The sequence below is a fragment of the Cavia porcellus genome, unplaced genomic scaffold (genome assembly GCF_034190915.1).
Source record: "Cavia porcellus strain 051 isolate PalLab524CR breed Dunkin Hartley unplaced genomic scaffold, mCavPor4.1 scaffold_20, whole genome shotgun sequence".
Classification (NCBI taxonomy): domain Eukaryota; kingdom Metazoa; phylum Chordata; class Mammalia; order Rodentia; family Caviidae; genus Cavia; species Cavia porcellus.
In genome coordinates this window covers 27,291,807-27,363,895 of record NW_026947503.1, presented here as the reverse complement: position 1 = coordinate 27,363,895, position 72,089 = coordinate 27,291,807, and positions in this window count along the sequence as shown.

Genomic DNA, 72,089 nt, shown 5'->3' with positions numbered 1-72,089 from the left:
GGGAAAAATTCAGCTATCCCAAGGATGGAGCAGTAACCAAAAATGTCTCATTTGCCAGCTTCTGCCTTCATTTTGCTTATGTAAATAAAATATACTATTAACTTTTCATTTAGTTTTCCTATCCAGAAGTTTTGGCTGAAAGGTCAATTTGATTCCAGGCGCAGTCTTCCCAAGTTTGATTCCAGGCTCGGCCCTCCCAGTTTTCAGTATCCTAACCCAATGCTTTTAATAGGGATGTGTTTCCAGTGCAGACTCTCCAAATGCCATTTCCTACAAGTGTGCAGGGTAAGGCAATGCTGACAATATTTCTACTTACCTTGAAAATTACCGGAAGGTGATTGTATAGCATGTGGATATTGAGTTTCATAAAGACTGGGAAAGGACAGAGACTCAGCTATGAACGTTCAGGCAGCTGGAGGAGCGCCACCTGCAGGATCCAGGAGATGAGCAGGCCGGATGTGCAGATTCCTGGGAGAAGGAAGCCAGAGTAGTTTAAATGGTCAAAGCATCAAATGTAAAGCGAGCTGCAAGGGTCAGATCTGGATGGAAGCCCAAACGCTGAGTCTCTGCATCCGTCCAGGGATAAACTTGGCTCCTAATCAGGGCTGACAATTAGGCCGTACAGTTAATATTTTTACAGCTGTTTTATTAATAACACATACAGTGCATCCAGCCAGGATTTGTTGGAGACACCTCAGGAAAACGAATGATGTAAATAACAGATGGATGTAGAATATTCCTACAAACAGGCATAAAGATATTCCCTTCTTGTTTAAAAAGAATTTAAATAGACAGATTGTAGATAAACAGGCAGACAGAAAGGGGGAGAGAGAGGATTTATGATATTTGAGGTAGTGATTGCATGTGTTCACATGGCAGAAACATGAACATATATATGCTTTGTATATAAAGGAGATCTCAAGGCTTCAGCTTCCAGTTAAAAGTTCCATGGGGTAAAGGGCTGCACACCACAGTATGGGGGCCACTTGAATCAGGTGTGCTGACATGGTTTCTAAATTCCTCCTGGACGCACCCTCCTGGTCCAGAGAGGATCCCAGGGCTTGTCCAGGCTGCCTGAGTCCAGCCTTGACCCACCTGGGGAAGGAGAGAAGGGTGGGGGCTGGGAACATGCTTTCCTTTTCCTATATCTGCCAATCTCTTGTTTGAAGACCTAGTGTACCCTTTCCAATTTTGCATCTGAACTAGGAGCAACGATATTTCAATTTGAAAAGAGAAATTAAAAATTCAGGATCTTCATGTCTTTTGTTTTCACTCCTACTATTTTTTGTTCTGCTTTTTCATGAGCCTGCTGCACTGTGCTCCTACCATACTTTGCAACCAGATGGCTCAGGAACACAGAACAAAGGCCACTAAAAAGTGGGCGGGGAGATGAGGGAAAGAAGCACAGGACTGAAAGTCAAGGCAGAATCAGAGATCGGAGCAAAGCTCAATTGCTTTAATCAAGGATAACTTTTGGTTGTATTATAAGCTCAAGACAGATGTCATTTTTCCTTCCCAGTGACCCTCTGCATGGCATGCATGTGTTGTGGTATATATGTGCTTGTACCACACACTCCTATACCTCCTGAGTCTTGGATTTGACTGATGGTCATCAAAGCCAGAGTCCTATTTTTTTTTTAATGCAGCTTCTTGTTTTCTGACATCTCTCAGAAAGGGCCAATGAGTCCTTCTGCCGAGGCAGAGAACTGTGATTGCCAGAAGAAGTCTCAGGGAGGTGTGAGACCTGTCACCTCACACCTGGGTGACCTTGGGTAGGTGTCTCCTGTCTTTCATTCTTGGTTTCTTTTTCAGAAATCTCTACTTCAGAGGGAGGCTCTGAGTGTTTATGTGGAGTAACACCTTGAGAAATGGAGCACACTGTCTGAAAAGATTGTCATCCACCAGAAATTTTTTAACCTCTCTGCAAACTGTGAAAGTGGCCAAGAGTTGTCCTCAGAGATTTTTCTAGAACTTCTCCATTGAGCTACATCCTGCACTTTGACCTCTCTACTAAGCGTGCCTCTCCAGCCTGTGCTTAGGAGTCTTTCTATGAAAGATTCACATTCTCACAAGTCACTACAAATCTTTGCTTCAACCCCAGTTGAATTTACTGTATGTATATCGTTGTAATTTTGTAAGATTAAAGGATGACCTAATGGTTATTTTGGTTATTAATTACTTTCAATCTGAGCCATAGAAAGATTTCAGTTTTTAATCAGTAGTTTCTACAGACACAACACCATTTCATCCAACAGTGAAATGACATGTGGATCAATGGGACTTACTAACTTTAAAATGGATATTTTGTATTTTTTTCCTTACTCTGTGATCTGGGGTGCTCAGTATCGAGGCATTTGTGTGGTGTTGAAAAGGAGAGAAAAATAAAACACATGCAAGTTTTGTAAGTGCATCTTCGAAAGCCTTAATGATCCCTTTCCACCTTCTAGTTAAGCTAAAGTTTTTTTTCCATTGCAGCCCACATATGTGGACTCCACTTGCAGTCCTCAGACAGAGTAGAGGCACATATGTCATTGGCAAGGGTTGATGTTTCCCTTTCCTATGACGCCATGTCTGCAGCCTGTGGCTTCTCTGGCATAGGATTCTGGGAGTCCAAGAGGGAAGTTTGGTTTACAGATGAGTAAAAGAAAATGTGAAGGGATAAATTGATTCTTTTCTTCCGGGGCTGGGCAGGCTTGGGAAGTGCACAGTGCACCTGCCTCTCAGCAAAGGGAAGGCGAGCAGTTGGTTATCAGCCATCTCATGATATCCAGGCAAAGGACCTGTGCCCATCTGCACCTTGGGCCCACTTGCTAACCGATGCTCAGAATTTCCTATGTTTGGCAGCAAATCATAAGAAAAATTAAAGACTTGGGAGTCAGCCTATAAGTTTCAAATCTTGGCTCTTCTGCCAACTATATGCTCTGAGCAGCTCCAAGATTGCTTAATTTCCTCAGTCCTTGTAAAACAGCATCATGATTTCCTAACACATAGCAATGAGGGTGTTCAATGAGATGGTGCCCGGAAGCAATTAACGCTGTGTCGGGGAGGTGGTGAGCACTAGAGAAGTTACTTGTTAATATCACCGTCACAGGCCTGTGAGCACACGCCTCCTATCGCCTAGGGCCTAGAATGTTGAGGCTGGACAGAACTTAAATAGGAGGTTTTCAATCCTTTTGACCAAAGTTCTTATTTTATTGCATAACCTAATAAAAAAAAAACATTATTTGCCAGTAAGTGAGGAGTTACTTTAACATATTCAAAAATTATTTAAAACTGATTGTTTAATTGTAATTGCTCCTAATATTCACCTCTTTATATTGTTGCATTTTTAAAACTTTAATGAACACACCATAGAAAAGCAAAACAATTTTTATGGAGATATACACACCTGGAAACTGAAATTTCATTAAATCAGAAGTACTTTTACCCACCGTGATAGGCTCTGATATTTTCCTGTTGATTTGATTCTATTTTGTTTGCTTTTTAAATGTTGATTATGATTGATTAAATTGCTTTCAAAGCCTCCTACTGGATCACTGCTAATGATAGGAAAACATTGGTATAGGTGAAACACTTCTTTTTATAAATCCAGTGGGCAGGACATTGTGGTACACATCTGTAACTTCAGCTACTTGGGAAGCTGAGGCAGGTGGTTCTCAAATTTGAGGTCAGCTTGGGCAATTTAGTCGATTCCCTCTGGAAATTAACTTTTGAAAAAGGACTAGGAATGTAACTCAGTGGTATAGTGTTTGCCTAGCATGCACAAGGGCCTGGCTTCAATCCTTAGCAGGACCAAAACTTAAGAAAAGAAAAAAAAATGAAGAAGAAAGACTTAATGTGACTTGGATGTGATTCCTCCTAGGAACAGGCTCCTAATGCTGAGACACATGTAGTGAGCACAGGGCAGCACCCTGCATGGCCTCACTGAGCATCCCAACAGACATGCTCAGGTCGCTCTGACACACTTAGAAATGTCCGGAATCTTGAAAGAGAGATCTGTTTTCTGTACTCTGGCAACACAGTTGGAAAGTTACTTGAATGTTTTTCAAAAATTGTTTATAGATTTGAAGCCGTTTGGGATTTGTGATTGCTTCTGTTGTTTGCCTCTTTATATCATCTCGTTTTTCAAAATTTAATAAACACTTTGTAGAGGAGCAAAATAATTGGTCAAACACTTGTGGGTTTCCAGATTTGTTGTACATGTGCATGCAATACAGAGTAACTCAAAACATGCTCAGGCCCATTGCGCGCAATCATCTTGAATGCTGCGGTCAAGACCAAAGCTGAGTCCCCGTGGAGCGAGCACCCACGGCCCCAGCCCACATCACTCACCGGCCTCTGACCGCAGGGCTTGGGCGACGGCCTCTGGCCCTAGTGACGCATGTGGCGCTGTCACAGCCCACGGCTGGAAGCTGCTGTGACCGGCTCCCACAAAGGCCTAAGACACAAGCTGGGGCCCCTTTGTGCTGGGGGATTTGCTGCCTAATTTGTGCTGCTGAAAGAAGCAGCAACTGCTGGAGGAGGGCACGCAGCTCATGGCGTCTGTGCCCGGCTCCTTTCACTTGGCCGAGCCCCATCCCACATGCGCTGCTGAGCAGGGCTTGCTTTCGGCCAGCGTGTGAAGCAGGTGAAGACTGTCTCGGCCGTTTCCTTCGCATCTTACTCCTCCCCTCTGAGAACCATGCGAGCCTGATTCTCAGGAAAGGGTTGAAGGACCTGGAGGTTTTCCTTCATTCCCAGATCCTTAGCAGGTCTTTCCCTACAGAGATCATCAATCTGCTGTTTTCTATTTTAAATATTCAGTTCTTGATTGTTTGGAATGATAAAATTCCTGGGACATTTCAAAACAACCCTCCACTTCCATCTGGCCTCAGTTCAGTCTGACAGTACCTAATGAGATTTTCTGAGTTAGATCTAAAATGTCCCCCATAGTCCCATGTGTTCAGAGTTTGGGGAAGGTGGTTGCACTTTGGGGCACAGGCAGACGTGCTGTTAGGAGGTGGGGCCAAACTGGAAGGGGCGGACCCCTGGGGTGAGACCTGGACGAGTGGATTCTTGTCCCTGGTTCCTAAAACTCTGTGCTCTCTCCAGACACCTCTTTGCTGAACTGCTACACCTCTAATGATGATGACTTTTTTGTTCTTTATTTCTGTAATTTCTTTATCAAGTTCTTCATGTGGTTTCTGTTTCTCTGCTGGACCCTGCCTGTTCAGTACTTATGCCAGCAGTAGTCCCAGAAGAGAGGCCCCCCAAGGGCCTCCAAGGGCCTCTTCTTCTGGTTCTATGTCTGTGTTAAATGCAATGAGGGCACTCTCTTAATGGAAGTGAGCTGTTAGTGTATCATGGCATGTGGCAGCATTTTGGGCAGTGTGGTTAGTTGTGATGAAGCCTCTGTTAAGCCTGTCCTGAAGGACTATTGGGCTTTCATGAAAGTAGAATAATGATGACAATTTCCAGGGTGGTAGGGTAAGAGGTCTGCTTTGAATGAACTGGTAAAAGCCTATGACTTGGGCAGGATGGGGATTTAGCTCAGTGGCATAAGTGCCTGCCTGGCAAGTGTGAGATTGTGAGTTCAATCCCTGGTATTGAAAAAAAAAATCAGCCTAAAACAAATCCTTATGACTTTGAATTGTAAGTTTACATCAAAGTCAGAAAACCAGACCATTTCTTTGTTTTTTCTTTCTTCTTTTCTCTTTTACTGTGATTTTACCAGGGATGAAACCCAGGGCCTTACACATGACAGGCAAGCATTCTACCCCTGAAGTGTAGCCCCAGCCCAAGAAATTTCTTTAATGGTTACTCCCAAAGAGTCTTTTCTTATAAGAATAGTGCTGAACTCATTAAAAATCATATTCAGAATTTAATTATGTAGATTCCAAAATCGCACAGATTCACTAAGTTCTTGTGTGTCAGTCAGGTCACTGAGAACAAGCCAACCCCTAATCTTGAGATGGATGGAGCAGTTGAATCAACCAAATCAAAGCTAAGAAGCTTGGATTCCCAATCTCTGCAAGCCTCCTTCTGCAATGAAAGTAGCTTGCCTCTCTAGTTTGAGAAGAGCAGCTTCCCTTAGCTTGAAGACCCTGTAATAATTTTATCTGGGCCAGGTGTCTGGCAAAGCAATGACTATTCTCCTCCAGTTACACTTAATATTCCTCAGTCTATCACTAGACACAAACCTAGCATATGTGTAAGGATGATTTACAATGGTGTTGAATTACATGTGATGGAATATAAGATTACATTGAACTGGACTGGCCACAACTGTTTGTGTTCTTAACCATTTATTTTGACTACTAGTTTCTTCCTTATTTTATATATCATTAATTATCCAAATAAATGCAGCTTAAAAATCAGTTTTACTCCATCCACCCTCAATTTCTTCAACTCCAGCTACCACCTCCATTCTGGCTCGTAGACTCACCATAGACAATTCACTCTTCTTGTTCTACCCTTAGACTTCATCACCTCTTTTGTCCAATTCTTTTTGCTTCTCATCCTCTCCTTCCTGTTACCAAGAGAAAAAGAAGCAGTAAGAACTGTGCTTGTGATGGATCTATACCTAAAAATTTTAATTTATAAATTTTAAAGTAAAACTAAACAAAAATAAGCACCAATATTGTCAAGATCCAAGTGTATATATGCATGATAAACTCTACCTTTAGATTGTTCTAACAGAATCCATTCTTTTTTCTTTCCTTTCATTGATTCATTCTTTTTTCTCCTCTCTCTCTCTCTCTTTCTTTCTTTATTTCTTTCTTTTTCTTTCTTTCTTTCTTCCTTCCTTCCTTCCTTCCTTCCTTCCTTCCTTTCTCTCTTCCTGTCAGCCTGCCTTCCTGACTGTCTTTATTTTGCTTTCCACACAGGGTCTCACTGTGCAGGTTAGGCTGGTCTTGCACTCACTATGAGACCCAGGTTGGGCTCGAATTTGCAGTGATCCTCTTGCCTTAGCCTCCCCAGTTCTGAGATTACAGGTATGTGCTATCATGCTTGGCTCTTCACTTTCTTTCTTAATATAATCTAGCAAAGATCTTAGATAGAAAGCATTTCACAAATACAGCAGCTAAGGTCTAGAAATATTGAATCTTTTTCCGGAACCATTGCTATTTATTATTTATTTATTTGTGTATTTATTTGTACATATTTGTAGTACAGAAGTTTACACTACTTGTGGGGATTTGGTGCATGTACATAATACATCTTAATTCCTTTGTCCATCTCTTTTTCCTTCCTCACATCTCTTGATCCTCTTTCTTTCTTTTTTGTATATATTTTCAGTATGTAATGTTTACATTGTTTGTGTGTCATTGGTACTTGTACAGGGCACATCTTAATTCCTTTTTTCATTCCCTCTCACCCCTCCCTCACCTTTCCGTCCGTCTCTTGATCTTCTTCTCCTTTGAGAAATTTATAGCTCCCTACTTCCCATTATCTATCTTTTATTTTGTCCTTTACTTATACTTTGGGTTTCTCTTATAAGAGAAAGCAGGCACTATTTACGCCTGTGTATCTGATTTACTTCACTTAGCATTATGGTCTCAAGGTCATTTTCCTCCAAATGACTCAAGTTTATGTTCCTTTATGGTAGAGTCATTTTCCATTATATATAAACGCCACATTTTCCTTATCCACTTATCTGTCTATGGACATATAGGCTGCTTCCATGATTTAGGAATTATGAATTGTACTGCTATAAATAGATGCATTTCTAATATCTTACAGTACTTCTCTTCTACAGTGTATTATCACTACATATATAAAATGGTTTTTTCCAGTAACATTTGATTTTGTTTATGTATTTCTTTCTTAGGAAGACATTTACAGTTTCTGCAAAAATTTTAGAAGAAAATGCACTCAAAGTGGAAAATACACAACTTTGAAGGACATTTTGGAATAAAACTGATTTTAAAGCTGAGTACTATTTGGGTAATTAATGATATATAAAATAAGGAAGAAACTAGTAGTTAAAATAAATGGTTAAGAACACCAGCTATGGGTCAGACTACCTGGATTCAGATCCTAGCTCTGAGAGACTGTGCAAATTATACAGACTTTCTCTGAGCTTTCATACCTTAGCCTGTTTACTATCACTGTGGAGAAAATACCCACTGCAGTGTGCCTCACAAAGAAAAGAGTTTTGCTGAACTCATAGTTTTAAAAACTGAACCAAGATTGAATGGCCTCATCTGTTCAGCCTATGGCGATGACCCCCTTGGCTGTGTCACAAAATGGTGGATGGTGGGTGGGAGCTCATATAAGAGGGAGAAGTCACATGGTGAGGACAGGACATCAGAGAGTTTTAAAGGCCAAGATCCCTCTTTTGATAACCACCTACTCTTACAGGAACTAAGTGGAGTCCACCAAGATCTAAACCAAACCCTTCTAAGGATGCATCTCCAGTGACCTCATTTCCTTTTAGTTGGCCTCAGTTCTTAAGGTTTCATCACTTGTCAACATCACTACAGTGAGTGTCAAACCTGTGACACACAGAACTTTGAGGGACACACTAGAGTTGCAGATGAATCACTGCACTAGGTTTATTAATTTGTAAAATAGTACTAACCACACGGTAGTGTTATGAGAAGTGAATAAACTAATGAGTAATCTTGGCACAAACAAATCTCCAGTTGTGTGACCTTCATCAATAATAGCCTTCTGAAGACATTATTTTTACCCTGACTTTATAGATGGAAAACGAAAACTGAAAAGTTTCGATTAACACCTGTGAGAAGCAGGACTGGCACATCAAGGAGCTGAGGTCTGAAACTACATCCATCAGTGTTCTAATTCCATGCCCTACTGTTGATACACATGGGTACCATTTTACTAACCCAAATGACAGATAAGCATACTGTATCATAGTCACAAACTAAACTAAATCTAAGGTATAAGATTTTCATGCATGTGATTTTTTTTAAATTTAGAAAGCATTTTAAAATCACTAATTGCATGAATGAAGTAATTGTGCTTGACTTCAGAATGATCCCCCAAAGTGGGTCACAAAACTTCTTGGAAGAATTCTGCCACGTTTCCCCTGCAGCCTCAGTAACAGTCCCAGTCTCTGCCATTTCATCTCATGTTTTGAGGAAAGAGGGAAGAAAAATCCAATCGTTCCTTCTAGTTTATAACTTTGTTATACAAGAAAGAAGCCTTTAATGTTATAAATTTTTAATTTTTTTTCATTTAGTTAACTCTCTTGCTGAGAGAAGTGTCTGCCAAAGAACCATGCCTAGTATGAGCAATAAACACCAACAGGATCTGCTGCATTAATAATTTATGCACAAATAATCAAACGAAATGATCTGGCAGGTCCCACAGGTGAATCATACAGAGTTATAAAAATGCTAGTGTGTTTAAATCAGGCAACTTTTCAATGAAAATTCAACCCTAGTGTGTTTGGAGATGTGTTAAGAGAGGTTACTGATCTAATATTCCTTTTACATCTGTCTTCATGAGGATATGCCTCTACTGGAGACCTCAGTAGGCTCCTTCTCAATTTTTAAAAATTTTTTTGGTACGCGGGAGCAAACTTATAACCTCATGCTTGGGAACAGGTGAACCACTTGTGCTGTTGAGCTAGGCTCCTTGTTACACATGGAGTCAAATGTAAGACCCTCTGTAAGGCAGCTATATCCCATCTATCCTGAGCCTAGTTCAGCATGTCCTTTTGGTTGCTGGGATATCTGTTCTAACTGGACAGCTTCTGTGTCCTATGTTTTATTAATAATTTAAAATGCTACTGTATTTGTTTTCTATTGGTACAGTAAAAAGTTATCCCAAGCTAGTGACTTTAAATAATACAGATTTATTATCTTATCACTCTATAAGGTTAGTAATCCGATGTAGGTCTCTGTGGCTAAATGTTTTGGCAGCGCTATGCCAGCATTTGGAGGCTGTGAGGAAAAATCCATCTATTACCCTTTTCATATTCTAGAAGTTGCCCACATTCCTTGGCTTATTGTCCATTTTTTCCTTCTCCAAAGCTGGCAATGGTCTGTTGTGTCCGTCTGATATCATGTTCCGTATTTTTTTCTACCTTTCTGTTTTACTTACAACCACCTTTTTGAGTACACTGGGTTTACCAGAACATTGTAGAATAAGATCTTTATTTTAAAATTGTGTAGTTAACAGTCTTCATCCATCTGCATTTTTAATTCTGTCTTACCATAATCTTCATGGATTCTAGAGATTAGGATATAGACATTTTGGGGGACCATCATTCTGTCTACCACAACTATTCGTGTGTTATCATCGAATACTTTCCACTGCTTTGCTCTTTGATGAAATCAGGCAGAGCTCTCTTGTCAATCCTCAGAAAATATGCTTTCCTTCATCTGTGGGCCTTTCTTAAATATTTTCTTCCCTTTAGTCAAGTCCTTTCCTCTCCTTCAGTGCCTGCTCATGCCTCCAGGGACAGGATGACTTTCACGTCTGACATGTAGCTTTTCCCACTTTACAGTGTTTATCTTATTATTTATCTTCTCATTTGTTCTTTTTCTCCTCCTCCTCCTTCCATTACAATTCTATTACATTGACTTGTACAAAATTGAAAAAAGATTTTGCTTTTAAAAAGAGCAACCTGGGGCTGGGAATTTAGCTCAGTGGCATAAGCGTCTGCCTTGCAAGCAAGCAGTCGTGAGTTCGATCCCTGGTACCAATAAAAATGAAAAAGACAAAAATAAAATAAAATAAAATAAAAAGAGCAACCTAACACTAACTATCAACTATGTATCACTCAGTTGTTCCTGAACTGTACTTGCATTTGCTTCCATGTCACATTTGTATTATAATCTCTTAAACCAGGAAGTGTCTCCCACTATAAAAAAAATCCTCCCCTCCCAAGTTTTATTTGCTTAAAGGACAATTGTTCATGTAGTGTCGATGCAGTTAGCAGGCTGTACTTGCAGTGATTATTTCATCGCAAGTGACAGAATCATGATCTTGCAAATTTAAGGGAAAAATTAATTTATTAGGGATATAAAAAAATCAAAGTTCACCTAAAGAAACAAACATTAAACATTAGAAAATAGAGAGTTAAAAGAACTTCAGAAATATGTATAATACCGACCATGATTAGCGCCAAGGAGGTTTGGTCTTGTGATAAAATCTTAGAGAACAGAATATCCTCATCTCAGGTCCCTACTTTATGGGTAAAGAATGAAGCTAGCAAGGACACATGAGTCAACAGCCCTCTGGGACACATGACTTATGGCACTAGCAGTTTCCCAAAAGACAAGGCTGCTAAAACCAAAAGGAAAATGGAGAGGCACTGGGTAGGCAAAGAAAACAAGGCACATAGATAAAAATTATAAAGTGAAATTTCTATGCTGTCATTGTTATTTAAAAGCAAATAGAGATAATAGGAAAAAACGCAAAACAATACACAAGAAAAGATAATTTTTAACATGCTATAATCTACATGAAAGTCTTTACCTTTATTCTCTGAACAAGTAACTATAAACCCTGGAATTTAAAAAAAGTCTTCCTGTACTAGCAAAACCAGCAGCTAGTATTTAATGAGTATATATTGTACTATGGGTACTGTAATAAAATAGTACATGGATTTTCTCATTGAATTCTTCGGCAGCCCCTTGAATTAAATTTCTATTCTTCTTATTTAATAATGAAAGAAAAGAGGCACAGAGAAGATGTGTCCATTGTCCCATACTTTCTGTCTACCACCTGAAGAGGAGAAGCAACAATGAAGGAGATTGTACAGACCCAAAAGGAGAGGAGCATCCATGTCACTTGGAAGTCAATGACAGTTGAGAGCAGCAGGGTTAGGGAAGACAGCTTGAAATTGGTCAGTCCGTTAATTAGGAGCTATATCAGGCTGTGTTAGTGGGTACTAGGGGGCAATGGGGGAGAATCCCTATGCAGTTTGGACAAAGGATTGAAATGCAGTGTGAAAAGGCCTACACCACGATTCTCTGTAATGTGCAGAAAGAACTCAGAGGGTCCATGAGCCAGATCATGAACTGGAAGAGAAATAAGCCTTCAGTAATACATGGAGAATGCTCATGGTCAGGAGGAAATTCTAAAGAAATGTACCTAGACGAGAGAGAAGTCAGAATAGTTAGGGAGCTGCAAACAGTGAGGCAAAATGCAAGTATGTCAGTCAGAACGGAAATTTGGAAATGAGAGGGCAGAAGACAAGGATGGAAACAGGTCACTTGTAGTGTTTAATGAGCTTTGAATGTCATCTTAAGATACCTGTTTGGTATTTGCTTGTTTGTTTTGAACTGCAATAGAAATAACAAGAGCATGTTCAAACATGGGTATGTTCATAGAGTGTCCACTATGTCAGCTTGGGCTTACTGGGTGGGGAAGAGGGAGCAGAGTGAAGCTTAGATGGAGCTGAGTGACTCCCAATTTAGGTAACTGGGAAAATACACTGTTTTAACCCAGGACTGGATTCTGGAAAGAGGAGCAGATCCGAGAGGAAATAAAATGAATTTGAGTGGGAAATCATCTCATCACAATACCCAGCACACACCAAAAACATAGGTGAGAGTTGGGGAGGCCTTGATATGTGAGGAGCCAATACACACATGGTTGAGAAAGAGATTGATGAGCAGGGAAATTAACTCAAAAACAGTACATAGAACGAAAAGAGAGGGAGGAAGAGAAACTTTGCAAGGATTAGCATTTAAAGGGAGAAGGAAGATAAACCAGCAGTAGGTCTCAGAAGAAATCAAAAGATAAGAGAAATCCAAAAGACTAACAGTAATAAATCAAAGAGAAAGTGTCAAGAAAGCAATTTGTTGTGCATCCTCCAAAGAAAGAAAGAATTCAATATTTTCAGTAGGGTTTGACTATTTGGAGGTTGCCAGTGATCCTGCTGGTTAGATTTGGTGTGGGGTCGAGCCAGTCTACATGGAGTTGAGTATGAAAAGCATTTGGGGAACTAGGGTGAGTAGAGTGTTAACGAGAACGAAGGAGACAGGGGGTGATGGTGAACAGTGCATAAGAACGGTGCTCTTAATGCACAGAAGAGGAAGAAACCAGTATAAAAGAGCTTACGGAGCAGGGTGCATTGCAGGGGGAGTTGCCATCCCAGTGGGAAGAGACAGATAAAGACCCAGATGGAAATTTGGTCTGAAGAGGTGGTACAATTTTTCTCTGAACAGAGATTACTCTATTTAGCTCCCCCAACGTGTTCTTTCCCCCCCGTCTCTTTTTCTTCACTTTTCTACCCTTTTAAAATTCAGTCCTAATATGGGATTGTCGCTGAGATCTGTATGCAAAACACCTGGCACTGTGCGGATTATATAACAGAAGCTAGAAAAGTGTTTTCTGTTGCTCTCCCTGTTTCTTTTTCTTTCTTGGGCTCTCCAGGTCTCTCTTTGCTGTTGTACTTTGCTCATGAAGGGGATGAACTGACCATGAACTGAATCTCAAGAATGACATAGCAAACAACTCTAGTGCATTGAGTGTGTGCCAGTCTGCAAGAGACAGTTGGCTCTGGCTCCTAAATGCCTTCTTGTGACAAAGGACCTTGTACTGAATAAACTCTGTGCACTATATAAAGAAGGTCTGGCCATAAGATATTCTCTTTCTGTCTCCCACAGTCCTACTGTTTCAGGTTAGAAGCAAGCAGACTGTGGGTGGGACACGAAGTCTAGCCAGAAAGGGCTAACGTGAGTAGCAGGACAGACTCTAACGAAATAAACAAGGCTAAAATAAAGAAACAGATGTGATTCTGTTTGTGTCTGTTCTATTTGCCGAGCTGCCGTTCCAGGTGAAGGCCCCAGGGATACAACAAAGGAAGTTGAGAAGAAGCCAGGGAACAGAAACATGTGCAGAGGATAGCAAGTCACCAAAAGTAGGATTTCCCAAAGAATACTGGTCCGGAGCGATACTCTGAAAAAAGTGTTCCTTGGAAAGAGATCTTTGGCAAACATTGTGTATAATACAAATAGCACATACTCATGGATCAAAGACAATCGTCAATAATAAAAAGATACACTTTTTAAAACAATTTTTACAGCTTGAATTCCATTTTTTATAGCCACATCTTGTAGGACTGGTATAGAACAAGGTACTCATACCCTGTTAATGATGATCAGACCAAACATTCAAATTCATTTCAGAATCGGCTTTCTATCAGAGTTCAAGCTGATATTCTTACAAGCAGTCTGAAACAAAAACTGCAAATGGGTTCCCCTTTTATCAAGTTGAATGATTTAAACTCCTACAGCATTGAAGGAAGATATTAAATCTAGTTGGGAGTAAACATAGTTGGATATTCTATTTGATTTGGTACCAATATTCATGAACTGCCATGCTTTCCTGTTGTACTATATTCTAAATATATTCCATGGTATGTTTTCATAATTAATATGCAAATAGATGTATAGTTTATAATTAATTTCAACCAGGCACAGAGAAAAACTTGAAAACCTCAGCATGCAGGCATCTTTTTGGTAGAAGTTCAATGAAATCCCCAAATGTCTTTGTTTTTGCAATCCATAATTTGCAGATTATTAATACAATAAATCCTTGTTGTCTGTGAGAGTTGGCATCATACCCATGAACTCCTGTGCAGAAGGCCCACAAACTAAAAATCGAAATGGAAAGGGAAAAAAAAGCATGTGGTTTCTGTGTATGCTCATTACCTGCTTCTGAAACCATAATATCTCGGCCTTTTATAGATCTTATAACAGGCTCTGCAGGAAGCAGCTGCAGTCATTAGCCATAGGATGGATTAAATACACAATCTGCGTGGAAGGAGGCCTGGGCCAGCCTGGTCTTTTGGATTCCCAGTCTCAGGCATGGAAAACACCATCAATGGTACCTTTAGTATGTATACTAAAAAACAACAATAACAAGAAAGTAACAGATTTAATCATTTAAAAAGGTGGGGGAAATTGAAGCCCAGATTTTCTTTCTGCCTTCGTTGGTGTGGGGTTTGGATTGGCTGAGTGGCAACTCTAGGGTACCCGTCCTATGAGAGACAGAGCTAAGACTCAAACCTATTCTGGCTTCTGTGTCTGTGATTTTTCCTCTCCCCTCCCATGGCTTTTTCAGGGACTCTGAAGGAGTGGCAGTAGCATTTGGTAGCAACTGTTCTTGCTTATTGTGTTACTAAGCTTCTTCTAATCTGAACATGGAACTAACACTGTGGTGACATATAATCCAGAAGTCTTGCATCATACCCTTGAGAGTTAAGTACTACAATTCTGATGCTCTTTCCCAAATCCCCAAGTTTAAATTCCATGCAGCAATGTGTCTTCATTTTGAAATTACCTGGCCCATCACATATTTATCCCAACCAGTTAGGGTTAAAGCTCTGATGAAACCACTTTGTGATAGAAGTCATTGTCGCTTAAGGAGTTAGGGTTCACCTTTCTGAAAGCTCTTCGCTGCCAACCCAGAACCCATATCCCAGCATTGCTGGAGGGAATGATGGCGCCCTGCATTTCAGAGAAGATTTAAAACCAAGATCCTAACTGCTCATCATCATTAAAAATCTCCAGGCAGTTTTCATAAGAACAAGGGGGTGGCTGCCTGAGGTTTTGGCTGACAGTCAACCCAACTAATTACATTCTGTCTACTGTGTCCTCCCGCAGTTTCAATTGGATGTGTTATTTTATATTATTTTTTTCACTTCCTGTCCTAATCTGAATGTAGGGTTGCTGTGTGTTCTTAAGCAGATGCTGCTGTTCTTCCTGGTAATAGAGCCTTTTTAGATTTGTTTTTCCTCACAGAAAGTTTTTGAGACTTTAAATAATTCTTCTAAATAACCCTAAGATCCTGACACAAATAAATTTTAAATGCAATGTCTGTAGGTTGCGAGTTATTTATGTTGTGACTTTCTCTCCCCGAGTATGACATGATCAAGAATGCTTAACCTCAAGGTGATAATGTCCTACTTATAAACAGCCAGTGTCACAGCAATGTCCCTTAGCATTCTTGGCTCTTCTCCTTACTGTGGGTCAATTGTCCTGCTGAAATTCTTATTAACGAGTTTCATGAACAATTCACATTTTGTGGCATAGTTACAATGACAAACCTTATATAATTTATCAGCTTTTCCTATCATCTATCTATCCATCTATCATCTGTCTAACCATCTTTATTTCTATCTATCTATCATCTATTTTGCTGTAAGTTAAATAAAGAGGATGGGAAGGAAATTGTTAAAATTCCGGTATCTTCTAGAACTCCTCTGCCAGCCTTACCAGAGGTATTCTATGGTACTCTATACCATAGAATAAGACAGAATCCTTTGGTGGGAAGTCAGGAGTCAAGAGACATAAATTTCACCTCTTTTAACCTTCCCTGCATGGTTCCAGCTCTGTGGCCTTCATTATGCACTCCTGCCTCAATACAGAGAGAAGAGAGTGGGGAAGATCTTCCAATTCTTAAACCCTACAATTTTATATGTATTTTTATACCTTCCTCTATGTTTCAGGGGAAAATAGGGACTTGTACATAAACAAGGTAAAACAAACTTAAGTGATAAATATTCTTTTCGTTCAAAAAATTATCAAAAATTTAGAGCCCCTCGGACCTGCAGAGGAGATTCAGGACAAAACAAATTTTAAATTTAAAATTAAACTTAACGTGATTTAAAACAAACACTGGGTAACATTTTGAAAGGCTTGTACTGTACCCTGGCCCAGATCTAGGCTTTTTGTGCTAATTCATTTGTTCCCCACCCTGAGTTTCACTGGTGTTCTTCTTACTCTCATTTTAGAGATGAAAAAATAGAGTCATAACAAAAGGTCATCTGCCCAAATAAGGAAGTGACGAAGCCAAGATTCAGAACTAAGATTTCATTGTGAATCAGGAGTCTGCATTCTTCACCACTGTGCCTTGTGGCCTTCCTTAGGGACATGAACTTTGTATGCTCTCTCTCCTCAGACATTCATTGTTGTAGCAGCCAGAACTGTGGAACTTTCCTACCTCCATCCATTCTCACACGAAGATTTAAAACAGAGAAAAATAAGATTGACTTTTGTCAGTTAAACTTAAATCTACTGCCTGTGAAGAATCAAAGCAGAGATATTCAGAGTCATTAAAAAAATAGATGACCTAAATTGCTTTTCTTTTGTTCCTGCGAGGACCTGATAATTTTAATCACTTCCCTATTTCTCAGAATGACTTTGGTTAAAACTCAGCTCTCTTTTGCCTTAGGATTCACCTACATCTTCTCTGCTTTCTGGGTGACATGCCAGAAGAGAATATGCTGCCTGAAGAATAAATTTAAGAAAATAAGTGTTAGAAATAATTGGTTGACCTTGGAGATATTGAAGATATACTCTAGATAAGTGTCTCCAGCTCCCAAACTACAAAAGAGAATCCCAGTGGTAAGAATTCTACCAGATTGCTGTGGGAGACCTGCGTCTTATGGGAGAACTGATGCTTCGGGGCATCAGTTGGCATTAAAGAAGTCTATCTTTGGATTATGTAGTCACATCCCTCTATGGTTACTCTACCCCATTAATTACCTTCTGATAGCTACCAGGCTTGTGATGGCCAGGCCCACTGGGGCCTCCGCTACTGCCCTGCCTAAAGCTTCATTTCTTGCTACACACCAGTTGTTAGAGCCTTGACTGGGCCTTAGCTCAGAGGTTGCGCCATGTGACTCTGTCTTTGACACCAGTTCTGTGTGACTGTTCATCTCTTGATCCCCAAAGCTGGGGGTCTGATCCCATGCAAGTCCAGAATACAAATGCTCCTTCCTGGAACCTCTCAATAGTGTCCCTTCAGGACATGACTCTATCTCTTGGTTCCTCCATGAATGTTGCTATGAGCCTCTTAATCATAACAAAGAGTTTTCCCTGGCTCCAGGAGAAAGTCATGGCAGGTGTGACTTTCATCTCAGCTCAATCCTTCAGTAAGGGATGAGCCTAGCAATAAGCATTTATTCCCACAGGCACCTGCTCATGTTTATACTCACATGTGTGCCTTCATTTGCAAGACAAAAGGCAGTATAAAATATGAAATTACAGCAAAACTAGAAGTGCGGAATTTGTATTTATTAGAATGTGATAAATGTCAAGATAATAAGACTCTCGAGGGAACAAACAGTCTCCTCTAGCATTCCTGCCAGGGCTGCTATGAACACACACTGCCAGGCCGTGTGTGAGGCACAGAGCAAATCCCCCAAAGCCTCCTCCTTGGCTGAGAATCTGTAGCGATTTAAAATTCAGACATGATGACACCATTGACAAAGGGGTATCTAGAAAGATGTCCTCAGTGCATCCGAGATATTTCCAGGGCATTTAAAGGAGGAAATGAATAGATGGCAGGTGAAGTCAAACTTTATATATCCCAGCTATTGTGTGAGTTATATACAAAACTGTGATCAAAGAAAAGATTTAAAAAATCCTAAAAAACAATAACCCACCCCATCTTGAGTTGTGCTAATGTATTTTAAGTAAAGGATGTGTTTTGAAGTAATTGACATTTCAAGAGTTAGCAGAAATAATTAGTCTTGATGTCACCTCTATTTAAATCAATCTTAACACAGATCAGAAATTAAAATGTTAACCAACTAGCTTGATTGTTTTGCATTAAGCAGTAAGTACTCCAGTGAAGTCTGAGGATCCAGCACCATGCTGGTGGGTGGGTGGGATACAAGACTGTACCTGCCTGCAAATTCTATGAGTCTATTAATAGAGGTAAGATTTGCATGCAAGAAGCAGCTAGAAAATGCAACTTCTATATCCAGTATCTTGTTCCATCGGTGATTCTAACGTAGGAGGAAGTGTGTCTCCCAAGGGACACTGGCAGTGCAATGCCTGGAGACATGTTTAGTTCTTTCAGCTAAGTGTGTGCTACTGGCACCTAGTGGGTAGAGGCCAGGGATGCTGCTAAGTATCCTAAAATGCACAGCAAAGAATTAGTTGGTCTCAAATGGCGCTTAGAGCAGAGGGCAACTGCATGTACTTGGTAGAATTCTGGCATTGTTTTGTACTAGAGAAACTCAGCCCAAGCACTGGGAATGGCAGGTATGTGGTAAAATCCACAGGGGAGGAGATCTGACCAGTGTTTTCGGACCTGGAGGGCAGAAGTGGTCAATGTGCCTGTGAGATCCAGTAGATCCCCTTGTCTCACTGCCAGAATTCTCAGCTGCTGTCTGAGTCACTGCACTCAGTTGGCATGTATGTTTCCTCTTCCTGACATTCAGGGTCCTGCCTGTATCAAGGCCAGATTCACATTTAATTAAGCACTTATTTTGTACCAGGCTTTATGAGTACTTTGCAGGTCTTAAATCATTTAATTCTCATCAGAATTTTGTAAAATTCTTATTTTTATCCCCATGTTAAAGATGAGAAAACATAGATATGAAATACAAAAATCTTTTCTTTGTAGGCAAAGCTGGATTTCAACCCAGGCAGTTTAACTTTGAACAGTTATGTTCTACTGACTCTTCCAAGCAGTAGTGACTGAGTTTCCTTCAGATTCCCTTCAGAATGAAATGGATCATCCCAGAAGCCTTACTCAGGGATGCCTAATGGGGCTGGAAAATTCAGGACAGTCGACTTGCTAGCAGTCTTCTTGGAGCTGGTGGCTCCAGGGCATCTCCCTGCAATTTCAAAGGAACCTTGTGGGTGAGCAGTTCTTTCCTCTATGTCTAAGCAAATCCTTGACAGGAAGAACTAGGATAGGATGTTTAAAATCATAGAACTAGAAAAAGAGTTGATACAGTAAATTTCAGATTGTTAAAGGCAAGTACCGTACAATGGAATTCTTTTTAAGTGGTTACACTAAAGTAGATTATGTGGAATGTGCCCACATTGTATCTTTCATTAAAAGCCAAAAATAAAAATCATTGCAGACCAGTGCATACAACATAACCCTATTTTTGTACAATTATACTATTTAAGTAAATAACTAAGTCCAGAAGAATTTATCCTACTCTTCTCAACAGCAATGGTATATTCAGTCTTAGGAGACAAAGTTTTTTTTTTTTTTAAATTAAAAGATAAAAAGGAAAATGCTCCTCTTCTAGGCTCTGATGAAGCTGATGGAGATACAATTATCCAGGGTAAAGTTTCCTTTCTTGGTGAGCATGCTTGGTTCCAGTCCAAGCAGACCAGGAGAAGAGAATCTCCACAGAGCTCAGCTTTCTCCACCCCGTCTGCTTTGTTGCTGCTGCCTCTGCTTCATCCAACATCTATCTACTCCTTTCCCGTCAAACTATGGCAAAATGGAGAGGATGCATCCATCCCCTCTTCCACCTGCTTCAAAGGAATTGAGATTGCTCTCTTTCATCTCACGGCGTATTTAAATTAAGGAAGAATCCTCTTAGGAATGTCTCCAGGTTTGAACTCTTTTCATTGTAGCATAAAAAATTTCAAACAGCATGTAGATAAAAAGATGTAAAAGAACATTCAATCTTCTACAGGTGACAACTTTGCTATCTTATTCTTTTTTACTCAAATAGATTCCATTTAAAAACTCACACATGTGTATTTCCTTAAGTGCCTGACCAAGCAGTATGCAAAATCCTGAAGGGAGTACAGAGGTACGATGCTCTAGTTCAGCTTCTGGCACTTTACAAAAATTAGTTAGCGAATAAAGCAAGTGCATTAATAAATTACTGCATATATGTGGTGGCCTAACTAGTGGTCAGCTTGGAACGCCGAACTGAACTGAGTCAGCACGGTTCTGGGAAGGGAAGACCCACTGGAGGATTGCTGCCAAAATGACATAGAAGGAGAGCGGGAGGTGAACACTGCATGCTGCTGATGGGGCTCTGCTGCAGTTTGCCTGTGGGGGCTGCCAGAGTCTCCTAACAACATCTCACCTCCTGCCTGCCTCCTACCTGTGGAAGGGCAGAGGCTGCTGAGCTCTGGTCTTTGAGTTCACCTGGGCATCATCTCCTGGCTCTCAGCACAGATCTTCTAGACTTCAGCACCAGCCTCTGGGCTTTCAAGCACAGACTCCTTGGCCTTCTGCTGCAAATTCAAAGGGACATTGCTGTGGAAGTCAGACTCTTGGGTGAATCCTTTGGATCTCCAGTGCATGGATAGAGTTCGTGTACTCTTCTGCATTTGACCTTTGGGTGAATACTATAAAATAATTCTATAAGTTACATGTCTTGGATTAAGTCTATTACCTAACCTACTTATTGCAGCAACATCATTCAAGGTCAGGGGAAGGAAGGTTTATACTAGCTTTAGAGACAGTGCTGATTTCATGAAGAAAGAGCCATTTGAGGTGGGCTTAGAAGAGGGTCTAATTTTAACAGGAAAAGATGAGCAGGCCAAATAAAACAGGGCAGCTGGAGTAAAACTCTCACCCAAGACAATACAATATCAGGAAAAGTCCCAAGAGCTAGATACATGCGGCTCGGGTACTAAAGGAGAATGGGAGGAGGTCACTGTGAGGGTCAAGATATGGGGCTGCTTGTCACAGGGCCTGAGACACGGCTGTCACTGTGCAGACATACAGGACATCTGCTTCAAAAAACAGGGAAGGGTAATGTTACTTGGAAATCCTTCCTCTGTCACAGGCATTTCTTTTAAAACATAGCTAAAAGAGAGAGAGAGAGAGAGAGAGAGAGAGAGAGAGAGAGAGAGAGAGAGAGAGAGAAGAAAGAAAATTAAGACAGAAGGGAGAAGACAGGGAAGACATAGAGGAAGGGAAATTCCTAGATAATGGAAGGTAGAGGGAATTTAAAACTATTACTTGAGGGACTGACTGGTAAAGGTTTTGAATTAAGTAATCTTAAAGTTTGAATGCAAGTTAGGGACTCAATGTGAAATGTAGTCATGGATTGGTAATACTTCTGGGCACCATGAAGCAGAAAATTCAAACTTGTTAAAAAAAAATACCAGCTAATCAGACCACAGATAGACCCTCCGCTACAGAAAAGTTCATGACTCAAAATTTTAAAACATGAGCAGACAGTCTACATAAAAGTAAGTCAGAAGAGAGAGAGAAAATGATTAGAACTCTCAAGAACATCGGCTAACAAAAAATTTGACACAGTATAAAGTTAATAAGATTAAGTGAATAAAGACAAAAATAGAAGAGAAAAGAAACCTAAGGAAAAACAAAAGATATGTGGAAGATATATAAAAAGAAATCTAGAAGATATATATTAGAAGAAACAAATGGAAGTTCTAGAAATACAATTTTTAAACACTAATTATTTGGTTTTTAATTTTGGTGATTAAAATTTTTATTTCTAGAAGAAGTCCCATTTGGTTCTTTAGCTAGAGTTTCTTTTTCTTCTATAATATCTTCTTTAAATGAAAAGGCAGAGTAGGTATTTCTAGGAGAGAAAGTTAATGAACTAGAGCATAAAGGTCAGTTTTATAGAATAGTTAATAAAGGACTAAAAAGTAGATAATATTTCTTTTCCAAAAGTCTTAGTGTTAGGAGGAAAGCATACATCAACTATGAGTTCCACAAAAGAAGACAGTAGTGGAGGAAGATCACTATTTGGAGATAACGATTGAGAATTCTTATATGTCAATGCTAACACAAACTCTCAGATTCAAAGTGCACACAGATGACAACTCCCAGGTACTTCTGCCCAACTCTGGTATGGACCAGAATGAAGCACAAGATCTTATTCTGCAGACGTGACCGTTGTATAAAAAAAAAAACCCATATAGGAAATGATAACTTCTGCTAATAAACTGGATTTTACTCTTTGAGATTTCTTCTTTGTGAACCTTGACTCAGCCCTCTGTCCCCCATCTTCTTGTGATTGGTATTGGTCAGTTTTCTGTCGCATGACCTGGCTTTTGGAGATGTGTGGATTGAAACCCTCTCTTCTTTCTAATAGAAGGTACCATGTCTATAACTTCAACTACGAATATTTGAGCTTTATAAATGGAACAAAAAATTTTCAATCTTCAATACACCCATACTGTTCTCGTTACCAAAGAAATGAATTCAAATTTAAATGAAGGAGAGCATACATTGACTTCTCTGGTACAGTTTCTTGATATCTCATTTTCAAATTCTTTTATTCTGTTTGCTATTTCCTATATAGGTTATAAATATATTTATATAAAACATTGTGGATTAACCCTAGTTTGAAAGTCAGAAGACTGAAGTTCAGGTCTACATCACCAATGGCAAATTGTCCCAAAAGCACAGTGTTACTCTCTTATAGATGTGCTCTCACCTGCCCTGATAGAAGTGCTGTGAGCCAGCTTTTATTATTAACTCTATTTGCACTTGCAGCTATTAAGGTTGCCACCTCACAGTTCAGTGATTAGAAGGAGGAAAAGATCTTTTGACTATAAGCCCAGGATCGCAACAACCATAACCTCAGCCTCACTGGCCCTCTGACTGTCCAATAACATCTCTGTAATACCCTGTGATGGGGTTGATGTGTGTGTGTCTGGAACTTATGTGATGTTCCATGAACAGTACATGGGAAACAGTAAGGGACTGACACCTGTCTCTAGGGAAAAGCAAAAGCAAAGAAGGAGAATGTCTTGCCATACTTGGAAATGATAGATGATCTGTATAATCCAAATCTGATTTTCCAAATTAAAAAATAAAAGTAGAAATTTATAGATTTCATAACCTCATTTGTACCAGTTATCAAAATTTAGCTTTCTTAGGAAGTTAATCATCTTAGTTAAGAAACTCTGTCAGTTTGATCATTTGAAATTCTTCATTTGAACATTGAGATGTTAGCTCCCCAAAGCACCTTCCTCTTATGATAGTGGGCCCCCCTGAGAGAAAGTACTTTGCAAACACAGCCAGGCACTTGCTCTCTGAATCCTCCCCACAGAAAGGCCGTGTAACCACCTCCAACTCCCAAAAAGCACACCAACTGCTTTCTCATTTTATTTTTCCTTTTTCTCCCTCTTATCCTGAGACTTCCTACACCCTGCCTTCTTGACTGTCGTGGCGTGAGACCCAGTTCTTCATTAAGCCCCATTCTTTTGGTTGTCCTCCCCAGTCTATGAGAGATATAAGCTTCCTCTGTCAAATATTTTTAAAGGCCCTCTGTTGTAGTCAGGGGTTGTACACAGAGAACAACTAGGTTCAGGACATGGAGTTTATAATATTTTTATAATGGTCACTGGGAGTTAACACAGGAGAATGCAGGAAATCTATCCACAACACCAAAGACATAGATTATTTAGTCAAGAGCCTAAACCCCATGGCAATGTCCCGCATGAGTCCAGATAAAAACCCAGAGCTCAGGACAATGCCTCCCACGAGTCCAGCTGGAGGTCCAGAGCCCACAAGAAGGACTCACGCCAGTCTCTTTTACGGATCCGTGCTGGGAAGACCCAAGGGTCAGCGGTGGAAGCCAGAAAGTCTATGCCAGCAGGATGAAGGCGCTGTGCTAGTGGGATGAGGGTTCTATGCTGGAGCCGAGAAGTCACACTCACAACAAAGACCCGGGCTATCATGAAAGGCACCAAAGCCATCCTCAGTGACACGGAGGCCCCGAGCTCCTCCAACGACAAGCACAGTCGGGTACGTGCCAGGAAGCAGCGTGACGAGTTCATCCTGGAGACCAAGCAGCACATGTCTTCCCCTCCAGAGCCAGGAAGCAATGCTCGATGTGAGACCAAAGCCTCTCCAGGAGAATCAACAGCTCAGACAGCAACTCGTAGGAGAACCCACAATGCCTCCTTAGTGCCTCAACCCTCAACACCTCCCTTCTGGTCCACCTATTTATCCTGGCAACTTTCCTCTCGCATTAAGTTGAGGACCAGTTCTTAATCCATAACACCTTCCAATGGTTACTATCAGTTAACTCTTAACTTTTCTGCCTCTTTTGTCATTTAAGAGTCATGAACCACATCTTTGTATTTGTCACCTTTTAAAACCTACTCTTTACATCTAACACATACATAGACATATGTGGAAAATGTACAATTGTGTCGATACATGGTGATGATCAGTGCCTGCTCCACAAGGATATATGTGCATCCTTTTTCATTTGGGTTCAAGAAACAGAAATCTACTCCAACTAATTGAAGACCAGAGGGATTGTTTTGTAATGACACAGGGCTATCACAAAGAATCTCACTGAGGAAGTACAGCCAGTCCTCAGAACACTGAACTGGGACCTGGAAAGCCATCAGGAGCTAAAGCAGCTACTTTCTCTGTGCCTTTTTTCTCTCTGGGGCCACATGATCTACCATCTGCTCCATTCTCTTGCTTCTCTCGCCAGACGGTCTCTCTCTGCATCAAGTTTTCATGGGCCAGGGAGCACCATGACCTCTAATCTCTTGACTCATAGTTCACATTCTTAAGAGAGGGACTCTGAATGACCCAAGCCATGGGTCAGGTGTCCAGTCTTGGTCCCCTCTACTATGGCCAAAAAATAGCAAACTCCTATGACAAAAAAAGGTGGGACAGGCACCAACATTCAGCCCTGGCAGAGTGTTGGCATGGGAACAACTCTAAAGAAAAGGTTATATATATTTTTTTTCTTACAAAACTATACTGATTAAATGTTGGTGCGCGCTCTCTGTCTGTCTGTCTGTCTGTCTGTCGCTCTCTCTCTCTCTCTCTCTCTCTGTGTGTGTCTGTGTCTGTGTGAGATGAGAAAATGAACAAGTTAACACTTTGAAGATTTACTTGCAAATTCATGTGGAAGAAAAATGAGAAGCAAATTTTTCCCCAGTGGAAAAATAAAACCAAGAGAAAGTTGTGGAGACTTGTAAGGACAGAGAGATGAAAATAGGACATAAAATTCAATAGAAAAGCACGCCTTTTAAGAATGTTTTTTAAGGAAGAATTCACTGACATCTACATGCAGGGTGGGCAAAATCTGGAAACAACAGAGGCCACGGAGCCTGTTTAGAGTTTAGCTTTTATAATCTTCTGTTCACAATATAGAACCAGACCACAAGGTTTAAACAGTATGGGTTGAATGTCCCTCACTTATAGAACAGCATTTTGTTATCGATATTTAAAGATAAAAGGCAGGAGCAGTTAGTCTACTGTGTAATATTTACTGATTTGAGCAGCCCTACTATACAGACATCTCACACATAAATTTAACTATTATTATTGTGTTGCCCTTTTCTAAGAAAGGGTAAAGTAGATTTGTAGGAGCTCTTAACACATGTAAATCCCCCACCTCTTGAAGCCAAAGCGCGCTATATTAAAGAGCTACATAAATTTTACAAGTATTCTGTCCTTTTGAGATCATAGCAATACTCTTTCTTGCAACACAATTAAAGTGACACTTTTTAAAACCCGTTCCTGATTGCAGATTTCTCACAAAAGACACTGCTTTTGCCAAGTGCATAATTGCAACAAGGATATAATGATGTTCAGAGGCTCCAGGCTTGGGTATTACAAGGGCTCTGTTGGCAAATAGCTGGCTGTTTCATTGGCCACTGCAGCCTTCTTTGAACTTTATTTACTCATTTACTGTGCTTTTCCCACTTTTCTTGAGACTGGCTTTAAAAAATGATGTAAAGCATCACTTCCTTCAAACAGCTAACAGTCCACAAAACAGCTGAGAGCTTACAAAAGAATTACAAGTGTTCAAATTGATAGCAGTGGAATCTCAAATGGTAAATTTTCCCACAGATAAGATGCAGCCTAGGTAGAGAAAGTGTGATTTTTGTCTTTCTCATCATCACTGTTTTCTCAAACGTGGACCTAAGGAGGAGAAGTTTTGTATTCCATGTTGAAAGTGACCCAGGGCAAATGATTTTTCATTTTTTGGTTGATCAGGCTGAAGTTTCTAAAATGTATTTTGTATAATAGGTTAATAATTATTTTGATCAAATCCCTTGAAAATCATGCAACAGTACCATAGATTTTGCTAGAAAAAGAACAAGTTAGAGATTTAAAAGTCTTATCTAGTCAGGATTAGATAAGTTAAGACAAAGGCTGATTTGGGTTTGGCAAAAATGGATTTAGAATCAACTATTCTTAGATTCCATGTCTTAAAGTTATGCAATACAATATCTATGTCTCCCAAGAGAATAAATATTATGAAATCCTGAGCTCTGAAATATGTTTCCTCAACCATGTAACAGAATTTGGATTGAGTGCCCAATATTTTATCATATGGCTGCAAGTTAATTTATTATTATTATGATTTACTTAGCTAATGCCTGATTGTGAGACATTTTTATATTTGCTAATCTTTTCACTATTATAAATAATTCTGTGGTGAACATTCTTGTAGATAAGTAATGTCCTTTAAATTGGTTTCCATGGCCCCAGTCTCCCTCTGCTGCAATCATTCAATACACCTCTGACTCAGGCAGATTTTTCTTTTAGAAGCAGCACTTTGTTGTGAACAGGATAGTTAGATCCTGCAGCCACACTCAACCTGCACAATCTAATTTTAATCTCCTGTTTCTTCACGATTACCCAAGGCTCTGCTACTTGAAGTTTGACCATAATTACTCGTTGATTTCTAGGCAATCATCCAAAACACTTTCCTTCAGGGGTGGAAGGATTGGTTAGAGGAGCCTAGAATCCTTCCTGGGGGAATTTTGGAACTAAAACCAACAAAGAGAGATTGTTTTTCCCTAGATGCCTTAGGCAGTTGCACGGAAACTTTAGAAGTGTAATCAGAAGCCATGTACTTTTGCCATGGGAACTCTAAAAATCAATGTTTGTCTGTAGAGGGAGAAAACCTCGCAGAGGCAGGAAGATGAGGAAGAGGATGTAAAAGAGGAAAGGAATTATGAAATGTTCTAACAGACAACGGAAAAGGGAAAGATGAATCAAACTGTCCCTTCCCAGAGCAGTTGCGAGTGTTTGGAAAAGGAGATCCAATCCCTGAACAACTGCTGAATAAGAAAGCTAGTGCTGCCCACCTCCTCACTGCTCTTCCACTGTGCCTAGCTTAGAGTTGGCTTGAAGTATAGACCACCAAGGTGGGAACATAGTACACCCATTGATAAATGCATCAAGACAGTCTTGGGGACATTTCAATGGCAATAGACTGTCCCTACGGATATTTTGATGACACCAGAAATGTAGTGAGATGGAGTTGACTGCATCCCTTAAACTTCTCTGGGAGATTCTTACATGTATGTGCAGGGAAGAGATTCTCTGACAAGCCACTTGGGAAGCAGACACTCTTCCCCTTGAGACTAACCACATGAGGCTTCAATAACAATCAATGGATACTGGGTAATCTGAAACTCTGGACTTTTGTTGGGTAACTGAGATATATGAATTTGGAGCCAAAGCTCAACTTATTTGGGAATGAAGATTTTTGATTCATTCACACATTATCTTATCCTCCATCCTTCCATTCATGTAATGTCATACTCTTTTGTTCTTATATGAAAAGTTTAGGGAACATGACTTCGAAGAAGCACTGAATTAACAGCCTGTCAAACCCTTGATGATAGTCTCTGGAGGGCTTTTGCATGTTTGGTCTTGTTTTTGCATTCTGTGTATTTTTCTTCAGCTCCTTCCCTGTCGTGGTAAAGAACTATAGGATAATTTTTAGAGGATCTCCACCTGAGCCACCCCTGCACCAACCTTGGGCCCTCTTAAGAAAGGTTAACAAGAACTGGCGGTTAAACTAGTCTGAATCCTAAATATGATACTTTGCAATACTGTTAACACAGGATGTCCATGCTATTGGCTGACAGCAGCAAACAGATCTGTCTCTAAGGAGGAAGATGTCAAATGAGCATAAAATATTTATACTCATTTGCTACTTTATTTCCTCTGGAAGATCCAGTACAGAAAGTTGAGATCAAGAACTCTACATAGTCAGAATTAGGTGTTATTCTTCTTCTTTATTTCAGCTTCGGAATGGCCACTTGAGATTGCACAAGCATCCAATCTATGTATTAGCAAAGGCAGAAAATGGAAAAGAAATCCAGTCACCAGGCTCAGTATCTGCAGGCAGCAGCAGGTGGAGGCCAGGAGAATGGCAGGCATCGCTCCTAAGTCTGGGCTGTGGCTGCAAGGCCAGCTTCTCAGCATTTCAGGAAGGGAGTGAAAAGAAGAAAATGTGTTTGGCAGTTTAAATTAGATAATTACCTTCAAAAAAGGTACGCTGAATATAATTCCCAGGTTTTTTCCCATCTGTTTAAACTTAAGTAGAAGAGCGTCACTCCCAAACTGACCGCACTCCGTGATGAATATGCTCTTGAAATGAATGCTTTCAGATGGTTCTTTTTATGAAACGTGCACAAAGATGTGTACTGTGGCAGTAGAACTGGTCTTGTTAAGACATCTGGCCACAACATGGGCCTCATTAAGTTACACCTGTAACTGTGGGGTCATTTTTATGCCAGTAATATTAATAATAAAGGGTTCATTGAATAGGATTATTAATGGTGCCAGGTGGAGGATGTGGTATTACTTACAGCCTGGTAGTGGATTGGCTAATGTCTCCTCCCACCAATGTTTCTGGTTTCATGTTTATAGACAGAGCACTCCAGATGATGGCTAGCAATGCAGCCATTGAGAAAATGAATTCCCCTCTTTTCTACCAGCAAGAAAATTTACAACAGTTGGTGGAGAATTTGAATTAATCTGCTTTCTAATTTCGAACTTGTAGTCGTGCTGAAGAGCAAGTCAGGTCTTTACCAATGAATTCAAGAAATTAAAAAGTCAACCTCAAAATTCCACTTTAACTTGGCTGAAATTGAAACTTTTCAGCCTTATCCATCTCCTATCACTTCTTGTTTCAGAAAACATTCATCTCTGTATTTTCCCTTTGTGGTCACAAACTGCAAATCGAAAGGGAGAAAGAAAAGTAAGAGGAAATCTAAAACCTTTCCTTCCTTCTGGGGAATGTTTGCTTTTGCTGTTTTACAATGCAAGACTTGTAACAGAAGGAAATAGACGCTTGAGGTAGGTTATTTTTTAATGCACATTATTACAGGTGTTAGCAAGTGTGGTAAATTCAAAGTATTGTTTGATTTGGCAACAAGTTCCCAAGACTCAGAAAACCAACTCGTGTTTTAGCTACAGATTACATGCAGATAGAAAAAAAGTTTAAATTTAACTAGGCAATTGTTGAATATTAATTGAATTGTGTTTGAGTAATAAAACCCAACTTGTTGCTAAGAACATGCTGATTAAAGGCATAATAGAAAATAGACTATTTAGCCACTTATAAATATATATACACAACCACTTGTGCATAAACAAGCTAATAATAGACTTAAAAATTATTTACATTCGATTTTATAGTTTCAAAGTATTTTTTCACATAAATTACCAACTCTTGAAAGTCAGTATGATGGTATCTTTTTTCTACTGAGAACAAAAAGTCAGACAGTTCAGAGTGATATTCTTAAGATCCACAACTACCAAATAACCTCTCCAAAGCTGAAATCCACCCTCATGAAATCTAAACTTTTGTTTTTTCCACTTTATCATCTGCTTCCTTTTCCTCAGCCAGTTAAGTTTCCTCAAGAATATCCCAACATCCAGGATTGACTTCCACAGCTACCTCATTTCAATATAAAGACATTAACATAGTTTGAATCAATCTCATCAAGTTGATGGTAAGTGGAAGAAAAAGCCGTGAAGAACGCATACTGTAAAATCCCATTTCTGCGAGGTTCAAACCAGTCAGAATTGACCTCAAAGGACAGAAGACAAGATGCTGGTTTTATCTGCTGGGAGAGCACCAATTGAGAGTGTGAAGGAGACTTCTGGGTAAGGAAATATTCTTTATTTCTATCAGAATGGTGATGACTCAGTCGTGTTCAGGGAAAGTTTAGCTGAACACTAAGATTTGTAAAACTTACTGTATCTTTAAAAAGATACTGTTCTCAAATATTTGCTAAATGTCTCTAAAACTTATTTCCTGTTTTGGTAAAAAAGAATCATTCCCCTTTCTAGATCGGCAAGGTATTTTCATACCACTATTGTCTATTTTAAAAGTACCCGGCTACTTCTTCAACCATTTGTGGCAGTATTTTATCACTGTCCAAAAATGTGGCTGTTTCTTTCTCAAAGAGCAGAGCCTGTTTTTTCCTATGTGGGTGTCCCAGCACCTAGCATAGTACTTGGTATAAGATATGTGTTCAGTGATTGCTTGTCAAAGAAAAAATAAAAAACACAGTAAATAAAGGAACCAAGCTGATATAGGCTATGTTAATATGTGCTCTAAGACCAGGAAAACTATCACTTAGATGGGGATTTGCAAGACATTCCGGGATCCTCCTCCTTTCAACAGCTGTTATAATTAGGCCAGCTGTACCACCAAAGACAATCTGGGAATAAACATAAGCCTCAATGAGATGATTCACACTGGTGGGTCTGATAGTCTCCTTTCTAAAGTTTCCTATCACATGGCTAACTCACTTTATACCAAAGAGTAGCCCTGAGTTCTAATCCTTCCCTTAGTCCAGACTAGATCCTGTCTCTTTGACAAATTCACCCCCAAATTCCTTTACTGTGAAAATTGTGCTTACATCCTGTCTAAAACTAAACCAAACCACACCAAAACCTTGGCACTCCTGATTTTCAAGAGTCTTCCTCATCAGCCTTTCATGCTCCTCTCACGGCCAAGTCATTTGCCCAAATCTGAATAGCAGCCTCCCTCTAGAAGGTTTGTAGTTTCTGCTTTACTTTTTGTTTGTATCTCAGGTCTGTCAAACTCTTCTGTATCAGGTCTGATTCCGAGCATAACAGCAAAGAAGACACCTTACTCTAGGTGCATCCCCTCTTTTCCTCCTTCCTTTTCCCAACTGTTTGATTCTTTCCCTTCCAGCCTACATCTGAAGGACTCCAAATGATCCTGGCCAACTCAGGAGAGTCCTTGGCTTAAGGAATGAAAGGTGGACTGTGAATTTTATCCTCCAGACTCAACCATACTAAGTGGACTTCTTTGTTATTGTAATTATTACAATCTGCTCCCAATTTGGAATGAGAATTCTCCAGTTTCTCTCCCTCTCCCACTTCCCTACCTCTTCTGGTCTGTGTTCTTTTTTTTTTCCTTTCTAGACAGAGTATTGTGATGTAGTCATGAAACTTATAATTCGTGCCTCAGCCTCCCCAAGGGCTGGAAATACAGATGCATACCACCACGCCTGGTTCAGATTACACTTTTTTTGAGGATTGGCATGAAGAATCTGTTACTGTTTTGAAACAAATAAGCAACCAAAAGTAAGCACTCATTTCATCAAAAGATGAAAAAGAAAAAGTTACCGCTTGATTCAGCTATACCATGCCTTTGTATATTCTTGAGAGTGTTCAAGTCAGCACACTACAGAGACATTTGCATACCCATGTTTATTGCATCACTGTTCACACAAACTAATAGTTGAGACAGCTTGGATGCTGGTCAGTAGATGAATGGATAAAGAATATGGCATAAATATACAATAGAGGATTATTCGCCATATTGAACAAAACCGTGTCATTTGCAGGAAAATGTTAAGCAAAATAAGGCAGACTCAGAAAGTCAAGTACTGCATGTTTCCTTCATAGGTAAAATCTTTTTTTAAAAGTCATGAAAGTAGAAGGGAAACAAAGAAAAGAAGATAAATGGTGAGTAGCAAAGGCCATGATTCCCTTGAAATTTTTTTTTTCAATTGTTTTTGTGAAGTGTCTTGGCTTGTGTAGATATTCACTGCTTTGCAGGGTTTGTGCTCTCTATTCCCTGGGCAGGAATATCAGGCAGCCAGATCTAGGGTACATGAAAATGTCCTAGAGTTTCATGTAAATAATAGAATTTCAGAACTGAGGAAAAAAAATCTGCCTTTCCTTCCCCAGTTCATAACCTTTAACGGCTTATCTGAGCTACCTACAATGAGTAAAAAGAAAACAAGTGGAAAAAAAAAGTAGGAAATGTGTTAGTACGTAAAAGGGAAAATGTACTCCAAATGTAAATGTCACAAATTTGTATGGTGCTAGTTCTAGAGTCCTGTTAGCCCAGACCATATTAGAGTTGCTCACTCTCACTGTAAGAAAAACTCCCAATGTTGTCTCCGTGTCCCTAAGCCAGGACATCCAATGATAACTGAAGATATGTAATTACTACCATAGCCAAGAGCAGGATTTATGGTCAAAAAGGACTTCATTTGGGTGCTGATAGTTTCTTCCTGGGAAGATTGGTTACCCTTTCTAAATGCCAACTTCCTCCATGAATAAAGTTAGGATAAAAGTACAGACTACCACAAAGGCTAGTCTGAGGCAGGGGTCAAGATATTTTATAAGAAAAAAGTCTCATTATACAGAATCATTGAATGTATATTCAAATATTAATTATGATTATGCCATTTGTTGACTGTTTACAGTGTCCTAAGATTTCATCCTTTACTAGTAAGACCCTTGTAAGGATGACCTCAAACCAGGAAATACCTTTTCCAGTTACTATGTTTGAATGCATGTGTTTGTGGAGGTACATATGAGAGGCAGACAACAGAATTAAATGAATTGTTCTGCTATTGGAACAAGGGATTTCCTTGCTAGCCATCAGGCATGAATGCATTTTCTACCTACTGAGACATTTAGTCAGTGTATGTCAGTACTGACAAATCTATGGTAAACGTGCTGCAGTGGGCTGTTTGTATCACTGAAAGCTCTAAAAGGTTTGCCATCACTATTCTATATGATTTTTAAAAAATTAAAAAATAAGAATGAATTCTTAAAATAACATTTTAATGGGTTAACAGCCAATGAAATAGAGCTAAGTTGATTCAGTTTCTTCTATAATGCACATTTGATGATTATGAGAGAGAGACGCTAGGTGAACTGCCTTTAGGATATTATAAAAATCTAACATATATGAAACGTTGCTCAACATCCATCTTGCTCTAAGTTCTTCCATCCCTGGCTTGAAATGAGACATAATTTGATTGGTGTGGCAGCTGAGAACTGTTTTTAAACACATCTCTACACTAAAGATGGAGACAATGACAGCCCTTGGTATGTCAAACCAGAAAACCGAATTCAACTTGCAGCCATCCTGTTATGAAAATGACACTTCTTTACCACCTGAGAAAGCTCCCAGTAGCCTAGCCTAGTAAAATACCTCTTAAATGGAAGGACAATTCCTTCTTTCAACCTTTGCTCTTTTGTTCCTCTTGGACTCCATTGGAAACAGAAAGGAGGTGACTGGACTTGTAGGTGTTTAGTGCATGAGCCATACAGGCTGAGCAAGAGAGGGCCAATATGGTATGAGAATCTGGTCAGCACTTGAGAACAGATATTGAAATAGATTAGTGTGCATGTTGTATAAAGGAATCCCCAAGGAAATGGAAGGGCTGAAAGCTGTTATCTGGTACAGGTGGCCTGATCTATGTGTATCTTCTCTTAGGAAAGCATAAAACAAAGATGTATAAGGAGGAAAAAGAGAAATTCCACTCATAGATGGATTAAAAGACTACTAGACGGTAATTCAAATGGATTTAAAGAATAGAGATCACTTTTTTCTTTTAGCTATGTATCCTAAAATTCAGGGAACAAAAGAAAAAGAAATATTTATTATGTTCCAACTCTGTAACCGATATTCTGCCTGCCCATTAACTTTCCTGTAAACTTCATAGAAACTGTAATAGGTTTTTAAATCTCCCTCATTCCATACTAAGAAACCAAGGTCTGCAGAGGGAAAGTTACCTAAGATCACAAGCGATGCAGCCAGGTTGGGATGGATGTGGCTGCCTACAAATTGGTCCACCACTCTGCCCAGCTACGACTTCCCTGATATTTGTACAGGTCTAGAAATAGCGCTGGCAACTTATACTTTGACATGTTCTTCCTTAGGATTTCCAGGGACTAAAAAAGGGCAAAGCAAACACTCGTAGATGTGAATTATTTTGTTAAATAATCCAATTGCATTTTTGTGAAAGTCAATTAAAATTCTAAGTGGCAATCCTTTTCTAAACAATGGCTGGAGACTAATAAGTATAAATTCAGTTACCTAAAAGAATTGATCAAATAAGTTAAAGCTACAACTTCAGAAGACTTTTCATAGCTTTACTATGACCCCCAGATTTACGAGTCAAATAAGTAGATTTCAGAGATCTCTTCAGACTTAAACTGTATGTGTATCTTGCACCTAATATATAAGACATGTCTTGAGATAGGACCTAGGGTAGGGGCTATGTAATGTGTGTGTACAGAAATTATATTTCAGTCTGGGTGTTACTGGAGTCTTAATATATTCAGAAGTTTAACTGTATTTATTCATCAATCCCAGCATCATCTAATACAGTACCATTTCCAAATGTAACCTGGGCCTCCCAAGGATACCAGATACCCAAATAAGAAGATAGGGTTGAAACGGTATTTTAAAAAAGAAGCGGGGAGTGGTTACTAAGTTGTAAGGGAGTGAAAATCTCTGAAGTTTACTGTACACTGGCCCGTGCAGCTAGGAATACTTTTAACCAGCTCCTCCCTGATACATGTGCAATGTCTTAGGTACTGTGTGTGAGCAGGTGTTGTGAAGGAATCCCCTGGATGGCTGCAGGGGTTTAAACCAATAACCAGCCTATAAGCATTTCTTCCTTGTGATTTTTTACATTTCCTGTATAGGACATACTTTTTAAAAATGAAACCTGCTGTTCTAAAGTATGGATTTCATTAAGATGCTACTCATAAAGGTGCCAGTTTTTAACATTCAGTATATTTTAACCACTGTGATGATGGTGATGCTGATGTGGTCATAATGATAACATGATAATGACACCTTATACACCACCCCTAGGGATTTACTTCCTTCTATTTGGGTGGATCCCTATGAAGACATGATGAAAAGGGGAATGAGGTGATTAATTAACCTTTGAGATTCAGGGTTATAGCTCAACGGCACAGCACCTTCCTGGCAAATGTGAAGTTTTGAATTCAATTCCTGGTACCAAAAAATAAATAAATAAATAACCCTTTGACTGATGAGAAAATTGGAATAAAAAGCAATTAGATAATTTGCCTAAGACAGTATAACTTAAAGGCCACTCTGGCTTTATAAGATAGATCTTACATTTATTTTTCTGCTTTTCTTATATGTCCAACACACACACACACACACACACACACACACACACACAGCAACAACAACAGCAACAGAACCAATAGCAGCAAAAATAACCTACAGTTCCTCATGACTTCTAGTGGATTATAGTTTCTCTAACTGCCTCCAGCTGTGAGACACAGACTATATGAACGGACAACATTGGAACCTTATATAAAAATTGGAATTTAGACCCACAATCTGTAGCAACCACACCAGGAAACCAACTTCTTTTCTGTTAACAAACAAACCAGGAGACCAGCCTGCTTTACATCAGGCTTACAGGAAGGCAGATTACTATTTCTAGTGACAATCAAGGAAACTGTGGCAACTTTTGTAGCAATCAGCCCCAAATGGCCAGGACTTGATTCATAACTGGCAGCTCTTAATTTCTGTGTCTACTTCCCACTTATGACCAACATGAGAAAGGCAAATATGCACCCCTAACCAATGCATCAACGTTTGTGTCCCCAGTTCTAGTTAGCTCATGACAGCCTCCATATCTGAAACTATCCCTCTCCTTTGCCTGCCTTTGTATCTCTGCCAGAACACACATGGCTGCAGCAAGCTCAGAAGTAGCCTGTGCCTTTCGTATTTGGTTGATCGTCATTTCCTTTGACAGCTCCATCTTCCCATCTCCAGCAGAGGAAAGATTGAAGACCCAGACACACAGCACAGAGGAGGAAACTGAGGCCCAAAGAGGTTGTTTATTCTACCTAAGTAAGAAGTGGTAGGGGCAGGAGCCCACCCCAAGTTCCAAGTCTTTTGATTCCCCTCATCGCTGTCCCATTACACTCTGCTGCTTTTAATGGGGTGGGAAGAGGCGGAGAGGAATGAGAAATCAGAGGACAAGCAGTGATTCTATGGTCCTATTCACTGCATTTCTAAAATGAGGTGAAAAGAACTCTTTATTGGAGAGAAAAGGACCCACAGAGTTTGTCCCCTCCCCTTTCCCTGACAGGGAAAATGTAGAGGGATCTCTTGGAGATTTATGTCCCTTCTAAGCTGCAAGCCAAAGCTAGCACTCTATCCCCCTACTGATTTTCAGAGCAAAGTAATACCTTTGTTCCTTAAAAAGACAAGTAAACAAACAAGCAAACAGAAATGAAAACAAAATTCTAAATCCTTCCTTTTGGTTAGCCTTAAATGCATCCATCTCCTTCACTTGATGTGGTTCACTTTCATTCTTCTATTTTAATATCTTAAGGGGAAAAAAACCCCAAATAACCATTAACAGTTTACAGCTCTGTTGCAGAGCACTAAAGTTGTTTTTCTATGAATATAGATTATTACATTTTTTGCAAAGCAAGTAAACAGATGCATATAAATGCATTATTTCAAGAGCATAAGAAAACATGCAATAAGTATAGTGTTTTAATTTGCTTTTATGATTACTTGTAATTAATTAGCATCAAAAGTAACTTATCAGCATCAGAAATTGTGCTATCAGATGTGAGCAGGGTACTCCATGAATGACTGGCTTATCTTTATACTGAGGTAACAAAAAGGATGATCTTTCCTTTTAGTAGTAGCACAAAAGAAAAAAAATCTAAAAGAGACTGATAAGAAGGCCTTGTCTGTGGGGTGACAAATGGTGTCAAGGGCTAAAAACAATGTACACTGACAGTCACATAACTCAGCTAGGTGAGGCTAAGAAAGTTTCTTTTGAAAAAAATAAAAAAGTATATGCTGTCCTAAATTGAAGAAGGTTTACACACTCCTTCCAAACCATCACTCTTTAGCCATAAAAGGGAGGCATTTTGACAAGTGTTAGTATTTTTTAACCAATTCGTTGTTTGTCATCAGTTTTTCCCCTTGGGATTAATGATGATATTGTTTCTTATAACCTCGGTCAATTGAAAATGGACCAAAAGTTCAAGTGAGTGATCTTCTTGACCTCTTTCTGTTTCCTTTAACATTTAGTGCAGTTTTTCTCCCTGCAATGAGCTATCCTTTGCCAAGAGAGTGCCGACAAGAAGGAAAAGTGTATATTTAGTAAGCAGACAGGTTTTTTATTTGAGAAAAATATGTGCAGGGATTTAGGAAACTCACATTTATTTTATTAACAAGAATGTACTTGAACTGAGAATTCACTATCTGCAATACAAATAAAATTCAGCAACAGAAGGGAAGGGAGGGGTAAAACAAGGTTAAAACCTCCAGGTTTTTTTTTCTTGCTTATTATCCCCCAGAGTTAAGGGCCTTCAGAATGAGATTATGGTGCTTCCAACAAAGTTAAGTAAAATAGATTCAGTTCTAACAAGGTTCATTGCATAGCCAGCTCTCAAAAGATATAATTTTTCATTTCCGTAAGCTATCTGAAATAAAACTGTATGCTTTTTCCTGAATAGTATTTGGGAAGAATAAAAAGTGTTACATGTTTATGGGGGGCTGGGATGAATTTTCAGTACTTTAGGTTAATATTGATGAGAGACTATAAAGTAAATTCCAATCCAGACATAGTAATGAAGAGGTGACCTCAGACACAGTCTTGGTTATCTTGTGTCCTTCCTCTAAGATCTCCGGCCCAGGTGACCATGATGCTGTCAGTGACCTCACTGGTTGCTAAGGAACAATGTCAGAGTTAACAGTCCCTAGGGACAAAATGTTAAATCAGTCCAAAGATGCCTACACTACCATAATTGTAACTAAAAAATCTCTAGTAAATTGCACTGAAATTATAAATATTGGTAAAAGTTCAGGCCACACCAACTGAATTCTTGCTTAAACATTTATATTAGCAGTTTGTCACAGTATTGAGTTGCTGCCGTATCTCTCATCTACCACTATTGGAAGTGGGAATTGGGGGCGAACTAAGGAATCCACAGGATTTCTAGCCAGAATATTTTTACACTGAGATTTTCCAGGCTGTTATCAACAATGAGCATGCATTCTCATTTTCCCCAAGGTTGCTGCCTGCCAATTTTTTCTTTGGAAGGCCACACCACCTTTCCCCAAATACAGTGCTCAGGGACATCCATGAGAAGATGTTGCTCCTTTTTTTTCAGAGGGAAGGAAAATGGTAAAGCTATTTCATACAGAACTGGGAGAAAATTCAATGTCTCGACTTCCTGAAGAAGGATCCCCTTGAACCAAGCACATTCCCTGAAGTCACCATAAAGAGAAAGAGGACCATGCTTTGTCTCTTGTCATTTCTCATTTGGGGTTTCGGTCCCCAGTGAAAACACATCTTGTTGTCCCATTATTAAGTGCATCTCCTACGGATTCAAAGAAACCATATGGCACCTCAGTCACCAGAAAGTGATCTCATTCATGTTGGTCTTTCATTATTCCTTTTTGTGTGACTTTGTGTGTGTGAGAAAAGATGGAGAACACTCACCTAAATACCAGGTACTAGTGATGGGTCAGATTCCTAGCCACAAGACAAATGTTCCAGTACGGGGTGTACTTTAACATCTTCATTGCACATCAGTAGCAGTGTACACTTCAGTGAGAACCAAGATAGATCAAATTATTCTAAGTCTTGTTTTATATTAGTTAAGGTTAGAATAAGGTTCCAGAACATCTAACAGGGACAAAGGCAAACATTTCATTTATCGCCTCACTCCCTTCTACCAAAATCTTCACAGATGCTCTGTACCCTTCACAGATGCTCTGTACCCTCATGGAACCCTATCTCAGATGCTGGATTCAGTCTTTCTTCTCTCTGAATAATTCCCTGAAGTCTGCAACTTTAAATATATTCTTCCTTTTTAAAATGGTTTGATCCCTTGACTAGCCCTTCTGGATCCTGTATCCAGGTTTCTGGCCTATGTAATATTTTAATAGATTTTGTTAATGCAGCAATAGTGATTTTGTATTATATTCACTTCCAAAGCACATGATGTGCATTCTAGTAAGTGCTTGCTAAATACATTTTGATTTAAAAGAGTTGCCTCAAGGGTGTTAATTCCAATTCAATAAGGGAGATATTCTGAGGTAGACAAGTATTTTGGCTCCTCCTAAACCACTCTGGGACAAGGCAACTATTATGTACTCTGACTCTACAAATCTTGCCCTAAAGGTTCATGCTCTGTTAATATAAGATGCATGATTTCCCAGATAATTGTTTTTATCCACCAGTTGATTTTTGCCGTAGAGGTACAGTATCAAGAATTGCTTAGAGCAACTGTCTTATTTAAAGCCAACACTGCTAAACCTGTACATTTTGAAAGCACAAAAAACACACAAGTCATATTTTACCCATTTCCAATTTATCAAGTGCCCAGGGGCACTTTTAACCAGAAATATTTTTGGAATACAAATATACAAGCTTCCTTTTCATATTTTGGAAGAAATAATTGGTGCATAAGATTTTCTTCTAAATGCCCTCAAAGAAGCATTTCACAGCCCCCTTAAAAAGTTTCCTTTTACTAAGCTCCTTTCAAAGTTACTCTTTTCCATTATATTATAGTGTATGAGCCTCAATATGAGCACTTGAATACTTTACCCTCACTTTTTCAATTTTCGTGCTTCCATTGCAAATTTCTGGTAACTTTGTATTTTCCCCCTTTTTTCTCTTTTTCTTTCTTTGCGAACATTTTTTTTGAAACACACTACTAAATTTTTTTTCCATGTTGCTAAAATATGTTCTTCCCTTGGAATTAAGTTGTAGATGATGGAGGGTTAGTCCCATTGCCCAAAACAATATCAGAGACAGAGGGCAGGGTAGCTAGGAGAGCACTTGAGGAAAAACCCAACCAAAACATTTCAGAAGGTGTAAATGACCTGTGTTTAAATATTTGACTCTGAAAAGTAAAACATTTGAAGATTAGAAATATCAGTGTTGTTCAATACTTCTACGTACCCAGCGGTTCAAGGCAAGTGTTTGGTTCTTCCAATATCAATCTTTACAGAATATATACTTTTAATTGATTAAGGTCCTAGATACTTTGCTTTTAAAAATCCTAAACTGGTGTCTATCAAGCAAACATGTAACCTAATAAAAGCATTTCAAAATTAAGAGTAAATTCCAAAAGGTTTTTTTGCAATTTGCAGTTGTGGGACTTTTAAGTTACAGTTGTGTTTCCCTGAGAGCAGTAATAAGAAGTTTTTGAAACTTATCTGATTAATCTGCTTTGCATGAGAGGTCATTTAAGTTACATATGGATCAGTATAGTATCTACTAAAAAAATGAACCTTTTACTTCTATTAGCCTAAAGTAATACCTCTGGCATTACAACTCATACTTTAGTTATGTTTGATTTAAATAAGGACCTGGTAGATATCTTTCTGAAATTTTTCTAGTATGTGCCTGCTGTAGTTTGAATGCATCTCTCAAAGTTCTTGTGTTGAAAACTTATCACTAACACAACAATGTTAGCAAGTGGGATTTTTAAGAGGTGATTAAGTCAAGTGGTCTCTGCTGTTATGAATAGATCACTACCATAATCAAATAGGTAGGAGCCTGATAAATAAGAAATTCAGCTCCTTTCTCCTTTTCCTCACGTGATCCCTCCCTTTCTGCCATCTCCCATTGGTTTATCTAGTTTGAAGTCCTCTCTTGAAGCTGACGCCTTGATAGTAACTTCTAGACCTCCAGAAATGTGGAAAGTAAGTGTTTCGTCTATAAAGTTACTCAGCGTGTGGTATTGTCTTATAAAAACAAGACAAAGTTCACACTGATAAGTGAGATTGTGGCTATTTTAAAAATATCTGAAAATTTGAAAGTGGCTTTGGAATTGTGTAACAGGAAAGGCTGGAAGAACTTGGGGAAGGCTACAGTGACATGAATGGAACATTAATGAAGTTCTAAGGAGAGGTCAGAACAGGAAGAACTGGAGGAAAAAGCTGGAATATCCTAACGATCATTTAATTGATTGTAGTTTGAACACTGATAAAAACATGGACAGTGAAAGGCCATTCTGATGAATTATCAGACAGAAATGAGAAACAAAGTACAGAGAACAGGAGTTAAAACCATCCTCGTAAAACAGCTGCAAAAACTGTCATGGAATCATGTCCATATCCTAGGACTCTGTGGAGGAGAGACTTTAAAATGATGAACTAGGATAATTGGCAGAAGAAATTTCTAACTAAAATACCAAACATTACTTTTAATCACTTAGAGTAAAATAAGAGATGAGAGACTTCCTTAAAAGATTGAATTTATACTCGAAAAGGAAACAAAACAGAAAGATTTGGAGAGTGCTCAGACTAACTATGTAAGAGATAAAATATATTATGGTAGTAGAGTAGCCAACAATTTGTCTAGGGCAGAGGAGGTGAACCTATGGCACACATGCCTCAGGGGGCTATTAATATCATTGAAAGCTCTAAATGGTTTGCCATCACTAGCCTATGGGTTAATACAGGTATAAGAAAGCTAAGTTGTAACTACTAAACAACAGGAGAATAGCCATAAGGGAATTTCAAAGCTTTTCTAAGAAACCTGGGGCTTTCAGGCAAGGTTCCGTAAGAGGTGGCAGCAGGAACTCAGCATTTGTTTCTTGAGGCTGCCTTTGGTATTTGTGCCCAGTACTTGGTGGAGTGCTCCTTGCTGTCCCAGCCATAGTTTAAGCAGGTACAGGTGCAATTTATTCCTCAGTTCTATCTAGAGGATGCTAGCAGGAAGCCTTGGCATCTACCAGAGCTGATTATGTAAATACACAGAATGCATGAACTATAGGACCACAGTGGCCTCCAGCTCAATGTCAAAGGGTGTATCAAGTAGCCTGGAGGCCCAGAAGGTAATTTGTCACAAGAGGGAAATAACCATAGGTAGGCCCATGAGAACAGTGCCTGGTAAAGCCTGGCAATCCTGGATCTTAGAATTGTTGGGCCACCAAGGTAAACTATACCTTATGAAAAAAAAAGACTCCAAGCCCTGCTTGTTGGTGGGTGGACTCAGCGTAGGAAAGAACAGAAACAGGGCTGCCAGTTTTCCTGTGTAAGACATTTCATCCCCAATTCAGCAACCTTGACAGGTGGAACTTTAAGAGGTAATTAAATTCTGAGGGCTCTGTCTTCATGAATGGATTAATACTATTAGAGTCGACTCATTATCCCAGGTGTGAATTCCTGACAATAGGATAAGTCTAGCTCACTAATGGTGAACCTTTTATAGTTTCAATGATACAAATAGTCTGGTGCAGCATATGTGCCACAGCCTTTCTTTCACTCATCTAGCCTATTACTCCCAATCTTCTTTCATGGAGATATGTAAGCATCAGTGAACACTCTCCCAACCTGGAGGACATTGGAAGGCCTGTGAGAGTGTGGGAGAGCCCTCCCTCCAACAAGAGGACGTTGGTGAGCCAGTGAGAAAGGAGGTGACCTTCATTCCACATGGGGGACCCCAGGCAGACATAAAAGAATGTCAGTAAGGTCAATCCCCACTGAGAGGAACCCTAGTAGGTCTGTGAGAACCCCAGTAAAAATGTAAGGCTCTGATTGGCCCACATGCTGTGGGCATGTGGGTCTGGCAGCCTGGAAAAGTCTGAAGCTGCAGTAACAATGTCAGCTATAGGCTGGTTCACCTCAATACTCGTAGGCTAGGCAGCCCAAGAAGAATCAGGACTCACCTAACTGGCCCACAAGAGGCATTCAGGTGACTGGCCCCTTCCCCCACACTGAGGGACCCAACAACTGAGTGACATCAGCTACACAGTAGGACTCTGACTAAGACAACTCACATGACGGACAAATGAGACTTGTGGGATTGAAAAGACTTAATTATAAACAAAGAGGTGACAATAACAAGACAAGAAAACCAAAAGGCAATCTTAGACTCCTAGTCCTTCTGGAACATGTACCGGAGACATTGACATGAAGACACTGGAATATACACACCTGAAATTTCAGAAAAGATAGTGAGTGAAGTAAAGAAACAAACACATGAGGCTATACATGAACTCAGATCTGAAATAATATCTCAGCTAAAAACCAGTGACAGTCTTAATGAAGGAATTGCTCAGTATATTGAGAGAAGACATAGATAAAAACAAAAGGAGCATAGGAAAGTGATGGAAACCTTGAATGAACAATACAGGAAAGAAATAGAATGCATGAAGCAGATTCAAAGAGCAATCCAGGAAATTAAAAATTCCATTGAAAGCTGGCAAAATTGCTTGAACAAAACTGAAGATAGTCTTTCAGACTGTGAAGACAAGATCACAGCTAGCAATCACAAAAGGAAAGAACCTTAAAAATAATGAGGAACCATGAACTATCAGTTAAACAAGCTCAAAGATGCTGCAAAGAAACACAATACAAACTGATAGGTGTCAGTGAAAATGCAGGAGTCCACGCAAGTGACATAAAAAACCTATTTGAAGAAATAATAACAGAAAATTTCTCAAGTATGAGAAAAGAACCTGATGTACAGATAAGTGAAGCTTATAGAACTTCAACAATCATAACCAAAATAAATCTACTCTCAGACATATAATAAACATGCCAGACATTCAACATAAAAACAGAAAACTAAAAGATGTTACAGAAAATAAACAGATTGTGTATCAAGGAAAACCCATTAGAATCTCAGCTGAATTCTCAACTCAAACCCTCAAGTCAACATGAGCAGGGAGTAAAGTATTTCAAGTCTTGAAGAAAAAAAAAAAACTTTCAAACCAGATTGATGTACCCTACAAAATTATCTTTCAAAATTAATGGAGAAAAAAGATACTTCCATGATTAAGAACAACTGAAGAAATTCATGTGCACCAAATCAACCCTAGAAAGACTACTGAAAGACATTCTAGATAGAGATAAAAATGATCACAATTCCAAGAATAACAAAAATAAACCACCAGGCAGGATGGCAATTAAACCAGGGGGAAAGGCAGGGAACCAACAACAGGAAAGTAACATTACAAAGTTAAGCAAATAAGTATTTTATTAGTGCTTGAATTTGAATGTAGGATGGGTTCAACTGCACAAAAGGAGAAGATTTTTACCACTTTTTTAATGCTATAAAGTGAAGAGGCCACCTCTTAGTGCTGAAATGGTATATAGTACACGAATATGCCTTGTTTAATTACCGAGAATGCTGAAATTTGTACTATTTTTTCCCATGTAGAAAGGCAGGAATGTCTCAAGCTTTCCTGGACAGCAGATGAATGAGCAGCAGTAGTGTAGTTTGTGGGTACAGTTGGAGCACTATGTATGTACTCTCTGGACTACTTTGACAGAAGTACGTTTGTGAATGTAACAAGATAAATCAACTTGAGTTGTAATATATTTGGGGAATCAGTTCACTAAAAATTGTGACTGTAAACATTGTACTATAAATGTTTCGTAGTTTTCTCCCAATAAAACTTTGGGAAGAAGAAGAAAAAAAAAAACCCAAAGTTAAGTGAATACATATCAGCTAGAACCATCAATGTGAATGACCTCAATTCACCAATTAAAAGAAATAATTGGAAGAATAATTATCAAAAAACAGGATCTAGCAATGTGCTGTATACAAGAAATACACCTACCCCAAAAAGAAACTCATATATTGAAAGTCAAAGGATGGAATATAACATTCTTTGTGACAGAAACCCAGAAAAAAGAGGATAGATATTCTGTTTGCAGACAATATGAACGTCAAACCAAAAATAATGAAAGATAAAGAAGTTCACTACATACTTGTTAGGGGAAAAAATCAAGAGGAAGAGAAAACAACCATAAATATATATGCAACAAATATAGGAATGTCAAACTATATAAGACAAATATTAATAAACATGAAAAATCAAATAAGTAATAATACCATTGTAATGGGGGACCTGAATACTCCATAATTACAAAGAGATAGATCAACTAGACAAAAAGAGAGCAAAGAAATAACAACTGAATCAAATATGTGAACAAATAGACTTAATAGAGATTTACAGAGTATTCCACTAAACATCAGAATATCTATTCTTCTCACCTACATATGGGGTGTTTTATAAAATAGATGATGTACTAACCCATAGAACATGCTTAAGAAAATGCAAAGAAATTCAAGTAACCCATGCATATTATCTGATCATAGTATACTGAAATTGAAAATTAATGGAAAAAGAAACTGCAAAAACTACATAAACACATGAAAATTAAATAACCCCTTCTTGAACAACCAATGATGAGCAACAGATGAAATTAAAGGAGAAATTAAACAATTTCTAAAATTAAAGGAAAATGCAGATACAACGTATTGAAACTTGGGGTATGCAATGAAAGCAGTCCTAAGAGGGAAATATACAGCAGTGAATTCTTGCATCAGGAAACGGAATGAACACAAATAACCTAATGCTGCACCTCAAGCTTCTAGAAAAAGAACAGCAAGTCAAGTCCAAAGCTCATAGAAAAGAGGAAATTACAAAGATCAAAGCAGGAATTACTCTAATTGAGTCTAGAAAACAATACAAAGAAATAATGAATCAAAGACTTGGTTCTTTGAAAAGTAAATAAAATTGATAAACCCCAGACAACCACATCAAGAAAAGGAAAGAAAAACTCAAATCCTTGCAAGGAGGAATAAAAACAGTGAAATCACTACAGATTCTGTGGAAATTCAGAATGTCCATCAATGCCTACTTCCAAAATCTTTCTCACATAGGCTAGAGAACAAAGGAGAAATGGAAAAATTCTTAGAAATTTATGAATTATCAAAGCTAAATCAAGAAGATAAAAATTTAAATAGTTCAATATCAATTTCTGATATTTAAAACTTACCACTACCAATAACAACAACAACAAAAAGAACAGATCCTGATGGATTCAAGACTGAATTCTATAAGAAATTTCAAGAAGATTTACTATCAATACTCCTCAAATATTTTAATGAAATTGAAAGGGAATCAATTTTCCCTAACTCATTTCTGGAGGCAAGTATTACTCTGATACCAAAAGAAAAGAGAGAACCAACCAAAAAAGAGAATTACAGGCCTAGTGAATATAAGCCCTAAAGAACCTAGAGGAAAATTCCTCAATAAAATACTTGCAAACAGAATGCAGCAAATCATCAAGAAGATTATGCATCATAACCATGTAGGATTCATTCCAGGAATGCAGAGATAGTTCAACATATACAGATCAATAAATGCAATATTCTGCATCAACAGAGCCAAAGTCAATAATCATATGATCATCTCAATAGATTCTGAAAAAGCTTTTGATAAAGTCTGATACTCATTCAAAATAAAAATTCTACCGAAAATCAGAATGGATGGTCTCTACTTCAATCTGATAAAAGCCATCTATGACAAATAGTCAACATCATACTAAATGGACAAAAACTGAAAACTTTCCATCAAAAATCAGAAAAAAGATAAGGATGTCCACTATCACCACTCCTATTGAATATAGTTCTGGAAACATTAGCCAAATAAATTATACAAGAGAGAGAAATAAAAGGAATAATGACAGGAAAAGAAGAAGCTAAATTATCATTATTCACAGATGACATGATACTCTATTTAGAAGACCCCAAAAGCTCCACCAAAAGATTACTAGAGTTAATAAGAAAATTCAGCAATGTAGTTGAATACAAAGTCAGCACCCGAAAATCAATAGCATTCCTGTACACAAACAACAAACTCACTGAAAGAGAAATTATGGTAATAATACCTTTCACAAAAGCATCCAAAAAAAACTTGGGAATCAGTCTAACAAAGGATGTAAAAGATATTTATATTAAAAATTACAGTACTCTGAAAAAGGAGATTGAAGAGGATCCCAGACAGTGGGAAGACATCCCTTTCTCATGTATAGGAACAATCAATATTGTGAAAATGGCCATATTCCCAAAACTGTTATATGGATTTAATACAATTCTGATCAAAATACTCATTAGCATACCTCACAGATCCAGAGAAAACATTCCTAAAATTCATGTGAAAATAGAAGAGACCTAAAATAGCAAAGGCAATCCTGGGCAACAAACACAAGTCAGAAGGCATCATAATATCAAACTTAAAATTATACTACAAAGCTACTGTGATAAAATCAGCATGGTACTGGCAACACACACAAACCTATACATACATCTGAGGATCAGTAGAACAGATTAGAAGATGCAGACATAATTATAAACACATTCAGCCACCTTATCTTTGACAAAGGGGTTAAAAATGTTCACTGGAAGAAACGATAGCCTCTTTAAAATGGTAATAAAAAACTGACTTTCTACATGCTGAAGACTAAAACTAAGCACAAGTCTATTACCATGCACTACACTAAAATCAAATTGGGTCAAAGTTGTAAATATTAAAACAAAAACACTAAATCTACTGGAAGACAAGGTAGATAAAATTCTTGAATACTTCACCCCTGTACCAAGAAAAAAACTGGATTAGTTTGGGCCAGAGGATTAGCTCAGTGGCATAAATACCTGCCTGTCAAGTGCAAGGTCATGAGTTTAACTCCTGACACCAAAAATAAAATTTTTTTTAAAAGCTGAATATATAGGGTAGGCAAAGATTTCATGAACCAAATGCAAACCAAACGGGAAATAATTAAAAAAAATCAGTAAGTAAAATCTCATCTTATTTAAAGTTTTTGCACATCAAAAGAAATCATCCACAGAGTGAAAAGAAAACCCATACGACGGGAAAACATTTAGCCAACTGTCCCTCAAATAAAGTTTATATCTAGGACATATAAAGAATCTTATACTCTCAATGCCTACTGCTAAGATAACAATATGCTATATATTAACTAGTGTTAATTTTCTACTATATTTGAAGGTCTTTATCATTTCTATCTTTTTTGTTTTGTTTTTAAAATTAAAACAATTGAAAAAAAGAGTTGAAAAAACCAGAACTCTCAAATTCAAAGACCCAATCCAAAAATGTGCATTTGAAATAGATACATACTTTTCACATGAAGAAAACTACAAATGGCAAATAAATATACGAAAAAATGTTCAACATTACCAGTCTTTCTAGAATTGCAAATTAAAATATCACTGAGATTCCATCTCACTCCAAGAAGAATGGCTGTCATTGAGAAATCAACCAATAACAAATGCTGGTGGGGCTATGGGGAAAGAGGAACTCTTCTCTACTCTTGGTGGGAATGTAGGATGGTACAACCACTGTAGAAATCAGGGTGGTGGTTCCTCAAAAAAATAGGATTGGAGGTGCGATTCAGTCCAGCTATTCCCTGTCTGGATATTTTCCTAGAAGAACTAAAAACATTACACCACAGCAATACATGTAAACTCATGTTTATTGCAACAAAATTTGTAATGACTAAATATTGGAGAGAATCCAAATGTGTGTCAGCCAAAGAATAAATTTTAAAAATGTGGTATTTCTGTGCAATGGAATATTACTCAGCTATAAAGAATAATAAAGTTGAGGCTTTTATAGGTAAATATCTTCTATTAGTTTGTTTTGAAAATCTGTATCATCCTAGTCTTCCTATCTCACTTTTTGACACACAGAAATATTTAAAACATACTTGCAATTCTATTGATCATTGTCACACACACACACACACACAAAACTATTGAAGATAATGGTAGAGACTCATGAAAACCTCCTGCTTTACATCCACTCATCAATTCATTGAAAATAATTTTCTAGAGTAAGGAAAGTCAATTTAAAGACTTTAGAAATATACAGATGGCTAAAGTTTTATAATTCTAGGAATCAGGCAAGCAAAGTTTCACCAAACAAATTGGTGTGTCAAATGGAACATTAGCTTAGGTTTAAAGGAAAGATACTAGACATTTCATTTGGAGGAGCTATTTAAGGTTTTGTGAGCCTAGGCTCAGAATTGCCTGAAGGACCTTATCTAGGGGAGAAATGGTCCTGTAGTGCACACAGGCCTGGCAGAGGGAGAGAAGAGCCAAACGTATTCCTAGTTTCACGCCTTTAGCCATACGCCCTGGCAGGAAAGGCTGTCTTCTTGAACAAAAGAACATGGATCCAGGCAGCCCTAAAGTTTCTAAGTGGGCTCTTCCTTCTGAATAGCTTTTTTCAGTTCATAACAGGTATGCTGATGCTCTCCAGAATTGTAGCATCTATTACAAAGAGGGGTGATCCAAAAGCTGCCCTTTCTTTGGGAAGGAGCAAAATCAAAAGCAAACTGTTCACGTGGATTTTTTCCATCTAAAAGTGACAGAGAAGGAATCCAGGCACCAAACCCTGAAAAGGCAACCGATAAGAGCGGAAAGTGTTGAACAGTGAATAAAAGATAGAAGGGATCAATGCCCTGAACCAACGGCTGAGGGACAGCCATTCTCACAGGTGGAGGCTCTATATTTTGTGAATGAGATGGGAGATGTCACAGAGCCAGCTATGTGGGTACAGCTGCCAAAGTGGGGGGTTGATTTGATCTGTATGATGAAAGCGAAGCATAGGGAATTCTAGAAGAAGCATCCTCTCTGCAAGAATTTCAAGGAATGAAAGGTGGCACCATGATAATACCATGCCGAGACTCTTGGTGTAGCTGGGATGCAGAGTGTGGGTAAGGAGGACCAAAACTCAGGAGATGGAAATGGAGAGGAAGGTGAACATTTGAGACCTACGATGGCATTGACTATCTCTCACATAATTATCAGAAAAATTATTTCTTCTTACATGGGAATATTCATGTCTTGTATGGTTCTTTTTATTAAATAATTGAATCTGTGAAACAAACAAGTTTTCCTCTTTGCTTTAGTTATCACAAAGCTCTGGTGTGCTGCAGACAGACCACAGCTTGGCTCAGCACATTTCTTTACCAGGATCTTGTATTATCCACATAACCTAACGTGATTCCAAGGCATCCATCATCCTTTATGTTAAACCACCAGAAATTGCTTTCTAATAATAGTCAAAATCTAAATGATATATAGAAATAATACATAATAATAGCTTCTATTTGCCAATCAAACAGAAATGTTTCTTGAACACATCTGATAACTGACTCTGTTATTTTGAGAAGTCAGAAGCACAAGATTTAGTCTAAACATTCAGTTATTGGTTTGGTATCTATTTGAGAATGTCATGCTCAGATGACATGATAAGCACGGGGTAGGGCATTATATGCAGGATTGATATTTAGTCTATTTTCATTACTATACTTGCAATTAAAACATTGCAGTACTCTTCTTTGAGTGGTGCCTGAGCAGTGCTTGAAGTCTGATGAGTACTCTGCCTGTTACTAGATCCCTTTGAACCTTCTCACTCAGGGACCTACCCCTAGTCCCCATGGCCCAACAATAGAAAAATTAATGCAGGGCTCAGCAAGAACCTCTGCTCTCATGATAGAACAACTATTTGCCCTGATGAGATGCTGCCTACTCCTGATTTTTATTATATGTTTTGAGTATCACACCAGTATATTGTTCTGTGCTAAATGACATATTTTACCTTACCATTGCTATAAACAATAATGGGAATAATTAATAATTTATCATGTTCCAATGTAACATTTATAAATGCCCACTGGAGGAGTCGTTGTTAGTCCCATTTTACAAATGTGGCAACAGGTTGAGGGGCTATAAATAACTCCATCCAGGGAAAGCACCTGGAAAGTCAAGGAGCCCATTCTCCAAGTCTGTTTGGCACAGATTCTGTTTTGGAGATGCCTCTATTATTTTTCTTGTGGTGATCAGAGATGTAATGGACAAATGTGGTGAGGGGATTAAAGAATGTGGCTCAGCAGTGAAAGAGAGGAGCGTGCTACAGGCCAGAATGGGGGACATTGAGGCCCACTGATGTGGGGAATGAATCTAGCTTATACACTCTCCATCTGTGATTCTGGACTGTTTCTTTGCACTTGCCTTCTCATCTAGCCATAATAATGACTCCAGAAGTTGCACCTACTTTTTAAAAAAAAATTAGGTCACTAATATAGCTTTTGATAAGTTCAGTTATAGCACAATAAATTGGGGCTTCTTGGCCCCAACAGACACCATCTGGTTTTGAAACAGCAGTACATGACCTCTAGGTCACTTTCCCTTAAGGAAATTCATCCTTATCTGATACCTGCCTGCTAACGTAAGGACAATTTTCATACTTTCTATTCTAATCATTTGCTGTCATGGTTTTTCAGTTTATTTTGTTCATAAAGGGGAAAATACCTCTTGTATAACACACAGAGACTCAGGTTAGCAACAAGAAAAGTTTCCCAGACATCAAGGGCAAAAACAAGTTAATACATCACAGTGCAGGGGGATGGAGTAATTCAGATGACACTTTAAAGCTGATTCATTGGAACTCCATGGTGGAAGCATGAAGAAGGTTTGAGACAGGAAGCCTCAGAGAGAAGGAGATGCTCTTTTTATTGTGGTTCCCTATTCTTGTTTTCAGTTCTCTCCATAGCTGAAAGAAGTGATGAGTATGCAGTTAGCTTTGCATCCAGTGGAAGATGGGAAAACTTTGGGGAGGAAGAGGAACAGCTGGGTTGTGGCTCTATAGCTTCCGGATGAGTTAGTCCAGTTGAAGGGGAAAGACAAAGATCTTTTCCCAGTGTTATTTGACCTTGTGGTTTCATTAAAGTTCCTACTAATTCTGAAAATATTTTCCTGTCCCAAACTCCAGGAAAATGGTCACTCTGTGCCCTTATGAAAATGTCATTGTCCTCTATTTATTCACTGCCCTTGTGGCCACCATTTGTCCTTTTTCTCATTTGAATATGAAAAGTCCCAAAGCTCTCCCACTCTCCATCTCTCTTTCCACCCAGTAGCCCTTATGTCATTCCTGAGTGCTAGACAACATTATTAAAGATAAAGGAAAAGGGAAAAAAGGAAAAAAAACTGTGCAGACTGGCTGGTTCCCTGGACAGACTCGTTCAAACACATTTAACTTAGACACTGGGCCTGCCAAACACAATCTGGTTTCAAGATTCCTTGGCAATTTGAAATTCAAAATCAGGTTTGGCCTCCGCCTCACCCAACTCACTTGCCTCCCTGTGCCACCGTGTGAAGGCCTAGTGAAAGCCATTTGCCCAACTTCTATTTTCAGCTCTTGTGACTGTGTTCTTGGCATATCCTGCCTCTTCCTGGATCGCTGCTGTTGTCCTCATAACTTTGCTGAGCCAATAAGCCCAATGTGATTCCATTCTCTTCTACCTGGGAAAATATCAGATGCCTTCAAGGATGTTGCAGGCTCATTTCTTTCCAGTCTGCATGACCCCAGCATGCGCGTCCCTTTTTCATAGAAGGTTGGGCATCTCTCACTGCCAGATTTATTTGCCTTCTTAAATTCAGTTTCCCACCTAAGATTCATTATACTTTTTACTTTAGAAAATTTATTTTCCTTGAAAGTCAAGATTTTTTTCCATGATAAGGGTTTTGGATAAGTTCATAATGATTGAGCTGTCTAGAAGTTGTTCAGAAAAATGGATTTTCTTTTACTTTTTATTTCTTTGTGATACTGGGATTGAACTCAGGGCCTCATGCATGCCAGATAGAACTAAACCACTGAGGTATATCTGTAACCCTAGATTTTCTGGCTTCCAAAAGTGATCTTATAGTAATATTAAAAGTAATATAATAAAGGTAATAAAAATAGTAAATAGAAATACTAAACTTTTATTAGTTGTTGCCTCAGTCTTCATTGTTAATTGCTTACAGTGATTATCAATTAGTTAAATTAGTTCATTTGATCATCACCATACTTCTTTGAAGTAGGTGCTCTTTTGTTTCTAACAGATGAGGTGGCTAACGTTCAAGTTCAGAATACATTTTAAGTCATGCAGTTGTTAAGTGATGAATCTTTGACTCAAACTTAGTTCATATAGACCCCCAAATCTCTGGTTTTAACAACTTGCATTGAAACCTGAATCAAAAATATGACTACTTCTGAAAAAATTTTAAAATTAATCATTGGAGAAAAACCATCTTCTTTCTATCAGAGTCTCAATAATGACTGAAAAATCAACGAAGAAACACTGTTCTAATTTGATTTATCAGGAGTTCTAATCCAGGAAAGTCAACCTGGTATCAATTCCCCATGTGGCCATTCTTACTGGTGGGCAAGCATCCTCTGCTGTGTCTCACTGAGAAAGATTCTAACAATGATGCTGGGTCAGCAGAAAAATAGCAGGCATCAGAATATAGTACCTAGAGGCCGGTAAAGATAGTAGGTAGATAAGAGCAGAATACGGAGGCTCCCTGAGACAGACAATTCAGACGCAGAAATAACACAGTGTGGGGAGTCCTGGACAGAGGGACATGGATCCTCTCAACCCATGAAGAAACTAAAGTGAAAAGAATCAGTCAAATATGCAGTCCTGAAGCTACTATTGAGGCAGCTAAGATTCTGTGCTCTTGTGCACCTGACTTCCTGACACTTAGACTCACTGGAACTGCAGTTGCACTGAAGTGCAGTTGCACTGAAGTTGGAGGTTGGCAAGCCCAACAGAGAATGGAGCTGGCAAGGGACCTGCATTGACCTGTGGTGAGTGCTGGGAATAAAACCCTTCCATGGTTTATGCCCAAAGGGGCACCAATGGGACAACATTTTGGAATTGAGTAGGACTGGCAAGAACAAGAAACAGTAATGACTTCAATCAGTTGTTTTCTTCCCAGACAAGATTGGTGGGCTATGCTTGACCTGGGTCACACCCCTGGTTCAGACCCAATAAGTTGTTCCAAACCAATTCCCTACATGCAGTGCACACTAATGCAGTGAAGACCACAGCAGGTTGACTGACCTGGAGGGGAGGAGCCCCTGTTTGCACTTCAATAACACACTGGAGTGGGCAGGATCATCTAGCCAGCACGCTTCAGAAGAACTGTAACCAACAAGGAAAGGGACTGGAATCTCCTCTATATGCCTGTATTGATGAAACAAAAAAATATGAGAAGAGTAAGCAACAAGAAAAAATGCCCAGCCCATATCCCTGAGAACATTGATCCAGAAGAAGTAAATACAAATGGGATTAAGGACAGAAAACATGCAATATCAGACATGGCATCAGTGGACATAAAGGGATATCTTCAGGATCTCATAGATGAGTTCAAAAGTGAAATATTTAACCAAGTAAAGCAAGATATAAGTAGATTAATAAAAGAAATACTATGCACCTCTCAAGAAGACACAGACAGAAGAATGGAGGAGCACAAAAAAGAGAGAGAAATGGTTGATGAAGAATAGAAAGAAAACATAGAATACATGAAGCAGGTTCAAAGAGATTATCAGGAAATAAAAAACTCCACTGGCTAACCTGCTTGAAAGAAACTAAGGATAGATTATCAAAACTGGAAGGCAGGTTTGCAATGTGTGATCATGAAAGGAAAATTTTCTTAAAAATAACAAGGAAATAGGCAGTAACAATATGAAGGCTAGAAGATGACAAGAAGATCTATAACTTAAGAATGAAGAATGTGAATGAGGAAGCAGGGGTACAAACAAAAGAACTACAAAGGCTATTCAGAGAAATAATTAAGGAAAAATTCCCAAGCATAAGAAAAGTAAATGATATTCAGATGTATGAGGTATATAGAACTCCACCCACCTATGACCTATACCCAGGCATATAATAATCAAGATCCCAGAAGTTCAATATAAGAACATAATATTAAAAGCCATCAAATAAAAGAAACAGAACACCTATAAAAGAAAACCCATCAAAATCATGGCAGACTTCTCTACACAGACCATCAAATCAAGAAAAGCTTAGATTGAAGTATTCCAAGCCCTGAAAGAAAATAACCTCCAGCCCAGATTGATGTACCTTGCAAAACTGTCCCTAGAAATTAATGGAGAAACAAGATGCTTCCAAGACAAAGAGGAACTGGGGGAATTTGTGACCACCAATCCAACTCTACAGAGAATACTGAAGGACATTCTAGAGAGAGAGAAAAGCACTAGGATTCCAGGAACAGTGGTGGAGAGGCCTCAATGAATGGAGCAGAAATGGAATGAAGAAGAAAAACAGACAACTAAAAGTAGAAAAAGAGCACAACAGAAATGAGGCAGAGAAGGTTGGTTATCATCTCTAATATAGATGGCTTTGATATACTAAAACAAACAAAAAAGAAAACAGAAACACAGGTAGAGTAGATCAGGAGGTAGGGTCCACTGAGCTGCTCTTTATAGGAAATAGAATTAACCTGAAAAGGATTTATGGGCTGAAAATCAAATATGAGAAAACAATGCTCTATGTGACAGGGAACCAGAGAGTAATAGGGGCAACTTGACTAGTATTTGTAGATAGATTGGAAATACAGGCTTTAATAGGTAAAGGAATACAACTAGAGATCAAGTCCAGGAGGGAGAAGGTTCAGAACCACTTAGGTAAATAGCAGGTTGCTCCCCCAATCTAAAAACTGAGGGTGTTGGTGAGACCCAGTAATGCACAGTGCACCCTGGGGGAGTGAAAGGGGAAGAATAGTCTTAAAAAAGATGCCAGAAGATATTGTTAATAGTGTATCAGGATTTAAAACTCAAATTACTCACACTGCTCTGCTTAGATAGATTTTATTCTGTCCCAGTTTGTCTACTTGCACTAGATCAGAGGGCACAGACAGCTATCCCCAAAATAACAGGATATAGTATAGTAATCATCTTTAATTTCCTATTAACTTAATCTGGAGCCTTGTATAACTTATACTGTTTTATCAAGACTGATTTTTGTTAAATTGTTTGATTATTGTTTCGTATCGACATATTTTATTCAAAACTGTTATGATTGATAGTATCAAGTCTGAGAGTATAGGCAACTACACTGAACATGACAAGATTCACTACGATACATATTCTGGTTGGATTATTACCTGTTTTTGAAGTTTTACACTATCTACAAAGTTGTGTTTTTATTAATATTGTTATGTACTGCTATATTCAATTATACTATGTCTGCTGAATTCTAGTGAAGATAACAAAAGACAACACAGTAACCATTGTAGAACTCCTTGTACAGTGGTCTTATATGTCTTTTTCATTTCATGTGATTATATGAGTATGTTTTGTTTTGTGTTGCTTTGTTTTGTTTCTCTCTCTAATATAGAAAAGATAGAAATACATGTTAAAACTCATACATTCATAACAGCTTACAAGAAACTAATCTTTTTTAAAAGAGGGTAAAATTAAACAGAACAAAACAGATCATAAGGAAACAATTTTAAGAAACATGGATTTTAAAGCAAGATGACTGGACATCTTCACTGTCTATCATATTGTCTCTTGTTTTCTTCCAAATAGTTGTCCACATCTTCCCACAGTGAATACATGCTAAACATTATAGTACTAAACTAATCAGAACAGGACAATGAAGGCTTTTTAGGTCTTCAAGTCCAGACATTAGGGAAGTCAACAATGGCTGCCATAATGTCTCTCATTCTCTTCGAAGTAGCTGTCCATATCTTTATGTATGCTGAAATTAAACATAAGAGACTAGACTAATGTCACTATGAACAGTGAATAATAGTATTGCTAGATTTTATATCATAATGCTACATAATTAGCAATGGGTATCTTAGTGTCTCTTTTTCCTCAGAGTATATGTTCATTACATTGTGCATTATATAATCTGTTCCTGTAAACTCTTTAGAAATTTTCCACATGTGTGAATCTCTACATGTATACCTATCCTTTCTGTATTATAGGGAAAAACAGATCAAAACAAGACAGCAAAACAAATTCCTAGAAAAACATGAAGTGAAAAAGACATATAAAACTACAATATCAGGTGATCTACAGTAGTTACTAGGCTTTCTCATGTTATTTTCAATAGAATTGTCTACATCATCAGACATAATATAATTGAACATAGCATTACATAGCAATTTTAATAAAAACACAAAATTGGAGACATTGTAGAACTTCAAAAGCAGTTAATAATCAAACCAGAATGGGTATCTTATTATATCTTGTCATCTTCAGAGTAGTTGCCTCTACTCTTATGCTTGATACTATCAAGCATACCAAATTCAAATAAAATCAGTCAAGACAAAACAGTGGTATAACAAACCAGATTCAAATAAGATCATTCATAGTAAAGACAGTGTAAGTAGTACAGGGCTTCAGTTTTAAGTTAATAGGGAATTAAGGATATTTACCGTAGTATAGCCTGCTATTTTTGGGATAGCTGTCTGTGCCCTCAAATATAGTATGAATAGACCGACTGCAACAAAATAAAATCAAACTAAACAGAGGGATAAGACTAATGTGGCTCTTAAATCCTGATACACTATTAACAATATTCTCTGCCTTCCTTTTTTAAACAATTTATCCCCTTTCTCTTTCTCAGGATGCTTTCTATATTTTGGGTCCCACTAACTCCTTTAGTTTTTAGATTAGGGGGCAACCCATTATCTATCTAAGTGGTGTTGAACCTTTCTACCACTGAGTTTGATCTTGAGCTGTATTCCTTTACCTACCAAAGCCTCAAGGTTTTCCTTCCTTATAGCTGAGTAGTTCTCCATTGCACAAAAGTGTCATGACTTTCTAATCTATCTGCAGATGCTGGACAAGTTGTCCCTATTTCTCTTTGGTTCCCTGTCACATAGAGCATCATTTTCTCATCTTTGACTTTCCGCTAATTAACTTCTTTCAGGTTAAGTATATTTCGTATTAAGAGCATGTTGATGGAGCCTATCTCCTGATCTACTCCGCCTGTGTTTCTTTTTGTTAGTGTATCAAGGCTATATATATTAGAGATTATAGCCCACCTTCTCTGCCTCATCTCTGCTATTCTATTTTTCTGCTATTATTTGTCCACTTTTCTCTTTCATTCCACTGTCTGCCCCATTCATTGAGGCCTCTCTGCCACTGTTGCTGGAATCCTGGTAATTTTTTTCTCTCTCTATACAACATCCTTTAGTATTTTTTGTAGGGTTGGATTAGTGGCCAAGAACTCCCACAGTTCCTCCTTGTCATGGAAACCTTTGTTTCTCCATTAATTTTGAGAGAGAGTTTTTCAGCGTACATCAATCTGGGTTGGAAGTTATTTTCTTTCAGCGCTTGGACTACTTCACTCCAGTCTCTTCTTGCTTTGATAGTTTGCACTGAGAAGTCTATCATTATTTTGATGGATTTTCCTTTATAGATGATCTGCTTCTTTTCTCTGATGGCCTTTAATATTCTGTTCTTGTGGTGAATTTCTGGGATCTTGATTATTATATGTCTGGGTGTAGATCTGTTTTGGTTGTAGTTGGTTGGAGTTCTGTATGCCTCATTTATCTGGATATTGTTTCTTTTTCCTATGCTTGGGAAGTTTTCCTTAATTATTTCTTGAATTTTTTGTAATTCATTTGTGGTTACTCCTGCTTCTTCGCTCATGTTTTTTATTCTTAAGTTATAGATCCTATTGTCTTCTAGCTTTTGTATTGTTACTTCCTGGTTCCTTATTATTTTTAAGAGGTCTTTTCTTTCATGATCACACATTGCAAATCTATCTTCATTTTTTGAAAGGCTAACTTTAGTTTCTGTCAAGGCATTTTGCCAGCTTTCAATAGAGTTTTTAATTTCCTGGTAATCTCTTTGGATCTGTTTCATGTATTCTAGATTTTGTTTATATTCTTCACCAAAGGTTTCTCTTCTTTTTCTGGGTTCCTCCATTCTTCCATCTGTGTCTTCTTGAGAGGGGCTTAGATTTGTTTTATTAATGTTTTTATATCTTGCCTCACTTGGATAAGAATTTCAGTTTTAAGTTTGTCTATGAGGTCATTAAGGTATTTCTTTATGTCTGCTGATGTTGTGGCCAATATTACATGATTGCTGCACTGGATCTCTTCTGTATTTACCTTTCATGGACTTATTTTCCCAGGGTCAGTGGTTGGAGGCCTTTTCTTATTTCTTTCTCTTATCATGTTTCCAGTTTCTTTCAGACGGGTGTATGGTAGAGTCAGGCCCTCTCTGTATTTCTTATGGTTTTTCTAAAGCGTGCTGTCTGGGGGCTTGCTGCCTTCTCCAGTTTGCTGTTATCTGAGGTGCATGCAGGGACTGTGGGCTGACTCCTCTTCTCTGAGCCAGTCAACCAGCAAGTGCCATTAGCACATTAGTCTGTGCTTTGTGGATGTCACAAGGTCGGGACAGTTTTGTCCTTGGCTATTGGGTCCCAACCAGGGGCATGACTCACTCCAAGCAGGTCTCATCAGTCCTTTCTGGGCCAGGGGCAGCTGACTGAAGCCACTGTGGTTCTGGGTTCAGTCCTGTCCTGCCAACTCCAATATGTCCTCCAGGCAGCCCCACCCACCGCAGGACTCAATTTCTAGTACTCACTGCGAATTAATGCAATTCTCCACCTTGGGTCCACTCTATGTTGTGCAACATCCTCCCACCAAAGGCCCCAGACTCACCAACTCCCAATTTCAAAGGCCATGGCTTCAGGGTTTCCATGAAGCGTTTGACTCCATGGCACACCCAGCACAGTGTGGGTCCATTCCCAATGAGCATGTCTTCTTCTAGCCATTCATCCATGTTTTCCTTCCTTTATTTCTTTTTCTTTTTCCTCAGTTTCTTCCTGGGTCATGAGAATCCCTCTCCTTTTGTCTAGTCTTCTCTGTGTTGTTAAATTCTAGTGTCTGTGTTGTTTTTCTCAGAGAGGCTCTCTAACCTGCTACCTGTCAAGTTGCCATCTTCCAGATCCACGAGAACTGATCTTATAATACATGATGAAATGAACAAATACTTTGAATAAAAAGAGACACTACAGTACCCAGTACTGATTTCATAGTGTCATGATGTGAAATCCAGCAATACTATTAGTTTTTGTTCAGAGTGATTTTAGCCTGCTTTGGTTTGTTTAATCTCAACATAAATGAAGATATGGATAACTGCATGTATGTTTAAAATATAGGATTCATAACCATATCACTAAAGTTTTTGTTGGATAGTTGAACAGAACTGTTTGCTGTCTCACTGTTTGAATCCCGGGATCACTTTGTATGTTTCACTTCTGTATCTTGAACAACTATTTGTAAGAGGACAATATGTAATCATCAACCAGTGATTTCTTACTGTTTATTCTTTCTTTGAAAGTATGTATTATTTCTACCCTTTTTCTGTTGTTTATTCTTTCTTTAAATAAAATTTTAAAAAAAGAATAGAAGCTCTGTGATGACCTCATTTGAATGATTTGAACAATCTATTTTAAAAAATTGTGAGACATGAGGAAAATTTGAACACTGACTATTTGATGGCATTAAGGAACTATTAATTCTTTGGATGTATTAATATTTTTGTAATTGTGTATTTGTGATTTTGTTTCTTTCAGAAATGCATTCTAAAAGACTTACAGCTGAAATGCCATGACATTGTTGACTTGCTTGAAAGTTACTGAGGACTGGAGTTTGAGGTATATATAGAATATGGTCCTAGAAACAAGATTGATTATTGGTAACTATTTAGACCAGGTAGTAACTGTTGAAATTGACATTTTCCCCCTTGTACACACTTAAATTTTCCATAAAGACATATATTTTTAAAAATGTAAATCAAATTTTTAAGGATTATAAAACAAATATTTTAATAATTTTAGTAAGTGAGTTTAAGATGAAAAAATGATGTAGATGGGGAGGTAGTGGTTTGCTGTGTGCTAAAGACTGGCTCTATGTCATTCTTACTAGAATTCTTTATAACTAGGTGTCATGGTTTATGTCTGTGTCCCCCAGGCCTCATGACTTTGAATTGTGCATTTGTTATTCATTCAGTGTCTAGTGTGTGGATTGATGGTGTCAGTGCTCCACCCACAAAGGGGTGGAGCCAGGATGTGATGTAATGGCAGGAAGAAGGTGTCTTTCTCTTTGCTGGTTCCTTTTTGCTGTTTGCAGCCACCATGAAAGGCGGCCCAGCCATGCCCGCTTGCCTGGGAGTCAAGTGAGTGTGGACTGAAACCTCCAAAAACTGTAAGAAATAAACCTTTCCTTTCCCAACTTGGGCATCAGGTATTTTGTCTCAGAGACTAGCATAAAGTAACTAAGACACTAGGGAAGCAGGTTCAAAAAGAAAGTGATTGCTCAAAAATCACATTGCCAGAGACTGGAAAGATTAAGTCATCATTTAAATTGCAAAGCCTAATATCTCCTCCAATATCCCCAGTCAACTACCACCAACATAGTGGCTGGCAGTGAGAGTGTAAAATACATTAAAACAACATTTTATGCTCCTCTGGGCCAAAGGTGCCCTCAAGAATTATGCAAACAATTCAGTGTCAATAATGACAAAGGACATGAATATAGTTTAATTGTATTTTAACTACAGTGTTTGTAAATTGTAGTTTTATTTGGGGATGATCTATGGAAACATAAATATATAGTTATAAGATACATTACAGAGATACATGACCCTTTTACTGAATTTCCTTCAATTGTATAAGCTAATGGTAGAAAAGCACAACCATAAAATTAATATTGTATGTCTATTTAGTTTTTGGTATTGATCATATGTGTAGATTCCTATAGTGTCTCCACAGCCAGCATATACAATGAGTCAACTGTCTGAAGATCCTCACTAAGGGGCATTTTAATATATTACTGCCACTGAGCATGAGATAATTAAAGAAATTATTACTCTCTATGTTATAGAGATTTGAATTATGAAGAAAACTGGACTAACCAAAATAGAATCCACATAAAAGAAGATAAAATTAATCTTTGTATGTCAATGGCAAAGAACCATTTTTAAAAAGTTAAGTATTTGAGAGTATTTTCTAAACATGCACATAATAAATTCTAACTGTCATATCTTCAATAATCACATTTGACTTTATTTTCTCCTAGAACAAGTAACTTAACTTTTTCAAGATGAGAGTTTTTTTAACTACAAAATTTGGATAAGTGTATTGACTTCTGGAGGAATTTATGAAAATGAAATAATAACAATAATATATAAATATTTTCAAAATGGTAATGTAGTAAAACTATTAAAAATTCATGATAAGGGGCAAGTATGGTAGTACACAACTGTGATATCAGCACTCGGGAGGCTGAGACAAAAGGATCACTGGGAGTTCACACCAAGCCTGGGCTACTATATAATGAGTTCAAGACTCCCCTGAGCTACACAGTGAGACCCTGTCTCAAACAATAGCAACAACAAAAACACCTCACACTGTGATGCTTACCAGGATGATAAAATAAGTGATAAATATTTAGGTTGACATCAAGAACTTATTCTTGAAGAGAATCTTCTAGGAAATATCACATGATCAGTAATAGCTTATCTAATCTATGATACATCCTAATATTACATATCTACAAACTAGTCATTGATGCTACTTATGACAGTTCAGTAAAGGTTCAAAAATCCTGAGTGTCTTGTATATTATACAAGGAAGAATTCCCCAAGCGTTTCAAAGCATGTAGATGGAAATGATCTTAATCCAATTTGTAAATATTGTCACCTAGAGACCCAAACTGACTTCCGAATGTATTACTGACTTTTGCCTCTATTCTAAATCTATCCTGACATAGTATCTCAGATCTGCAGGAGTTATAAATGTTAGATTTAATATTTGGTTGACTGGCATACTTGATTCCTTAAATCAGTGACCTAAAGCAGCAGTCCCAGCCTTTTTGACATCAAAGACCAGTTTGTGGAAGACAAAGTTTCCATAATGGTGGGGTAATGAGACTGGGGGAATGGGGAAATGGTTTTAGCATTAGGTTCTCACAAGGAGCCAAGCATGATGATGCACACCTCAGCATTCAGGAGGCTAAGGAAGGAAGATCACCAGGAGTTCAAGGTCAGCCTGCATTACATAAGTGAGTTCACAGCCAGCTTGCACTGTATAGTGAGACCCTGTCTCAGAGAGAGAGGGAGAGAGAGAGAGAGAGAGAGAGAGAGAGAGAGAGAGAGAGAAAACAAAACTTGGATCTCTCATATGTATAGCTGACATTAATGTCAGTGGGGTTTGTAATGGCCTGACCTGCTCAGAGCCACTTTGTAGTAGTCTCCAACAGGTTAGTGCTCCTATGAGGATGCAATGCCTTAGCTGATATGACATGGGGGGAACTAAAGTGGTAACAACAGTGATGTGAGTGGCTGTAATACTGATGAAACTTTGTGTTGAATTGCCTGCCCACCACCTACCTCCTACTCTGAGGATCTGTTCCAAACAGGCCATGGACTAGTATAGTCCATGGTAGGGTGCTAGGAAGCCCTGCCCTAAAAAGGTGGCAACTTGGCCAAGAGTGGACAAGCTAGAGCCATGAGCCCAAAGGCATGAGTCCAAGAGTGGACCATGTTACTAAAGGCACTTGATTTAAGTCTCTAGAGTCTCAAGAGGGACAAAAGTGTTCATCCCTTCAAATTCTCTCAGTGTCTTCATTTCTACTGAATATTTAACCTCTCCTTAATTGATCTTGCACATTTTTCCTCAGTTGTCAAGAAAGTGGGAACACCAAGCAGTTCTGTGCATCATGAGCCATTTTTAGGAAAGTTCCAGGATCAGAAGAATTATTTTGATTCCTACCATGAAAAGGAATTTCATTTTTTTTTTTCAAATAATTATTAGGGAATACTGTCTTCTGAAATTTCTTTTCCTTCTCTGCAAACAGGAATCACCATGGAAAGAGCAAATCTTAGGGAAATTTTTGAAAGCTGTGGCTTTGCCTGCTAGGCTCTGTTTAACCACAACTTTTAGTATTAAATGCCATATCTTCAGCTCTATGTACTATCTCATTAGTTATTAATGAGGCAACATATTTGTTCAAAATTTATGATTGTTGATTTGCTCCCATCACTGTATGAAATATTAACATAGCATTTGTACTTGCAACCATTTGCAGACATTAGATTGTGCATTTGCATATTCATGAACACTCATAAATGTTTAAAGAGACAGCGTAGAAAGCATGGGAGCTGTCAGACAGCCAGTAAAAAGGCATATTTACAGTGTTAATAAGTATTTGAGTTTATAGGCCAAACGATGAGCAACAAATTAAGTGAAATTTGGGTTTGCCTATTGTACAGCACTAGGGAACTTTACTGTTTTTTGAAGCTTTGTAAACTTAAATTCATTTCATGGATACTGAATAAATGCTTATGCTTTAGTCATAAAATGTATGGCAAAGAACTTCCTAAGAGTGTCAGGCTTTTGGAGACTTCATTTCACTCTTGCTAATATGCAGTTTTTTCTGCCTTGGGCTTCCCTTCCATCAAAGTAATGTGGGAAAACAAATTGTCATATACTTAGACAGAATTATTTTCTATTTTAGTTCCACTGAGGAACTGGGACAAATGATACATCCTGATATAACAACATAAGCCAGTGTACTTATCTCAGTGTGTAACCTGTAAGAACTGGATACTGGAGACTAACAGGATGAGGCATGGAGTACTGATGGACAGTATTAGAAAGAGATTAAAAATATCCAAATAATTATCTGGCTTACAAATAATCTATCTTTATAAATCACCACTCACAGTCTGACAAACTCATAAGATTACAGGAAAATTGGCCTTTGTCACATTCACTTGGCCCAGTGTGAGAATGTGTGAACTTTTGGAAGTAATCAATGGGGAAAATATTAAATTAGATTCCTACCTCATATCATGTATAAAAATCAATTACAAATGTATTATATATTCAAAGAAATGATGATAAAAGGAAATGCTATACAGTTGTGTTATATGAAGCCAATACAGAAACATATCTTCTGACTTCAAAGCAGAGAAAAAATTATCAGCCTCTCCCATAGGACTTATTTTAATTCTTAGACTGATATAAAGAGAGTAAGAGATTATTCCATGAAATTATCTCTCCTTAGAATATTCATTAAGAAACAGATGGAGACTTTTAGTAGTCTCAGAATTTTTGTGATTTTTCACTGAAGTGAATTGAAGTATAAATCAAAAGTCCAGCATATTTGTTTTTATATGATCTCTTTATCTTTTTGCCATCCTCCAAATCATCTTGGACAAAAAGGGATAGATTTTTACTTCTACTTTCTTTGCAGCAAAAGCCTCACATGTCATATCCTTTCCTCCTAAAAATACATTTATTCTGCACTTTGTTCTGAGGTTATGATGTGGAAAAGTTACAGAGAAAAACACACTGACCATCTAAGGCAGTGATGGTGAACCTGCGGCACACGGGCCACTGTGGGCTGTTTGCTTTTCTGAAAGCTCTGAAAGGTTTGCCATCACTATTCTAGATAAAATGTAACTTCCTATGCAACCATCTTTGATGAATAAAAACAATATACTTTTGCACCCAGAGATCTATGCTTTTATATACATTTCATTTATGCTTATATATACAAGTTGTGATAGAAAGAAGCTAATTTGTTAAGTCAGTATATATTTGTTTTGATTTCCACAAATACACAGTGATGTAGCAAACAGAGGAAACCAATTTTCCCTTTTGCTTTTTCCTTTTTTTTTCTGGTAGTACCAAGAAATAGGAATGGCATCAGTTCCATAGACCACTCTAATATTTAGAGGTCATAGATCTGAGGAAAATCTAGGAAAAGAGACAAAGTAGTCATTGGAAAAAAGAGGATTGTGAGAAGAATGTTGACATAAAAATATTTTCAAGGATAGAGATTGTGTTGAATGCAGTTGGTCAGTAGGGTGTGGGGAAAAAGGAGAACAGGCCACTGGTTAAGGGATGTGGGAGCCAGTGGTGCTTGGTAAGGTCAGTGTACTTCAATACTTAACACAATAGTTCAAAAGAGAAAGGTAAAGGGGAGGAAAGTTTTGTGACTAACTGAATTTTGAGAGCAATAGATCAGTCTTCTGGAAAGCAAAACAAAATGGAGGAACCATATTCTTTTTCTCCCTGAAAAGGGCCTCCTGTGAGGACTTCCTGACTTTTTTACCTCAGAAAAGAAAGTCCTTCAGGCTTCCACAGTGACAAGAAATGAACTCTGTCCAGGCTGAACCCCACTGTTGTGCTGAACACATCGTCTCTTATATCAAAGTCTTGCTTGATTAGAACTCATTTGGAATGTGTATTTCAATCAACAGGGATAGATGTTGAATTAGCAATTGGATATACAAGTGTAGAATTCTGAGAATACATTCAGGCTAGAGCTGCAAATGAGAGAGAAAAAATCCTAACATAAGCTAATGGAATGCTAGAAAATATACACCATGGATGGACAACTGTGTCCCAGTGACATGTCTATGTCATGGAATAAGGGCTACACCTCTTCTGATCATTCTCATTCTAGGTGTACCTAAAGGCAAAGATCAAAGAAACAGCTTTGTTGATGAGAAAATTATTTAATAGAGCTCTTGGTTATGAAAGTTAGGCCTTGAACTTGACATACATTTGGATTTAAATCAAAGTTACATTGTAAAACAAGGTATGGGAAAGTAGCTTCTTTTCCTGGTTAAGATTGTTGATGGTGATATGTCAACTTAACTTGAATAAGAGCTACCTAGCAGCTCAATGTATTCTAGATGTGTCTGCAGATGACTGACATGTAGACAAGTAAACTGAAGAGGAAAGACCTATCCCAGATGTGGTTGGCACCAACCAATAGATGTGTCTTGAATGGAATAAAAAGAGATAGAAGAAAAATGTTTTCTCTTTTCTTTAGTGGAATTCTAGTCTTTACCACTGTCTTTGGATGCTGATTTCCAGTTCCTTCTGTCCTCCTGTGAGGACTTCCTGACTTCAGGAAGTCTTCTACCCAGACACTTCAGTCTTCCAACCCTGATTCCTTGGCTTTCTGATGGAATATTTCACAGGTGACCTTGCAGTGGTCTTCCAGACATTCGACCTTAGATTGCCACTGGGTCCTCTAGTGCTCCAGCACATAGACAGCCATTTTGAATTCTATTTCTGATTGTACAGTTGGTCAATGGGACTCTTCAGTTCTGATTCCACAAGCTCATCTTATAAATCTCTTTCATAATCGCGGACATAAATCCATCCCTCTAGTGAACCCTAACTAGTATACTGGCTAACATAAGAAAAAGAAAGATTGGAACTCTTTCAGTGGGAAAAAGGGAAAGAGGGACAACTCTGAGGCAGGTAGATAAGGAAGCCTACTGAACATAATGGCCACAAAGAGGACTTTTTGGAGAATAGCCTAGGAACATTCAGACACTGATTTTTAGTGGTTCTTTGCTGTAATTTATACTGGGGTTCTCTACTCTCTCCTAAGGAAAATCTAGTCTCCAAGTGACCTGACTTTTCAACGATTGGGATATCCCACTTTAGGAAAAGAAAGCAAAATTATGAACATAAAATTTAGCTGCAAAAGTGAATATTTATTTAGATTGAGAAAAAAGAATCAAATTATGTGTCTTAAAAGCAACAAATGCCACACACAGCATGAAATCCAAATAAATAGCATTTTTATTAAGCAATAGCCAAAATCATTTCTATGATATTTTTTCTACTTGTTTTACTAATTACTAATTCTTATAAGAAGGGCTTTATAATGTAATTACAGAGAGAATCAAAAGTCATTTAAGCATTGTTGTAGGTTAGTTGATTGAAATTTTTATTGTTGATTATAAAAAAAATGTTCTCAGATTTACGACTTGCTATTGGCAATTGTCGTAAATTTTTAGAACTGCTGTCAAATTTAGGAAAATTTCACCCAAATTTCTACTGTTAGAAGAGTAGAGGCTTCCTATCGTTGCTAATTTTTGTTCCTTATCAGCCCTTCTCAGCTCTTTCATCACTCTATTTAATGATTCTCTACCTTAAAATTGCTCAGCTTTATGTACTGAGATTGGCTGCTTCAGTAGTAAAGCTTAATTAATATACTGACAAATATTAAGAGAGGAAATAAAGTAACTTTCAATCAGTAAATTAGAACGTATTTTCAAACTGTATTAGTTTACAATGACAAATATTTACTAATATGTATGTATATATATACACATATATATATATACCTATGCATATATGTATTTTTAAGGAAAAAAGGAGGAAAGCAAGCATTTCATAAGAAATGGTTGCTAATTTCACTTTTGATCTCAATAATTTATAATGTTGAGCTTATTACGGACCAGTGGGGCTGGATGCTGTAGCCACACAGAGTCAGGGTTACTCTGAGATCACGTTTTATGGTTATTACTGTTTCAGGAATGCAAGTATTTGCGGAGAGTGTCCTCACAATGACTCTGTGTGTCAGCTCCCGTTGTCTGCTTGTCACCCCTCAATAAAATTGAATCCGGGTTCTCACAGGTGTGCAGGGTCGATTTTGTGAAATGATGCAGAAGTCTCAGGTTAATGTCAGTGCCTTTGACCTCTGTTTTGACCTCTTGCTGCTTTCTTTTCTTTCTTTCTTTCTTTTCTGGGCTTCTATCTGCTGCTGTGGCTGTGATCCTCCACTTGAGGAGCAGGCTTTACTGTTAATTTGATACCTCCTTCCCAAAACTATTGACATATTCTCGCTATTCCCCAAAAAATCAATACAGTACAAAACAAGGGAACAAACAAATGTCCCCAAAGTACAGGAAGTCAAAAGGAAAATTACAAACAGCTTGGTATTTGAGTAGGCAGATATATTTTACAATAAAAAGTTCCTGTCTCCTTCAGGTCACATTTTATAGGACCCAGCCCAGGCCCTTCCATAAAAGAAAATAGCATTTTCCAAACTGAAATGCTAGTACCTTCAGCATTTTGAAGACACAGCATGGTGTAGACACTAATATTTCACATCAGCCATGGATTCACCATGCCTGACAGCAGATGGCATTTGACACGTGAAGGTACCCCCCCCACACACTCCTTTAGTACAATTCTGCCTTGCAAACAAGAGCTTATAACATGGTGAGTAATTTGTAAAGCATAAATTGGAGTCATAAATGGATATTTATTTTTACGTAAATCTTGGCAAACTGAGGCTGCTACTTTACAGAGGTGATTAAATTTAAAAGGCAGCATGGCAAGAAGAAGATAATAAAGTGTTGTTATTTATAATGGCCATATTTATAATGGAATGCTAAATTTATTTTAATAAATACTAATTTTATATTTATGAATAGTCATTCATAGCCAAGACAATAAAAACTTCCATTTCTGCTTACTGGATTTTTCTGTAAGGTTTATAAATCAAATTCGTCACTCAGCAGCACATTCATATTTTGAGCTTGCTATGTTTTATCAGAATAGTCAAGTCTGTTGTTTTTAAAATCTATTTTCTTTATAATAAATGGCTTTATTGATTTGGTTCAAGCTCAGCTCCAAATATAGCAGAATAACACTGATAGTTCAAGAAAGAGAAGGAAATGAGAGAACATTTTATCAGCATGTTTCAGCCACAGGTAAAAACCATCATGGTTAGCAATTTTTTTGGATAATACATTTACAAAGACCTGGAGTGGGAGGCTGTTAACAGCAGAGTCTAAGTCACCACATTTTGTTAAGGTTCTGACTTTGTTTGACTTCTTTTAATTTAGCAAGTTTTTTACTTGATTATTTTTAATAATCCTAACTGATGACAAACACAAAGTTTTCCTTCCAAAAAATTATTGTTTGAGTGCAAATTTTCCAATGTAAAGATATATTCCATGTTATAACCTAGTTTTAACCACGCACCATGTTACTAAAGTAGGCTTAATGGAGTAAAAAATCAGTCTAATTTGAATTAATAAGAAAAGTCAACACATGCTGAATTACGATGTCTGACATCTCATTTATTCATACCAAATTATTTATTGAACAAAAGTTATGTGCTAACATAGTTTGATAACACTATATCTCTGCACAAAGTGCTGCCATTAAAATAAGTAGAAAGAAGGTGATCAGCGCTTGGAAAAAGCCCATGGCCAGGTCATGTCCAAAGGTATCTGCTGCAGTGGTTAACAGAAAAGGTCCAAGAATATTTGCATTTATACTTTAAGAAAGGATGGGAGTAACCAAAGAGCCAAAGAGACAATTCCTTCTGATAGGAAGTAGACAGAGGCGATAGAATTTTGATGCACTTGACGCAATCTCCTGTTTTAACAATTTTTGACTACTGCTACTTACTTGCACTTTAAAGTTAACAAATGAATAACAATCTTGTGGTTTCTTAGGGATGAACCTAGGATGTCCAACTCTTTCCTTTGGCTTTCCCCAGCGTTAAACTACCAATGTCTATGGAATTTTACAAAAACAGTGAAATTACTACTAACTCATGAATTTATTGCTTATGTATCTCTCTTAATGACTAAACCTTATGATTTAAAACCTTAAATATATCCGGATTGTCAGTAGATACTACAGTTATAATTATGTCTTTCATAGAAGGCTCAAAACAAAATTTGTTTCTGCTTTGGTATCGTGAAACTGTGGCTGCCAAGGAAACACCTCCCCATAGTTTTGCCTTCTAAGGTCCCCCACCCCATACTGACTCTGAGCTTGACAAACTGTTTATTAGCAAACAAATGTCTACCACATTGATGTTTGCTTATTTGGAAATGCTCATTCTTAGAATTCACAAGTCATATAAAAATCCAAATGTGCTATGTGAAGGGGTAAGGAAGAAAGATACAGAGACAGAGACAGAGATAGAGACAGAGACAGAGACAGAATTACAATCTTCCAGCTATCCCCTCCAAAGACTCAGGCTTAGGAGTGGAACTATCTAGTATATTCCACCCTACAAGCCCTTTGACTGCAACAAATGAGAGACCTCGCGTTATACCAGCAGAAGAACCATCTTGCTGAGCCCCACCTCACATAACCATGAGCAATGGTTATTGCCTTAAATTGCTAAGTTTTGGCATATTGTGTTGCACAATAAATGGACACTTGATACATCAAATGACTTAAAGAAATTGAAGACAAAGATGAAGATGAGGATGAAGAGGACAAAATAAGGGAAATAGGAAGAAAACTCCAAAATTTGAGTCTTTACATGTAAAGATTTATATCCACTAAACAAGTAAACAAGACTTACTGAGAATTTTTCAGATTGTAACAATTTCCTTGGTTTATATATAACTTTTAAAATTAATTATACTGTCACTCGCTATCTAGTATGTCTTCAAAGAGTAAATACCAGAATCTGCCTCCCAGTGGAAAATTCACTCATGCAGATGATCAACTGTGAAATCTGTGTGCAACTTTGTGAAAGAGTATCAAATTTAGAATCAACAGCAAAGCTGTTGGACATAACTATTCCATGTAAAGGCCCATATTAACTGAAAATTGCTCTGGTGTAGTTATAAGCTGACATCTGCAAAGAATTTTCGGCAAGCACTGTTATCTACCACCTGCCTCTCCAATTAAGGATGCTGACCTTTTTGAAATTTTAAGCAAGGGTGGTTTTTAAATTTGCTTCTCTTCAGTTATTTAAACATGGATCTCTATATCATGTTTGGGCATCTAACCCTAAATCACATAGTACACGCTCTCAATTTAACCACATTGAGATGAATCAAGTAGTCAAAGAAGGGTTGTCAGAAATAGCTCACAAAGAAAGGCCTGGGGGTGATGTGGTTGAGGCAGACTAAGCAGACATCTGAAAGTTGGCTCC